The sequence below is a fragment of the Netta rufina genome (assembly GCF_964035555.1).
Source record: "Netta rufina genome assembly, chromosome: 1".
Classification (NCBI taxonomy): Eukaryota; Metazoa; Chordata; class Aves; order Anseriformes; family Anatidae; genus Netta; species Netta rufina.
Window position 1 is genome coordinate 180,455,440 of NC_140123.1, and position 72,089 is coordinate 180,527,528.

Sequence of the window (72,089 nt, forward strand, 5' to 3'; positions counted from 1 at the left end):
TTCCCAGGCTGTTTACATATTAATTCTAAATCAGAGATAAGATTCCGTACTCCTAGCAGAGTACAAGCCACATGGGAGTCCTCTTGTCTACCCCTTCTCTGTGTTCATGATTTCTTCACCTGTGCTATCAGTATTCTATCAGCAATAGGAAGGATGGAGTGTGACCCCATCCCAGCCCAGCGCAGAGGCTGGGAAATGGGAGGGGGCTGGGACTTCCTCAGGATGCAGAGGAAACTGAATCAGATCTCCCACTTCCCAGGCAAGTGCTTTGCCCCTAGGCCATCGGGACAACATGGCCACTGCCTCTTCCCTAGGCAGTTTATGGCTATCTCTTGATGTACTGGGAATGCTCAAGCCAATTCCAGCAAATCAAGGCACTGAACAGCTTCATTTAGCCAAAAAACAGTAGCCAAGTGCAAGATGCTGCACCTGGGTTGGGGCAATCACAGACAGGAGAACAGACTGAGAGAAAAACCCATTGAGAGCAGCCCTGCAGAGCAGGACTTGGGGGTTCTGGTGGATGAAAAGCTCAACATGACCCAGCAGTGCGTGCTTGCAGCCCAGAAGGCCAACTGCAGCCTGTGCTACATAACCGGTCCTTTCACTGGTGGCTGAGGACTTGCCTCAGTGGCTGCACCCAGAGTGGTGAACCACATCTGCATGTGTGGAACCTCATGTAGTTCACATGGGCCAACTTCTCCAGCCTGTCCAGGTCCCTTTGAATGGCATCCCTTCCTTCTTTGGTATCAACCACACCACTCAACTTGGTGTCATCTACAAACTCGCTGAAGGTGCACTCAGTCCCATCTTTTATGTCGTTGATGAAGATATTGGAAAGCACGGGTCTCAAGGCAGATCCCTGAGGGACACCACTTGTCACCGGCCTCTATCTGGACATAAAACCATTGATCACAACTCTCTGGGTGCAGCCATTGAGCCAATTCCTTATCCACCAGATGGTCCACCCTTCAAATCCATATCTTTCCAATTGACAGATTAGGATGTCATATGGGACCATGTCAAAGGCCTTTCAGAAGCCCAGGTAGATGACATCAGTTGGTCTTCCCTTGTTGACTGATGCAGACACTCCATTATAGAAGGCCACAAGATTGGTCAGGCATGATTTGCCCTTCATGAATCCATGCTGGCTGTCTCAGATCACCTCCTTGTCCTGTGTTGTCTTAACATTGCATCCAGGAGGATCCGTTCCACAATCTTGCCAGACACAGAGGTGAGACTCCCGGTGTGTAGTTCCCCAGATCTTACATGCCTTCCTAATTTCTAATTCACATTATGATAGTTTGTCTAACAACACAACATTACTATAAGAAAGTCACACAGTTACATCAGTTTCTAGATAGGATAACGTGACTAAACTGATATCAAACCTGAGAAAAAAAGAAGTCAAAAATGAGAGGTTTTATTTATTGACCCCAACTTTTCATTCTTATTTCCTTGCAGATTTCTATTTCAGATCAAATGCCGAGGTCAGGTGGAATTTCAGAATATCCTGACTCTTCTTAACATTCTGGATTTAGGGCTAGGGCCTTCACTTTCCTTTATGTAAAGTAATAAAAATAACAATTATACATGTATCATATGTAGATATCAAATACTTACATTTTCTCTTCTGAAATGGATGAACAATTAAAAATATCAAATTTTCCATGAAGGCAAAGGTGTTTTTTTCTAGCTCAAAAGAGTCACTAAAACGGTAGTGAAAAGGACAAAGTGAATGGGACAAGAGGCAGATGGAAATCTGTTAGCCAGTCTGGCTTTCATTAGCAGTTTTGACTGAATTTAAATTATTCAGATAAATTTCAGTATCATTAGATCAATATTGTATCACAGAAAACTGTTATTCCAGAAAATTTTGGTCCATTCCTAATCAGAACGCAATAGACCATGAATGAGTTTTCAATTGTTCTTTAAACAGGACCTGAAATTCTAATTGATTATAAATTTACAATTTCATTGGAAATTAAATAATACTTAAATGAAGTTTCTTCTTTGACTCTTTAGCAAAAAATCCTGCTGGGGATCCTTATTACTTTTTAATGATTCAGAGCTTGCAGAATGTCAATTTCATAACAAGAAGATGATTTAGTGCAGAATGTAATAAAATTTGTCTTACTGTGTTAGAAAAGTGTATATATATTGATATTTTTGATATTAAAAAAAAAAAAAGGCCTAAAAGCAAATAATTTTGCCTGCATACCACTGAAGTTATTAGTTTTGTCACTAATTTCACTAAGAGGACAGAAACTGGAATAAGAATGTATAAACAGTATTCTGTGAAGACTGTATAGTTAGAAGCCATTTAGTGCCCATCAAGACTTTCCTTCCTTACAACCTTGCTATGCACAATGCTCTTTAGGCCAACTACCATTAGAGATTTAGTAAATAGGTGTGAAGTATGTTCTGTTTGCTGAATTTTTAATATCTAAAACAGAATGCTCTGTTCCCACAAAGCGATAAAAATGTCTGCATCCTAAGGGCATTTTTATATTTGCGTTTGGAAAATATTTGTCTCTTCACAGCTGTTACCCAGCCAAAAAACAATGCGTGAGTGCAGCCAACAACTTGGAGTGGAAAGGAGCTATTTATTTCCTCACTACGGTCCAAGGTGTTTTCAGGATTGCTGAATATAGTTTCCTGTTTTTTAGACAGTTCTGAAAAGTGGACCTTTGGGGGAACAAATTATTCTGGAAGTTGCAGCAACTTGAGAGTAATGTCATTGATTTCCTTAGAATTACTGCAGGCTCAAGCCACAGTAACTTAGATCCTTTTGTATTTTATGAAACAACACAATGTAACTGGATACATGTTCAAGTATGGAATTACTTCTGCTGTCCAATGCTGGGAGCAGCTTTAGGTTTATGAAGTCTTTGAAGTGATCAGTGCAACTGCAGATGACATTTGAAATATAGCTGGGTATCCATGCCTATGTCTTTCTCTCGTATATTTCTGTCTTTCATGGCAAGAAAGCAGTAGTTTTTGCCAGGTGTATGTTACCCTCTTTCCTTCTCACAGCACAATTTTCAGTAGGCTACTGGCAAGCTCTGTGAAGCCAAGCAATTTATAATAGTCTCCTTATTGATATTTACTGAAAATTCAAGGAATTCTGGTGCATCGCTGACCACAAGTCCCTTTGCGCTGAATGAGTGACAAATTTGAATATATTGCTATATTGCAATTTTAGGTGGTGTTTTGTTTTGTTTTCTGGAGAGAAGTACATAATAAGAAATGATCTTTAATTATTAAGTAAATACCAAGTCTCAAAATAAATATTCTGTTCTCTCTAAATATAGCATAGAGTTATTACATCGCTTTCTACCTTTTTTTGTATGATCATTTTACTGCCCTTTAATGTACAAGTTCCCTGGTCTGTGGTTTCTGCTGACGGGAAAAATAAAACAAACAGACATTAGTGTTTTTTGTTGTTGTTGTTGTTTTTTGTTTTTCGTTTTTTCAAGATCTATGCAGTTCAGGGCTCAGTATAGCTCCAGCTAGACACTGGTAAGCCTCCTCTTAACATTTGTCCACATAGTTGCTTAATTTGTGGTATTGCATACATATTGTCAGTCTTGATTCGTTACAAAGGCATGACAGCATCTTTGCAGATTTGGCAAAATAACTGGACTATAACCCATCTTTCTATGTGCAACTTGTACCTGAATTACATTTTGAATTCTTGGCTGCCCAAAGTTAGCATAACTTTGGATGCAGCATGCTTAATCTTTAACTATGAGAGTTAAAGTAAACATAATCTAAGTATGGTTCAGTAGATTAAATTAAACGATTGCTGTTGAATAAAGATCGGGTTTAAATCTCACTAGACCCAGAGGAATTCCTGTCTTGTAAGTTTTGCTGGTATTTGATTCCTGTGCTGGGGACACCCACTCATGACTTAGCTAGAAAACCATTCACAGAAATTTATTTATTCAGTAGGTCAACATTTATCTTGGAATGTAAATATTTTAAGACCAAACAGGGGTGGCTAATAGAATGTAGTATTTTCAAGAAGACGATCCAATGAAAGATATCCTTGAAAGATGTTGGCTTGCCCCTTTTACTCTTCAGGATGTGTGATTTTATGCATAATTCAAGTTTTACTTTTCCTGGAGGACTTCCTAGCATTTGTGGAATTAGTAAAATTATCAGGTTGCAAAGATCTACAGAGCAAAAACTCATGAAATGGGACACTTTGTCAGGGAGTGTAGTGACCTGACAAGGAGTAGTGGCTTTAAACTAAGAGAAGGTAGATTTAGATTACGTACTAGGAAGAAATTCTTTACTGAGTGAGGTTGGTGAGGCACAGGAACAGGTTGCCCAGAGAAGTTGTGGATACTCCATCCCTGGAGGAATTCAAGGCCAGGCTTGATGGGGCTTTGGGAAACCTGGTTTGGTGGGAAGTGTCCCTGCAGGGCATTGGAACTGGGTGGTCTTTAAGGTTCCTCCCAACTCAAACTATCTGTGATTCTATGATTCTATGTTTTTAATCATTTTTAATATTGTTTTGTTTTCTTCTGCTCATACTCAAAATTCTGTTAACATCTGAGAACACTGTTGTCCTTTCTGCAGAATCTTTCTTTCTCAGCTAAATTGTGCAAGGCTACCATCCACAACCCTGAGGACCTGAGGCTGCACTTTTATTGACAAAAACAAAGTCAGAGTAGAGAATGGAGCTCTTAAAGGGATAACTAAAAGATGTTCAGCATTTCTTATGTTCTCTATTTTTCTTGAGAAAAATACATAAAATCTGCATGCATGAACATGGAAGTATGTACTGGTGGGTAGTTTAATGTAGTAATTTCTATATTTAAGAAAATAATTAATAATAATTAACCAAAATAATAATAAGAAAAAAGAAATAACTCAGATGAAAACCTAAGTGTATTGAACAATAAAAACTTGAAAAAATTAGCAGTAATATGAATCAATGAGGAGAAGAGATATTCTGCTTTAGTTGTTATCAGGCTGGAAACAATTTTACCATTATCTATGTATATTTTAATTATGTAGGCTTTTTTTTTAATTTCAAGGACAGACTTTCTAATCACACAAGCTGATGGAGAAATCTGCGTAATCAATGATGTCACATATTTTACAGTACCAGTGTGGGAAATATGTTTCCACAGACGTACTACTAATCATCATTAATACCCAACATTGATTCCATTGTTTTAATAATACTGTTTTATTATTAGTGCTTTATATTCTGTAATTACATTTTTAAAATAACTTCCTAATGATTTCTCAGCCCACTTCCAGTAAAAATGGGTGCCTATTGCTGGAATGACTCTTACAACATAGAAAACATTTACATGTCCAAGGAAAAATGAAAAATCAGAAAAAGTGGTGTCATGAATAATCTAATATCATAATATATTTAACAAGGGAATGATCGTCTTGTTTTTCTTCTTATTTTACCAATCCACGGTACAAATAATAGTATACACATCACATATTCTAAGGAAATGATAGAACTTCCTGTTCTCTCACATCTGGAACATTAGCAAGCTCAACCTCCAAAAAAATAGAGGCTAAATAATTTACCACGCTGTTTATTTCAAAGACCTCCTTCCAGAATTAAAGGAAATCTATTTGCATGTTTCTAAAGGCATTGTTTCTTCAGTCTGTGATGTTCATCAGTAAGGTTTGCTGCTTTTGTTTTTGTAATCTAAATAAATATAGTTCAGTGGTTTGGAACTCCGTAGTTATCCCAGTGGATTCCTCTATGTCTATTGTCTAAGGTAGAACTAGGGGAAGCAAAAGGATGACTAATTTTATGTACACGGAATGATGGAAGCAAGTGGAAATCTCTACAGTTTGTTACAATCTGCCACTCTTGTAAAGCCTAATGACCTGATAGCTTCTGAATCTCTCACAGTTAGGTTTGTATTTTCCATTTTTCACTCATTACATCTTAGTTACTACTTAACTAAAGTCATATGTAACAAATTCTGTGTAGCCATTACTCATCCATAGCTTTCACAATAAAGCAAACCTCTGAGGTTTCTGCAGCAAAGCATCTGCCTGCACCTTGGGTGGAACTTTGTGGGAATGAGATTTTCCATTTTGTGGAAAATTATACAAAATGTGTTTAAAATTGTAAATAAATATTTTTTGAATTCCTTGATATTTCCTGTGAATCAGGCTGTTCCGGTATTCCATACCAAAATATCACTGAAAATGACTTATATTTTCCAAGTTCATTTTAGCAAAATATGGCGGAAAAATAATTTAGAAGTGTTGGTTGATGCCACCCATAATTGTGATCCAAACTACCACCTGTTCTTCAATGGAAATAAAGGTGACTCTAGGCAGGATCACACAATGCAAGACTTAATCCAAGGCTATACAGACAAAAACCTGGAAGTCAATACATACCTGAAACAAGCTATATAGCAGATGGCTTTTATTCTAAGCCTGGCTGTAGGGTATTACACTGTCTGTAGTCAAGTGAGAGAAATTTCCTCCTGAGGGCATTTTATCCTAACCATAAAATGCATGTCTGAAATAATTAGGCAAATCACCTTCTGAAGAGCCTTCTCTTCTGCTAATTGTAGAAGGACTAGCTTAGGCTAAATATCTAAGTTATAGAGTTTCCACTTTTAAGACAGTTAAATTTGTAAGAGATAAATCTTTATATCTGTATTATTATTGACTTGAGACGGCCATGATTTCATCCAATCTTTTTGTATGAAATGGCTGATGATGTTTAAAAACATAACTGCTGCCACTGAGAGAAACTCAGGTCCATAAAACCTTTGAAGACCAAATTGTTCCAGGGAATCCCCTGAAGATATCTGGCATTCATTGTCATCTCCACACTCTCTAGAAAATGATGCCTAGAAGATAGAGTTCAGAGATATCCTGGGGAACTCCTCCTCATGGACAAGTGTTGCAGTAAGCATCATTTGCAGTTCATGAGAATTTTTATTCCTCACTCAAAACGTGAAATGTATCAGCCATTTGGACCCTTTGAATCACAGAATCACAGAATGACTTGGGTTGGAAGGAATCATAAAGATCTCCCAGTTCCAACCCCCCTGCCATAGACAGGGATGCCACCCACTAGATCAGGTTGCTCAGGGTCTCATCTAACCTGGCCTTGAACACCTTCAGGGATGGGGCATCCACAACCTCTCTGTGCAACCTGTTCCAGTACCTCACCACCCTCCGAATGAAGAGCATCATGAATAACTTCATTAAAATTTGGTCAAAATCCTGATCACAGATTGGACACTGTACTTCAGCTTATAGAGGAAAGGCTTGGAAGACAAAGGGCAAATTTTGAATTGTCCTTAAAGCTGTGTAGAAGGCCAGTGAAAGGTGACTGAGGAGAAGGGTGGGACATTTCCATTTCCTTGAGTAAGTCCATGATTTAGCCACTGAACTTTGGACACTGAGAAGCTATGAGAGTTAAGAGCACAAAAGTGGCAGCAGGATTATAGTTAGGATGGGAAGTGATTAAGGCATGAACAATGTGGGGATGGAAAGTACTGCAACAGGCCATTGGGAAATAATGATTACAGTATCAGTATTGAACTGCCAAATGTGTTTTCTACTGACTGAAGTGGACCCAGGATTTCTTTGTCTCAAAGCACAGCACTGATAAAAATGAAATATTTGTCTCAAGCAGTAAATAAAATCTAAATAAAGTGGTGCTGCTTCCCACTTTCTTGGAGGATACATTTGTGCTACAGGTGTTCAAGGACAGAAGCTCATTGGTGTGAGATTAGTCAGCAGCCCATGTTCCTCAAAGTGATTTTCCCAATGCATGGTAGAAGTGTTGCCTGTATGGTGAATAGGAAACAAGACAGTGTGCCTTAGCAACATATTTCAGGAAGAAGAAACACATTGAAAATTCACTGACAAAACAGCACTGTGTCTTTTATTAAAAAGGGAATCACTCAAGGGAACCTTTCTCAAGACTGAAGCTTGTGCAATATGAAACTTGGAAAGACGTTTTGACCAGACTGAGCAATCTCTTGACCTTTCAGAGACATGCTCTTGGTCAATTCATGTGTACCAAAGGTACTGGAGCTGATTTACTATGAAGTAAAGCAATGTCTGCTCAAGGAATGCCTCAGTTTCATGAAGAATGCAAATTTGATATTTAGACAGTGCCCCAAGAAAGTTACACAGCATCTCTTATTGTACAACCCTAAAGCTCTTTCCTATCAAACTATTCAAAGCATCTCCATAGATACAAACTAGCATCAGAGATGCTAAAATGCTGCCAGCATTCAGTGAAAATGTTCTAGCCAAAATGTTAAGTTAAACATCTGTTTATAGCGAATGCTGGGACTTGGGGGGTCTCCATGTCATAGCTCTCCAGCAGCTCCAAAGGTTATGTTTCCTGGAGACAGACACAAATTCTGTGATAAAAAGCTTTAGAGAAAGCTTTCTCTTTTGTTCTGTAAATGGAATTCCTCCTTTGTTTTATCACTAAAAGTTCATCTTCATGCCCCTCTTCACACTCTGGCATCTACCAGTTCAGGATTTCATTTGAGTGCTGTCATCTCAAGTAAAATATTCTTGAATGGGGCTACATGCATTCACAGGGAATGGGAATTTACCACCACTTTGTCAATAATCAATTGTCTAAAAATAAATAGCTTGTTTGGTAAAAGTGTGTTCTTCAGAACAGATAGCACCATTAAACATGGTTGTGTCTGTTATACTAAATCCATGAGGTTGCATCACAGAGTACTTCATGAAGCCGTGTACTTTTTCTTCCAACTTCTCACAACACCTCATTACATCAAAATAGCAGGCATGGAGCGGTCCCTGTGCTCACTTGAACACAGGGACTGTAATTCAAGTCAGCCCTGTTGCAGCCCATGAAGGAAGGAAGCGTTTTCACTTTCTGCACCAGCATTGCCTCCTACACAAGGTCCTGCAGCATCCAGCCCACGTGGGTTGTCTCACCCATGGGAGCTGGGAAGGCTCCCCAGTTGCGGGACCCACACATGGGACAGTGGCAAGGTGCTCTCCCTACCTTCCTCCCCATCACAAGCTGGCTCCCATGGGAGGGCAGCCCAGCCAAGTGGGCTGGCTGGGGGCTGCAGCATATTCTTGACAGATCCCTTGTGCAGCCAAGCCCAAAGGCACAATGTAAGGCACAAAACCAGGCAGGATCGACCTTATTCTGTTCCCAGCCACCCAGACATTAAACAATCCCTGCACCTCTATTGCGCAGGGATTGTATCCTGATGGGTAGAAGAACAAAGAACTGTGTTAAAACATACAGGAATATTTCTCCCCAGATGTTCATGTTTTTCTGAACGTTAATAAAAATAAGCTCAGGTGGCTTACCCTGGATGTTTACACTTGAACTTTTGATCAGCTTAATATTCCATAAACCTCACCACATATGCTATTCATTCATGGATTTTTAAAAATGGGTTCATTTTGTTTCAAAACACAAATGTTAATATAAAACCTCACTAACAGATCTCTGTATGAATAAACAGGAATCTGTGTTTATACATGATACAGGGAATTGTGTAGGGAGTTCTCCCCATTAAAATTGTAAACTAAATCTAACTTAATTATTGCTTGAATGCCAAAGGGAAGTATGTTACTATCTTATCCTGCAGGACACAAGGGAATTTAAAAGAACAGTAGCATGCTACTGATAATGTAAACAAAACTACAAAATCAAACTACGCAATAGTATTTGGTGTGCTTCATACCTACAGGGATCCATTTTCATTTCCAGTGATGATTTTCTTGGCTTAGGAAAAAAAAAAAAAAAAAAAAAAAAAAAAAAAAAAAAAAAGCCAATTTTTAAAAGCTGTCCTAAAGCCTGCTGGAAGAATCCTCAAAATAATACTGGAAACTGAAATTAAATGTGTGCAATATCATTTTTCACTCTTAGATAGTTTCTAGTTTACACAGGTTGTAGATTAATGCTCTGTAATGAAACAGAGATAAGGCACTCATAAGGACAAATACATATTCTTTTTTTTCTAACAAGGAATTAGAAGAAATAAGCTTTCTCTGTTTCCTTGTTTGTTGACAGAAGGCTGTAAACCTGCTATCCAGTGTACTAAAAACTTGGGCTAAAAAGAGATCCAGGCACTGGCATGTAAAAGTCACAGTACTGAAGACTTCAGTGATGCTGTGTAAGGCAGCATTTTGAGCATATATATTTTCTTTTTTTTTTTTTTTTTTTTTTTTTTTCTGTGAAGGTGGTTCCAAAAGAAACTGAGAACAGGTTTTCTCTCTTGATGCCATTTTAGCAGCAAGATAAATTTATAGCCTAAACAAATCCCCCACTAAACTATTTAGCTGGAAATAACAACAGCATATGATACAGAAAGTTGTCACTGCAAGTGGACGTAATGCATTATATTATCAGAGTGTTATCGGTATCTGGCTTCTCCTGCTCATTAATTCTCACCCAAAAGAAGAATTCTTTTCTAGCTGAGTTGAGATGATGTATCTCTAGCTAAAATACTTGCAATTTACACTGTAGACGTCCTTGCAGGCGGCATACATTAATAGTTTTAAGACCAAAATGATCTGTGGTGCTGTCTACCTTTGCACAGTATCTCTGTGGTTAGCAGAATCACTCTATAAATAAGCTTTGGGCTCCAAGTTCTTGGCTTTTTCAGCCTCAGGAGGCTGGAAATTAAAGCCTGCAAATCACAGGGAAGTGCCCTAACAACCCAGCATGGGAAAGCAGGAGGATATTGTGGTTTTGACTGGCACACAATACAAACGATCTAATTGTTTCCATCTCACTGAAAATGTAAAAAATATCTAGTTCTGTCAAAAGTATATAAGAAGCCAATTTTTCAGCAAAAATGGCTCAGCAAAAGTAAAAATAAAATAAAATAAAATAAAATAAAATAAAATAAAATAAAATAAAATAAAATAAAATAAAAATAATCCACATTTAACACTGAAACAACATGCAAGAAGCTTATGCAGCCAGTCTATCAAGCTTCACATAAAACAAACTTTAGATGTGGATAGTGCCACAGAACCACATGAAAAAAGATTACAAACACCCTAACACTCCACAAAATGAAACTGCAACCCCACTGGTAAAAAATAAGAGTAGTCTTTAAATGAGTGCAGAGGAACTGGGAACCACAGAAGCCACGTCTGAGGCTGCCATTCTTTGTTTCACTGGCGGTGGTTGGACCTTTACGTTAAGTCCCTGGAGTTAACTCAGATTAATAATAACTGTGCCACAGGTTGGCATTCGGCCAGCTCTGATCAAATAATATTTATGTATCTCTTATCTGGTCGTAAATTGTTAGACTTGATCCTTTGGTCTACCCAAAATAATTATCTGCCTGTCATAAGAAAAAAAAGGATACTGTGCATTGCTGGAGGCATAAAGGAGCTACTACTATGCTGGCCAGCGCATGCTGGTACATGATGGGCTGAGTCCCGTGTCTGTAATTCCAAGACAGTGAACAGAACAAAAAACTTAACCAGCCATCCGTTTACATGTTATACGGTGTTATCAAACCCAACCTGCTCCCAGGGCTCCTCCAAAATCCCCTGCATTCCTGTGCAGTAAGAGTGGTTGGAAACTAGGGAAATGGACTGCGATAGATCAATAATTACAAAGTTGATCTCGTGACACACTTGAGCACATTTTAATGCAGAAAACACTTGATGCTATTTCTCCTTTTACTGGCGAAAATCTGACTTTAGGTATTGGTTTCCCTTTTAACACTGGAGACATTGCTGCTGCCTCATGCCCAGAAAGCAATTCAACTCCAGTTTCTGCTCAAGCTGCAGTGTGTGTGTCCCCAGTTCTGGTGCAGATTGCAGGGAGGTGCTGCACAGGAGAGGTCTTCAGTGATGCTAACTGGTGTGCTGGCAGAGCTCAGCTTTGAAACTTTGTCTGAATAGAAGAGGCTTTAAACCATAATTTAACAGCCTATTTTCACTGTCAAGCTTTTTGACCATAGAGCAACAAACATTGTTTTGGTAGTTAACCTCAATTCCTGCACTATACAACTAATAAACCACAAATTTCTTATTCTACAGGGAGTTGTTACCATACATATTTCTACTTCAATATCTTTCATACTCTCCCCACACAGGAATCAGATGAGTAAATCCACCTCACATAGCGAGCAACAGGGGAAGGTGCTCTCAGCCTTTCAAATCCTCCATTCCCTGGGTGCCCAAAAGCTGGAGCCACCCTGCTGTACACCTGCAGAAGGGCAGCCCCAGCTCAAAAGCACTTTCTTTCTTCTCTTCGATTTCCCTCTGCTTGAGCTGACACGGAGCATTTGGTTGAGCTGTACAGGGTCTCCAAAGGTCAAGCCCCTTCTCTCCGCCAGGCATACTGAGATAAAAACACAGGTAAGGTCCTCCCGCTAGACAGCTTCTTAATGGAGATTTGTGTAATGTCCAAAGGGAAAAGACAGAGAGGCTTTGATACCACCCTTTCTGCCTGCCCTGCCTTTCATTTCATCCTGCTTTGAGTTGAGTTGCGCTGCTTACCCACATTCCCACAGCCGGAGCATTGTGCATGCAGGGCACACACACTGCCAGGGCAGATGAGAGCTGATGGGCAGGCAGGAGGGGGCAGCCAGCAGTTCTGATTCTTCAGGCCTTACTCATTGCTTGAGGATGTTATGGGAAAAATGACTTTGCAGCACCTTCAAACATTGCTCATGGAAGAGGCATGTGGCACTTCTCTGCAAACATGGGGCTGTTTGGCCAGCTTCACTCGCTGCCCAACTGGCTTTTAAGGAGTGCTCAGCAAGAAGCAGAAAACCTGGGCTGCTGAGACCACGCTAATTACAAAGATGTGCTTCTGTTAATCAAGGCAGGCTTCAGTGCTCTTCTCGAATTTCCTTTAGATTTTTGCTCTCCACCCACTCCTTTTTGGGCTCTGGGTAGATGTTCACATTGTCTGTTGTTAATCTCACTTGCCTACATGATGGTAGCTGTTTTGTGAGCAGTGCCTGAACAAAAACACCTCTGATGGATGGGTCATGAGATGGGGTGGAATTTATGAGGCATCTTGCTCCAGATCACATCGCCTTCAGCTATGTTCTGTCAGAGACACTCTGCTATACTCTGTAAATACATGCTCTTTCATGTCACAGTGGTCTGGAAACAATTTCTCTGAATGGAACAAAACAGAAAGAAAATCTGTTTGCGTACAGGCCTGTCTTAAAATGGCATCTCTAAAAATATCAGAATAATCTCTACCCTATCTATGACAGGCGATGCTGTGCCTTTTTAATTCCCTTTTTAATTCTGACACCTTTAGAGGGCAGGTTAGGCTGCGCTGCCCTTGTGCTGCAATTGCATTCTCATGTATTTTTAGAGATGCCTGCTAGCCAGCCTCTAGAATGCAGTGTTCCTAGGTAGACTGAACATTTTTAGTGAAATACATTCTGCTTTAATCTACAGAATGCCAGGCCCTAAATCATGTACTGCTGCTTCTGTGGGAAAGAAGTTCTGGGCAGGTTTGTGTATCTTCTGTGTCCCCTTGAACCTGAGCTTTCCTCCAATAAATTAACAAAGATCATCGCAGGCAACAACCCAATGGGGAAACCAGTCACCTGCTTCTTAGCAGTGTGATTATCTTCAAATACAGTGAAATCTAGAATGGTGAAGATGCATGTTGCATCCGTCTTATCACACACAATGGACAGAGTATATTTAAAACGTCTTTCACATTCCTCAGTTCTACCTACCAGCACACTGAACAGTACTTGGCCTTGTTACAGATCAGTTCAAGATTCAAAGGCTATGCCAACAGGGGCAAACAAAATGACTAAAAAGATTTAATATATTTTCTGAGAATTTGGGCACTCATACTATGCCACCAGGATGTGAATGTAAGATAAATTCAAGAGAGTTTGCCAAAAGGTTCTGAATTTTCATGATATATCTGTAAGTCATGTATATTGTTTTGTGCAGGATACACTGACAGGTTTTTAAATGGCACACTGGGCACATAAAGAGGCAAAGGGGTTCCCTGATATGCTTCCCAGAATTAATAAACATGAGCCTGACAAAACTGCACCATTTCATTCCCACATAATGAAACAGTAACGAGTCACATGGATAGAGACAATATAGCACGAATGCTCAGATGTGTTGACAGGCATTATATACAGAGAAAAACAAAATCCAAGTCTATCGGCTTTCAGCATCCAGATGACCACACTGGGGCTCTCCCACTTACGTTGAATCCTCAAAGGCTGTGTTCTTCCAGTCTTTTGCTTCTGTTTTTCTAACAAATATGAACTGAACTAGAAAACCTACAATGAGAAGGGTTAAACAAATCTAAAATGCTCGGTTAACGCACCAAAATAAACCTGGAGCTGCAGAAATGGAAAACAGAATGAGTCATAATCCAAGAAATGCCTCGGGCTTGCCATGCTCTCAGTATAATATGTCAATATTGTCTAACAAAGTTGATATTAAAGAAGTTTCAGAGTGCCCAGCACATGTTCTAGTTAGCCATCAACATGCAAACAATGTGTAGATGCACATGCCCCCTCATTGCCCCTGTGTTTTGGGGATGAGGCAGAGCAGATGCTTCCCAGCTGCTTCCTTGGAAGGGCCCCGGGAACCTTCCCCGAGCACCGCCTCACCCAGCCTGAGTTGGATTTTTAAGGAACCAGAGCTCAGGTCGAGGGAAAAGTGCCTCAGAGGGCGAGATGGGGGTAGGTCTCTGGAGTGGCCTAGAATTCAGAGCGTTGCCGGGGCTGTTTGACCATATATAGCCTGGATCCAGCCGCCCAGCACTCCGACATCCACGTCTCATTCTGCCCTTATTCCCAGAGGTTCAGCTGGAAACGCTGCAGCTCTGACTTATTTCAGCTCCAGGGCCAACAGGTTTCTCACTGGAGGATGGGGATCCTTACAGAGAATTCTTTGCCAAAGAGAAAAAGAAAGGCACAGAAAAGTGATAAATGGCATCAGTGAAGGAACATGAACACACGAGAAAAGAAAATGTTCAGCTATAAACTGGAGCAGCCTACAGAAAATAAAATGGGCAGAGCTTCAGCTGGCATAAACAGGAGCATCTGAGGCCAAGCATTTATTCTGATTAATTTTAAAGCTATAATGCATGAGAGAGCCCATAGTAATAGCACACAGAACAGCGAAATGCATTGTTTGCAATGTAGTATGGCTACAAAACCAAACAGTTTTGAGCTGTTTTCACAAATACATCATGTCAAAGAGAAAGGAGGTGACAAACTATCTCTATATGACCTTACTCTCTGTGTGCCTGCCAGGAATTTTACATGCAATTATAGCTGTCTGACTATCAGAAAGACCGAGGGAGAAAATGGAAAGGGTCCAGAAAACAGAAAAAAATGACCAGAGAGCTGGAGAGGCAGATACATAGTGAGCGATAAAAATAGAACTGGATGCTCAAGACTTTGGCACTGTGACAAGTGATAGAGTGATGTACACTTCGAAAGGCATAAATACAAAAAGCAAGGGACTTTTATGGAAAAAGAGGAAGGGCAAAGAGCAATAGTAACTAAATAAGAAAATATAAAAAAGTATTGTGGATATCCAAAATAGACTGAGAAGTCTCACAAGCGTGGAACACGATTTATAAAGATTAATGGAGGACTAACAATGATTTCTTCCTCCAAACCAGTTGGCAGCTGGTCTCCTGAAGTGTTCTTATTCTTGTTCTTACTTGCTCTTCTCCACAGTGCTATTAGGACTACATAGCTGGCATTCTGTTCAAGGACCATCCAGCTCTGGTCAAAAGAGTTTTGGAGAAGAAGCTGAACAGACTGATCTAGTCACTGTTCTCTGCTATGACTCCTGCCACTGCTGCCACAAGCACGAACACCAAAGGAAATTTTAAGATGCAAGCATCACATACATACAATTTTTTCCAGGATTTGTTGAATCCACTGGGTACTGCTGACTCATTTAGGCAAGAGTTTCCTTATTCCATCTGGATTTAATAGAGAGCTATTTGAAAGACAGAAAAAGCACGTAGAATTGGAAGGAAGCAGCCTGGAGGGGAAAAAGAAGCATCCAACTGAAGAGGAATCAAAGTTTGCTAGACTTTGACTGTTTATCATGTGCATCCTGTCTGGGAAGTAACTTTGCATTCTATCTGCTCCTATCTCCTTCCTCTGGATAAGCTGGACAAAGCAGAACACTATAATAGGCATATATTCATCCATATAATGTATATACATTGGCATATATATCAAATTTACAAGTGTGGTGGTTGCACACATGTATGAATTCAATAGGGGCAATCCAAATGATAGCAGAGAATTCTTACAAGAGAAGACACATAACCCAAGTGCACCTTCAAGAATGGGAACACCTACTCTTATTTAACTCAAAGTAAATAGCAGAAATACTAATTGCTCACATGGTTAACAACTGTTATCCAAATGGATAATAAATGGATTGCCTTTCGTTTTCTCCCAGTCTTTCATTTCAGTGCAGTTTTCAAAGCACAAATTTCCAAATTGCATGACCTTTAAAAAAAAAGAGCTCTGCAAATTCTCCTTTCCACAAAGCAGCATCCATTTTGACAAAGGAATTTTTTAACCTTGAAAATTACTTGATGACTAATTTACCTAAAGAAGTCAAGATTCAAAAAGCCACACACAACAGGTTGTTTGTGAAACACTCTTTGTATAAATAAAAGTCAGTCCCTTAGGAACTCCAAGTGTAAGAGTGGCTAATGTCTTGGTAAGGAAAAACTCACCACTGTACATAGCTAACCTATATTTATTTCTAAATTAAAATTTATTGAGAATTAGCCATTCAAAAGCTATATAATACATAGGAATGGAAGATATTTTTTAATATATTTTAGAAAAAAAATAGTTTTGTTGTTTCTCCAGGGCTGGATTAATTTATTGCTGAGAATGTCCTAAATTCCTTGGAGACTTTCTGGCTCATCAACATATTGCAAACAGACCAAAAATGCGTTCTTAGGATAAGTAGTTTATCAGATCGTAAGTATTTTTGTAAAGGCACAAGAACTGCAGAAGAGAATGACCTAATTCAAGCATACCATGCTCAGTATTTCCCTTCCATATCCAAAGTATGAAAAGAGCAGAAACCTGTGAAAAGATCAAAGAGCTTTCATCATGGGGAGTTGTGAAATAGTAAGTTGCAGGAATCATCTGGAAAACTTAGTGGCAGTAAAAGGCTGAAGTGTGGTTTAGAAATGCAAATCAAACCATGCTAGTCTAAATCAAGTGATTGTCACATTTAAAGTCAGATTCCAGCTGGACAGCTTTCATAAACTGCTCTGAGATGTATTTGATCCAGCTGCTGAACGGATAAGAATCTGCATCTTCACAAAAATTATCACACTTTTATTTTTTTTTTTATAATTCCAAAGCACCTACACTTGCGGCAGCTAAAGAGAAGCTGAAGAGTTTGATTTTCATTTTTTAAAAGTTCTCCACCCAGTCCTGCCTGCCACTTGGCAACTCCAGTAATCATCTGGACATTAGTGCCCTGTGAAGCAACACTCCACTGACAAAAGTATAAAACAACTATTAAGAGAGCCCTACTAAACCAGAGCATTTAGCAATCTCCAGCAGACGAGGTGCAGCACAAGCTAAAAATCAGGGCTCCCCATCACAGAGAGCTAAGCCATGAATACTTGCAACGGATGGCGGCCAAGCACAGCTACTGCCCTTATAATGATTTTCCGACAGAACCTGCGGTTTGACTGTTGGGTGCTCACACAGACCTCCTTGTCTGGTCCTTCCTGCAGATCACACCACCAGCAGGGCTGTTTGCATATTTCCTCCACCATAACCCTTTCCCTTTTTTCCCTTAGCGGGCCCACAGTGCCAGCTCTGAAGGTTTGATCAGCGTTCAGGTTCTGGTTTCACGCTACATGAAACGTTAATGCCTTTCTTTGCTCTGCTTATATGAATAAACAGCCATAAACACTTGGGTTTCCACATTTTAACAAGCCACCACAGGTCAGCTGAACAGCAGAAGCTGTTTGAAGACCGTGCTGTAAGGCTGAACGAGATGTTTTTCTTCCCCAGCTGGGGCAGGTTTGGAGCACCAACAGGCACCAGGAGCTGCCAGCCAGAGCTGAGCAGCTTTCCATACCCTACATTCCTGCCCCAACCTTTTACAACATGCAGCTGGCCCACTTAGCAGGAACCTGTCTTAAATACTTTCTTAGCAGCCAACACAGTTCCTTATAATCTTCAACATACTCAAGCACACATTAAAAAAATAAATGCATTATAACAGTCCCTGTACTGCTATAAACCTTAAAGTACATATCACGCATGTAGTCAGCCCCCAAAGCCCAACTTGGGACTTCTCTCATTAGATCACCATTTCTTTCACTGTTCAAACCTGGGTCCCACTGAGGCGTAATGAGTTTTACCCTGTAGCATATGCTAACATGTTAATTAGAGCTCTGCTGAGACCTATAAAGTACAGTGACAAGCAAATACTAGAAAGAAGGGGAAGGAAGGAAGGAAGGAAGGAAGGAAGGAAGGAAGGAAGGAAGGAAGGAAGGAAGGAAGGAAGGAAGGAAGGAAGGAAGGAAGGAAGGAAGGAAGGAAGGAAGGAAGGAAGGAAGGAAGGAAGGAAGGAAGGAAGGAAGGAAGGAAGGAAGGAAGGAAAAGGAAACAGATCAGTACAAATTATGGAAACACAATGAAAGCATTTCCAGAGTTCTACTGATTGGAGAACAGGAACAAGAAACAAGCAAAAATTGCTTCATCCCAGCCCCTCTGCTATTCCCCATGCTCTCCATCTGCTCACAAGGAACTGATTTCCCACTGCTGGATTTAAGTAGCAAACTCTCTCAGCCCCACACTAGAGATGATTTGAGCACTTACTGGTAAATCATCAAAGCAGTAACTCGGGAGACCTCATGGGAGTACTTTCTTTCTTTCTTTCTTATATTAGAAATCAGAGGCTATGCTGAAAGCTATTATAAACATCTCTATTACCCCTAGCCTAGCTTGGCTGAAAGAGATCCAGAAAATCCTAAAACCATTTTTGCAGCCAGTTTTTGACCTGAATACATTTATCACATCCTGACTACTCTGTAAGCAGCTTTCACCCTGACAGACTTCACAGAAGCTTTTGGCTTAAATTCAGCAGAGTTGGATATAATTTGGCAAAATAAATGTAAATATTTAGCTGTGGCTTCCATTTATTTACATTGATTGATCACTGAAAACAGTGAAATTTACACTCCACAGGACAGAAAGCTACAAGAAAAGCAACTGAGAGTAAGAGATTATCTATACAGAGACAGGACCTACTTATGCTTTTCCATGCAACTAGTCAAGAGTCAGTGGGTCAGTGGTGACAAATTGCCATATGTATGCTGGTAAAAGACTTCTGGCAAAAGTTTCCCATCAGCTTTTCCTATTACCTTCAAACAAGTAATTTTTTTATATACAGATAGGGCTAAATCAAGACAAGGTGATGGAGTTTTCAGCTTAAAGCTCTCCATATATATCAAGTCTGAATATTGAATCTACCCACTCTGAAATAAACAAACCAAAAATATAGATTGTAGTCCATATCTTTGATCTCCGAGATCCTTTTTGTTTTGCTCCATTTTTACTCATCTTGCATATCCCTGAATGCCACACGAGTCCCTCAGCTCAACACACCTGCTTCCTTCATATGGGTTTATGCATACGTTTATCAAAAAGAAAATTGGGGAAAAGGGTTGTAACCTCCCTATTCATACTGCCTGGATCACTTCTTGAAATGTCATCTTTGCAGCTCCCTCTCTCTTCTGCCCTCCCTGTGTGGTCAGGGGAGGGCTGCAGCCACTCTTTCACGCCTCACCTGTACTTCTCCCAAATTCTCAGAGCCCATATGACATTTTGTGTCCCACCAGTCCATCTGTGAATCAGCAGTGACTAAAATTCCCCAGACATGTCATAAAGATGTGAAGATAAAATAAAAGTCTCTTCTCATGGCTACTCTGAAATCCTTCAGATTTTCACTACAGAACTGGGAAAGAAAATAATTTACTTGAGAAACACATCTGTTAGAAGTCCAATGAGATTACAAGAGAAATTAATACAATTCCTTGCCCTTTATCTCTGAAAATGCAACGTGCTATTAATATGACAAACATGATATGATCATTTTAGATCAGGTTAGAAATATTTTTAAAAGGGAAAACAAAGGGGGAAAAGGCAAAAAATAGCCTGAGAACTGAACTCAGACAAGCCAAACAGAATAGATGAGACCCAACTGGACATGATTCAGGGTCTCGTTGCAAAGACTGGAGAGCTTTCTCAAATGCAAAGTATAATTGTTCAAGCTTTTGCCAAAAGCCATATAAATGACATCCTTGCCATGTTCAGGAAAGATAGTCTCTATTTGTATATAAAACACTACAATAATCAAAGTAATGCTCGAAGTTTAAACAGGAACATCCTTATAAAACAAAGGTTGAACTGACTTGACATTTTGCAATAAAATTACACATTGGTTAGAGGCTAAATGTAACCAACTTAACCCATTCATTACGACTGATAAATATAATTATTATTTTTCTGAGAACTTTATCTTCCAAAAATGTGCATGTGAGCTGTGATGTTTCCCCTTACACTGCATTTCATGCCTTACAGGAATGAAACATGAACGCTCATGATTCTTCTTCTCAACCCTTCTACAAATCAGTTTTTAAAACTCCCTTTTAAAGGATGTGTATAAGAACACAGTAACAAAAGTACACATCCTAAAAAATCCTTGATTGTTTCCCAGAATGCATCTTTATACCTGCACCTGTTTTTGATTACAAGCTCCTTGAGAGAATAATTGTTATCCAGAAGTTATGCAGTCTATACTGCAATAAATGACCATTCATAGAAGAATGCAAAGCAGTTGTAGCAAAGAATAATTTCTCTTTCTTGTTAAAAAGCAGAGCAACAAAATGTGCAATGTTTAGAGAATGCAGGTACATTTTATCTCCTTAATATCTGATGGTATCTTCAAGTACCTTGTAGAACTACACCTGGTACATGTGTGCTTTCCAAAGTATGGAAAGCACACACACGCACATTTTATATCACATAATTATCTGGTTGTTATCTACACAGAGATTGGGGAATACATATAAACATCTGTCCAAATGATGCTGCAGAGCATTAAGACTGGAGAAGACAGCCAGGGACCGATTTCCACCCTGTTTGCAGACATTGCCCTGTACCCCTATTTTCATCCTTCAAACTGTACTGTCCAGCCATGCTGGCCGAGAGCTGAGCCGGGCAGCCCTGGGGAGAGCAAGCAGACTAGGGGGGAGACTTGGAAAAACCACCCTTACTGAACATTGCCTATGCCTATCTGTTTTCTGTGCATTTGCCAGAGAAGCCAGGGATCAGAACTTGACACTGCTTGGGCTTTGCAGTCAACCTCATTTGATAATTCATATACAAATCATTTCCAAAATAACTGCCAGTTATTGAAAACAGCATATTGTAAAGGGTTCTCAATAAACAACATCCCAAGTCGTCTACAGTCTTGAACTTTTTATTGCTTTTAAACAGGCTTTTCATGAAAAATATTATTCTTTCAGGATCAATTGCATCACTTTGTTTCAAATCCTCCAGTCCTCGGAGATTATAAAGGAAAATTATTCATTTTCCATAGAGCTGTCTTGACAGACATGGTTTATCAGCTATTAAAATAACAGCTTTCAAAAACAGATGGACATTAACAAAAAAGTACTTGTCTTATTTTTATAACGGGGCTGATACGCCAAGACCACTCTCCAGTGAGGGGCTGTGACTTGGGCGATCTTGCAAGGAGAGCCACCCCCTTGCTTTTAGCAAACTTGGCTCTCAGCACAGGGAGCTACAGGCTCGACGTTCCAGCTGGCTGGTGGAGTGAGATGCAGGAGGAGTGGCTGGGAAGTGGGTAGGTCTGTTCAGGAGCAGCACTGCACCCCAATCCATGTCCAGTCCAGTGAGAGGGAAGGTAAAAAGTAGTTGACATAAACCTGAACGGTCTGACTTCAGTAGCTACAGGGCTAGTTTGGCATCCTCCGATGGTAGCCCCTACCTTGGTACCAGCACCAAACCCAAATTTGTGTGTCTGACCCAAGCAGCCACCAGAAGCCCACTGAATGCCTTCAAGCTGCCCTCACTGCTGGAACAGCAGCTCCACATACCTAGAGGTTAAAAAAAAAATTGCTGGACAGAAGCATCCTAAGGAGTGGGATTGAACCTCGACCTGGACAATTGGCCTTTTTGTTCCACCCACTCAAAAAAAATATATAAATAAATAAATACAAATAAAAAAGATGAATTGGGTGTGAGGGTAGAAATGTAGCTCAGAAGTATGTCCCAAGTCATCACACTGTTTCTTTGCTTGCATTTGAACCTATTGTAAACTGTTATTTGCGAGCCTTTACGGTTAGTGAGCCACAGCTACACTGCTGGATCTAAATCATTTACGTGACACCAGTAGCACTAAACTCATTAGGGGGGAAGAAAAAAGCATCAACACGAGCTACGCAGAGATGCAAAGCTTTTCTGCAGAAGTTATCCGGTCAAGAACAATGCAGTATGGCGCAGAGCATTGTATTAGGTGATTTCCTACCCAAAACTTGGACAGTTATTTTTATATCACTTTCCTGTGAGCTTCACTAAGCTTAAGGTTGTTCTTAATTTAACACGTTGGTGAAAAGCAAAGAAAATTACTAGTGATTAGTAGTGCCAGCTTCTTTCCGATTTAACGAGCCTGGATCATTGATTAGCAATGTCACTTTTCTTTCTGTGAGAGATCATGGAAATTAGGAGATATTTCTTCACAGAAAGAGCAGTCAGGAATTGGAGCGGGTTGCCCAGGGAGGTGGTGGTGTCACCATCCCTGGGGGTGTTCAAGGAAAGGTTGGACGTGGTGCATACGGACGTGGTTTGTTGGGTGACATTAGTGGTAGGGGGATGGTTGGACCAGACAATCTTGGAGGTCTTTTACCACTTTAATGATTATTCTATGATTCTATGGCTGTTGGATGCAGCAGAAATGTACAATTGACGGTGCATCAGGTCTCAACGTAGATGAACGCTATCAGACGCTGCTAGCTGTCATTAGAGCCACTTACTTTTATATCGAGCGCTCTCAGGCTTAAACCACGTTCTCGAATAAAATAGAGGAAATAAATTGCACGGGCTGCAGCCAAAACCCAGGGAGGACACGGTAACAGCCTGTACTGATGGGTGGACAATTTTATTGCGGCAACCGCCCGGCGGTTTGGGCAGGACCGGCTGGGCAGGGGAGCCGCGGAGGGCAGCGGCCCCACACCTCCCCTCCTCCTGCCTTCCCCCGGGGGCTGGCAGGAGGGCGGCAGGTCCCCAAACCCGGCCGGGGCCGGCCGAGACCCCCGTGAGGGCAGCGCGGGGCCTGCGCCCGACGCGAAGCCCCGGCCCCCAGCAGCCGCCCGGTGCCGCCCGCCCCGCGGCAGGGGCGGCCGCAGCCCGGGGCCTCCTCCCCGGCCCGGGGCCCCGGAGCGGGGCTCGGCAGGGCGGAGCCCGGCGCTCCCGCTCCGCCCCAGCCCGCCGGAGCCGCGGCGGCCGGGGCCGGACAGGGCAGGGCCGGGCCGGGCCGGGCAGCAGCGCCATGGGGCTGGAGACGGAGAAGGCGGACACCCGCATCTTCATGGACGACGACAACTTCCCGCCGGGCGGCCCCGCGCTGTCCGAGGCGGAGAAGTACGCGGAGGACGAGCAGGACCGGGACCCCCACGGGCTCAACGCCCACCTGCAGGTGGGTCGGGGCGGGCTGGGGCTGGGGCTGGGGCGGGGGCAGGGAGCGGAGCGGAGCGGAGCGGGGGCAGCGGCTGACGGCGCCGCTTCTTCTTCCAGCTGGGCTTCGAGGACGTGATCGCCGAGCCCGAGCTGACCCACTCCTTCGACAAGGTCTGGATCTGCAGCCACGCGCTTTTCGAGCTCAGCAAGTACGTGCTCTACAAGCTCCTCAGCCTGCTGCTCGCCGTGCCGCTGGCCCTGGTGGCCGGGATCGTGTTCGCGGCGCTCAGCTGCCTGCACGTCTGGTGAGTGCGCCCCGCGCCGCCCCGGCGAACGGCGGACAGGTCAACCCGCGCCGCCCGCTGCGTGTTACAGGGGAGGGAGGTGAAGACGCTGCTTTTGCGGTGATTCCGCCCCACGCCTTGCTGTGTAAGCTCCTTGGGGCTGAGAGCCTGTCCCAGTGTTTCTATAGCGCCTCGGCTGGTTCTAGTAATAGTAATGGCCGCTTGTTTCTGTAAACTGCAGTACAGAAGTTGTTAAAACGTGTTGAGGATGAGGCAACAGGCACAAACTGAAGCACGGGAAGTTCTGGCTCAATATGAGGGGCACTTCTTTACTGTGAGGGTGACAGAGCACTGGGACAGGTTGCCCAGAGAGTTTATGGGGTCTCCTTCTGTGGAGATACTCAGAACCCACCTGGATGCCATCCTGTGCAACGTGCTCTGGGTGATCCTGCTCGGCAGAGGGGTTGGACTACGTGATCTCCACAGGTCCCTTCCAACCATTCTATGATTCTGTGTTTTAAGTGAAAGACCTGGGCAGAAGTATTACCTGCACCTGACACCTTCTCAGTAAGGTTACCTCTTCCGTTTTTTTTCCTCACAGCTTGAAGGAAGCTTTTGAGGGCCCAGCTTGTGCTTTCTTTACTACTGTCACAAAGTCTGCTGTCACTGCCTTATATCTGGTACATGGCCAGCTCTAGATGCAGTGCCCCAAATCACTTCCACCTAAGCAAAGAACCCTTTCAGAGCTCAGGCAAGCTGCTTCTGACTATGGCCCAGGTTCACAGGCGAATACAGTTGCTCTCCAAGCCAGTAAAGCTGGTGTACCTGAAACAGAAAATACTGGCAAAATACCAGGGAAGAGTATCTTGAACCCAGAAAGGCAGTTGATTGTGGAGAAGGAAGAAAGACAGGAGAAAGAATAATATTGAGAAGAGAACTGAAAATCCATCAGGCTGCAGAGGAAGGGATAAATGTGGATTATCAATGTCACTCCTAGACTAGGATTTTCCATATACATAGGTTTTGGCCAAAGTCTCATTTGACTTGGGTAGTACTGGAATCATGTTTTCCTTTGGTAAGGAAAACAAAATACAATCCAGAAACTGGAAAACAGACTCAAAATGCTAGAAATACATTGGATGTAAGAACCTCTGATTGGAGTCCTTTGGTTGCAGATTTCAGTTTTCCAAAGTGGAATGGACATTTGGGTTGATGATGTCGTTATAAGCCACTTCAAAAGCTGATTAACTCAAATTTTGGAGCATGGAGAGTTTGTATAATATCCAAAGGAGTTGTGATCTAATTTAAAGCCACCCACCCGCTACTTCTCTGGCCCTCAGATCATCATATAGTGTGCCCAGACTTCTAGATCTGCCTTTGGTCACTGTGCTGTACTGTACCATAACTGCAAAAGGGTACGGTAGGCAAACAGATTTAAATAGTGGAGTATCGATGGAATAATTCACAGATACACAATTTATTAAGACTAATAAGTTTTTGTGCTTCCAAATGATCTTGTATCTGTATTTCACAGCCTGGATACATAGACGTGAGTTTCACTGAACCAGGACTCAGAGGTCTATTTCTGTTTATGCAAGTAGTCCCTAGTGACTCTCAGGAGCTATGGATTCCCAGAGCATCTGAAATAGAACTGACTGAATGTGGCACTCAATTTTGAAAAGTTTCCCTTGACTTCCTGTGAACACAAGTGTTTCCCGACTAAATAATTTTATGTCCCCAGATTCATTGTCAATATGGAGGTGATCTTTTATTTTGATCTTCCTTGCAACTGAATGAGTATGAAAAAAATTGCATAGCTCAGAAAAGCTATCTGCACCCCTTTGGATCCCACCCAATGCTACAATCCAAAGCCAACACAGTCTAGTCTTCCCACAGACACAACCTGGGTTTGTTCCAACACAAAGGTTGAACACACTGAGCCTATGTTAACTTTTTCTGCAGCTCCCAGCATTCCAGCTATCTTGGGATTAAGGATTTCAAAGTTTCTACATTTGGGAGGGTAGTTCAAGAGCAACAGATATCAGAGGTAATAAAGGGTCAGGCCGTAGGGACCCTAAATACATGGTATTGGCTTCTATGTAATCCCAATGGGTCTGGAAAAATAGTAGCTCCTTGTTTTATGGGTGAGGGGAAGGGCATTTTATTGTAACTCTGTCTTCAGCTGTTGAAACGTCATGGGAAAGCTCTGAGCACACCCTCCCACATGGCTGCCTGCAGGAGGGCTTATTGGAGTCTCTGTGCCTCCCTCAGTGCATCCAAACCGTTGAGATGATGACGTTGATCAGTTGCAGGGAAACCTTTCCCCAAGGATAAATGTGAAACTGCTTCAACAACAAAAGTCCACAAAAGTCTGACAGTGCTCCTCATGCATCAAGGACGCTTCATGAGTTGCACCCCTCATATCTGAGAGTAAATCAGCAAAAAGAGCTCTAAAAAAGAAAGCAAGCACATGAGACATCACAGAAAGCAAAAAGAAAACTGAGTAAGAAATACATAATAATACACCATAATTTTCATTGTGACCTATAAAAAATGAGCACACTATGGTTCTGTTCTCAAACTGGCTTCTTGAGCTGGGTTACATATATACATTGCCTGGTAAAAGATAGCAATGAGTCAAAACTGCAATAGCTAGCAGGTTGGTAACCTACACAGAAGCTAGTTCAAGGAAGGCTACTTCTCTCTATTGCTTCTCTTTTACTCTTGGCTGTCATTCTTGGCACAGACTACACATTCAGGAGTCATCAGACCAACTTTTAACATCTTTCTGTGAATATCTGAGCAAACTTTTAAACATGGCCTTGGACAGAAGCTGTTAAGGTTACTGATTTTTGAATATAAGCAGGATACTGCTGGTTCTCCAGGCAGCCCATGCAAAATCATGACCTTTACAATAGATCAGGTACTAATTCTCGTTCCAAGCCACACATTTGCAACCTCTTGAAAATTAGTGCTTGAACCTCACATACACTTTTTTGTAGTCTAATCTGAAAAGTGTTCTCATATGTTATTGTTCTTATATTGTTTATACTGAGAATCAGTGCATCATTTGAGAATCCATAATGTGAGTCTTGGGTCTGAGATGAACTCTTAAACATAAGGACTCAGCCAGCTTTGTACTCTTGTCATCTGCTAGAGTCACAGTTAGTCTGAGATCCTCTTAGCTTGAGCTTCTATGCACAGTGCTAAGATGTAGCCAAAGGCATACACACAGAAAAGTAGATACGGGCATGCATTATCTCTTACCTCGTTCTCCACAGCTTCTATTTGTATCACTTTTACTATCATAGTCAACCCTGAAATCCCTACATGCCTGTCTGAAATCGAAAGAAGTTACAGTTCAGCTGTGCCATGAAGGTGGCCTTATGGTCTGGTGTTGTCCTGCTGTATACGCATGTCTTCTGAACAGGAAGTAGGCAGATGTTGTTTTGCTTCCTTTTTAGTTTTATCTTTTCCAGTCTACCTAGGTCCTGGGATGTACAATGCAGTCATAAGTAGCCCAAGGGTTACTAGGACTCTACAAGAAGCTCTGAAACTGCTAGTCAATATTTAGGAGTCTATTCACAATACTTGCTTATATTGTAGTGTCATACAAGGCTTTTAATTCAAAATCATGATATAGTGCACACACAAACCCAGAGCTGGGTAATTTAACCACTGGATGATACAGTATTTGAAAAATAGCATTAAGACGTGTCTGGGATTCCATTTTGAAAGACATTGCAGGAGAAGATGTGATTCTTCACTTTAAAGCAAGAATTTGAATTAATAGGGAATTACTACTCCAAACACATTGCTCAGCTCTATAAAAAGTTGAACTGCCTCCTGAGAAACCAAAAATATCTTTATAAATGAGAATTAAGTTGATCTTTGCCGTTTTGAAGAGGTGCTTGGTTCTTGACAATGTTTCATTAGGAAGTAGCAGGAAAAAAAAAGTAAAATGAGCAAAAGTGAGAAAGGATGATGGGTATAATATCATAGATTTCATTCCTTGAACAGAAAGAAAAGAAAAAAAAGAATAGGGTGGAACAAGGAGGATAATCTGCTCATTTCAGGTCAACAGCTCCCAAAAGAGGTGACTCCTACTTAGTGAGAGGATGGTTATTTTATAATATATATACATAGAACAATTTAATGATAGGTCATGCAGGTAGCTGAAATACCTATATCAAAAAATCCTTCAGCTTAGATATCAAATTCAGCAGAAGTTTATTTTTCTTTCCAGTGCTTTACCATGTGTTTATACTGGTAGTACCAAAATTGTAGTAACTGTCAATATCCTTAGGGAATACCAACTTTACTTCCACTGGTAGACATTACTCGAGCAAGTAGTTACTGTCTCTGAGTAGAAGTGCACACAGGAGTAAATCTACAACATTGTGAGTAAAGGCCATATATGTTCATGTTTATATGATAGGTGACAACAAAGAAAAAACCTCAAATGGCACTTAATTATTTGTTTTTAATTTGTGCTTGGTCACTCCATGGAACAACATATATACTTACATGTATATACATAGATACATATATAGACATGTATGCATATTATTAACGTTAGAAAATACTAAGCAGACTGACTTTTATTTAAAAATTGAAAGCTATTTACATCAATTAGTTTTGTTTGCTAGCATGTTTCACATATCCTCCTATGGAGATAGCCTGTGCTGTTTTCAGCATGCATTTACCATAAAATTGGATAATAAATATAAAAAGATTACAGAACATTATCAAAACGTTGCTATTTATTGTGTTTAACATTATTAAAAGATGTTGATTTCTGGTGCTATGTAGATGATCTCTGTAGTAGTTGCAGGTAGCATGATCACTGCTTTTCCAGCCTTTCCTAATGAACTCCTTGTGCATCACTGCATCCTTCTGTGAAACTTGCATAATGTGGTATTTGGTTAGTTTGTGTGATCCAGTTTATGGAGGATCCAATAGAAATATAAACTTTTCTGCTTCCCTGCAAATCAGTTAGATTTAAAAAAAAAAAAAGATGCAGGTCAAATTGAATTTAGAGGGTAGCTGAGAAGCAGCAGCCTTTACAAACTAAACTGAAATGGGGAAGGGGTGAAGTCAACAAAAGCTGAGTAGTCATTTCTGGTGTTTTCCCCATGTTGCTTGGAGAAATACCCTTTGCATTACTGATGTTTATCAACTGTGTGCTAACAAGTGAAGCCCTGATTTTAAATTCTATAAATTATCTATCCTATATACACTGATACTATATGTGATTATAAAGCAGATAGTTTACAGGGTTCAGTATAAAACTATAGGTACAGTATTCCTGTAACTCTCACAGTTCTATATAATGTGTATACTACTAGCTGTTTCAGCAGAGACAAAGAAAGAGATGGTTTTAGAAAAACTATTCTTGTTATAATCCATCTGGGTTAGTTTAGAGCGCAGCACAGACATACTAGTATATGGCTTGCACTGTATGTTAGAAGCTGAGAATCCAGTTAGATAAACATTAAAAATATATTTTTTAATTCTGACACTTTAGGTAAAAACTTTAACTTTCTTAAAATGTACCCCCTTTTTGTTTTGTTTTGTTTTGTTTTGTTTTTCCTACACTGTTATTCTGAGCAGCACTCACTGGAAATACACAATACATATTTTTCAGACCTGTGATAAAATTAACTACTTTGTCTAATACTTCCTTCATCCCATCCAAAGTCAATGACAGTTCTGCACCAGAATTATGTGGAAGCAAGACAGGCCTCTTAAATTTTGAATGCAACAGTGAACTAGAAGAGTTTGTTGTCTTTATCAAAGAAATCTGTATCTTTTACCTAACACAGGAAATACATGTTAGCTATAGCACACAGATTTTTGAAAACCTTGTTCTAGTACCACTTCAGTATTACATAAATTATTTATACTTTGGATTTGTCTGTACCCATTGGGCTTAGTGAAATGACTAAGGGTTTTGGCCAGAAAGTGATTAGAAAAGGAGAATAACTTACACTAGTGTGATTACATACCTTGCATCTGCTGGCCCTGGTGAACCAGCCGTATGTGCTCTGGTGTTAGTCTGCTTAGCCCGAGGCACTGCTCATGGCATTGCCTTGGAGTTGGGGCATATGGAGAGCATACAAGCTCAGCAGACTGGAAGCACACAATGTTCAAGTATGCACCCTGAGTGGAAAAAAAGGAAAGAAAAAAAAAAAAAGAAAGAGAGAGAGATCTTTTCCCTGGTCAAGAGTTTTGACCTCTTTCTACCGTAGTTTTTCACCCATAAGTGAAAAGCTTCAAGATGTCTACAAGATTCCTTGTATAGGAAGTTTGGCACGTCTCCTACAATGGCAATTAAATGTAGCTGAATGTCACTTTACTGATTCTGTTTATTGGAGCAGCTTGCAACAGTGATGGTGGAGTGATGGTAGAATGAATGGCGAGGTGTGTGTGTGTGAGAGAGAGAGAAAAGAGATGCCAGAAGAAATATCAGACAAAGGACAAAAGAATGTCCCAAACAGATCATAAAGAACACTGTTTCCAGTCAGTCAAACTGGGGAGTGTGTGGTTTCTGTCAAGCCCCCAGGACCCACACTCTGGTTCCTTAAAGGACAGCTCTGTCCTTCAACCACAGCGGGATGGCTGCGAGGTTGCAGCCCGTCACATACACCATCCCCTCCAGCAGCAGGAAGAGACTGCAAAAATTCACCCCTATGAAAGGTATGTCCAAAAATTAGCTCAGTGTTGGCATTTAAGAAGCAGAGGCATGATGAGGACTAGCAAGCTATTGCACACAAGTGAGCATATATGTCGTGGTGCTTATGCATGGGTAGATGTGAGGCTGTGAGAGAGCGAAATCTACGTAAGAGTACAAGTGTCTAAGATAACATTGCTTAGAGATTTAGAGTCATAAAATCACCTTTCTTTTGCATAAGATCTCACACTTGGGTTTTGTTATCTCGATTTCCAAATGCTGTATTGGCAATAATCTTACAAATCTTCCATGTGCTCTTTTACAGGGTTGTGGTGCCATTTGTGAGAACCTGTCTCATGGTCTTGCCTTCCGTGCAAACCATATGGAAGAGCCTGACGGATGTTTTCATTGAACCTTTCTTTCATAGCGTGGGCCGATGCTTTGCCATGGTTAATATACGCCTGGATCAAGAGTAAACGTCGGGGATGCAACAGTGCTGTAATTGTAGATGGTGTTATACCTCTTCGCTAATGTAACATGCAAGCACTTACCATTCATTCCAAACTGTTAAGATGACAATGGCTGGTTTAAGTGGGAACATGCTATTATTCTAAAACTCATTTATTTTCAGGGAATTGATTTAAGACTAAGTAGGCAGTTTTCATATCGTGCTATTTTAACAACAGAATAAATGTGGAATAAGTTGGCAACACTTTATTTTAATGGTACGTTGATTGCTAGATTACAGGAGAATTCTCTTGGAGGTTTAATTGCCATCACAGTGATAATGATTGGCGCTATTACTATAAATTTTTAAATTGGTAGGCTGGGATACTTCAGGTGAAAATGGTCCCAAGGGTTTCATGCTGACTTTACTACGATTCCAACAGGGATAACTTTCGGCCCTCACTACGTAGAATGATATACTCAGTCCTTTATTATCCACAGCTAAAATGAATGTGACTAATTGCATAAGTATTCAGAGAAATTAACTGTTGTGTAATTATCCTATATCGGGGAAAAAGATCCCTGTAAGTTTATCCCTTAAAATAAGGTGTTACCTAATGATTTGGAACATCAACTAATATGTATATTTTATTTAATGAGAAGTTAACTTTGCTGTATATTTTGTACCTTTGTAAATGGCACTTGATCAGCTTTCTTTTAACTATTATTTTTATGGTATTTGAATTCTAACAAACTTACTTGGCAGCCAGAGTAAGACACTGCAAAAATGACTTTAGATAACTAAAATTTCGATTTATAAATTATGCAGATTTTTAAGTGTTGCTGTGCAATTCTAGTATATCCATTATATATAGTTGTGTGTAAAAGAAAAGATTACAAGTTTTTTCATACAAAACTATGGAAAGGAGTTGGAAATATCTGTTTATGAGAAATGTTTTTTATTAAAAATGGGCTGTAGTAAACACAACCCTGCCTATTTCTGTGTATTATCTGTATGAACATTGTGATATTTTAAATTATAGACACTATGCTGGCACTTTAACTAGGTGGCAAGCTGTTAAATATGTCAAGTAAGTGTAATAGGTATCCTTATCTAATTCTCCTTATCTATTGACATGACTACTTCCCATGTTGCTTATTTACTAATTAAAGCCTAACCCATAAAAAAAGCCTTTCTTCGGTCTGCACCTAATAGGGCTTGTAAACAAGAGTAATAGAACAGATGTGGAGATACATTAAAATTAAATTAGCCTGGGATTTATGCTGCTGTTTTCCATCAATTGCAAAATGTTTTTATGATTTAAAATTTTATTTTCTAAAATAGCATCAGTGATTTCTTGTCAAAAAAGACAAATAATAAAATAATAAAATGTCACCTTCTTCCAATTTTCAGCTTCATTTTTTTTTCAGGTTTTTCAACTTTTTAAAAAGCTCTTAGAATGCTGCACAGCTTAGAATACTATACAGTTATTCCAAAATGTGACATAGGGAAAAGAAGTGGATGAGCATCGACACAGTGCCACTGCTGTCAACTGTATTTAACTTATTTGTAGCAGAAAAGGATGTATCTCTTTGTGTCAAATCAAGTCCAGACAGAATGTTTCTCTGATGCAGGTCTCTTGATGCAGAATTTTGGCTATATTCAAAAAAAGCTTAATTCTTTTTAAGGGCACATGCTTTATTTACAAGTGAACTGCAGAATTGTCCTTTTCTTGCTCATTGGCCTACAGAAGCTAACTAATGATGCATATTCTTTGTACATTAAGAACATCTTTGTACATTAAAAACACCGTTTCCATGTGTCACAAAGAGGGATGCATATGGCTTTCAAAAACTGGATCTTAATGACTGGTGCCCACTAAAACTTCTCGGGAGTTCCATCTTCTGCAAGAAGTTAGCTTTCTTTTCAGATGTGCTCTTCAAAAGACCTTTCTTTTGTTAAAAACAGAAATACATCTTTTGAAAATAAAAATTAATCAGGCCAGGCTTGAATTCTTTTGATTTTTTTTTTCTTCTACAAAGTCCAAAGACGTTTACAAATACATTTTTCACAAAAATATCCCCATGATGAATTCATTTAAAAATAAAAATAAAAACCAGTCAGTGCTGGTTCCTGTATCTGAAAGTAGTCCTTTAAAAGCTTGAGATCTGAGAGAACTCAGGTGTGCATCCAACCCTGAGACTAGGGCCATTCCCTAGAGAAAAATGTAGTAATTTAGGTCATGTACTACTGGGTATATGCATTTTTCAATAGCTTACTGAAGTCAGCTACCTCTAGCTACCACAGAGAATAAAGTAGAATGATTTCTTGGTCCTTGTGTTTTGGGCCTTTCTGTGTGTCATTAATTGGTTCTTTCCACCATTTCTCTAGCTGTTACTGCTAGGTGTTAATCTGCCCCAGGCAGCTCTGGATTCCAGCATAGCCTGCATTCCATGGATTTGTCACTTCTGACACTTCACACAGCTCTTCCACAGCTGATACTGCCCATGGCTTACAGCACTGGTGGACAGCAGGGAGGGAATGGGCGCTGGCTCTCAGTTATGTTCTCAAGTGCAGGGATCAGTTTCTTAAGTTCTTTTCTAACTCTTTTGAAATCTGAACGAATGATACCAACTGATATCTTAACAGCAATGTACAAATAAGAATTTAGACAAAAAGAAGAATCCAGAAACTTCATCTCATTCTCTATTACAAGTTTAGGAAAATTTGCACCTGATTCAGACCATCTACTTTGGACTTTGTGTCCTCTTCCTCTCTATGAAATGGGGAAAATGTTGCTCTTAGCAAAAGTAAACTTTCCATCATTATGCTAGAGTTACCAGGGTAAGTAAATAAGAAAGTATGGGATGTTCCAATTCCAACCTGCCTTTTGTTACTGCAGACCTTAGATTCACAATCATGAACTGGAGATTCAGTTCTGTCATGCAAAATGTTTCGGTATTGTGTTTTTCATGGAAGTCACATCTAACATACAGACATAACCGCAAATTTGGGCCTTTTTCCTTTTAATTGACAACAAAATTTACCCCACATTCTCATGACAACTATAAAATCCTTCTAATCTGACTGTAAGACTTCTATATTTATGTCCTGTATTTCTCCACCCTATTTGTTCACCACATAAATTGGCACAAATTCTTAATAGGAACTTTGACATGTTAGTAAACAAGGAGCCCTTTCCCACCTACCCAGTACAGTCACTCAGGCACAGACTGAAATATTCAGAGCATCCCTGCAGCTCTGGGACCTCAGACCACACACTCACATTTACTGGAAGCCAAAGAATGGCAAGCCCATTATTTTTACAGGGTGTGATCTTTTCCCCCACCTGCAGAGATAAAACTACTGCTGTTAGGCTGTACTAACTCTCTTTTAAAAATACATGGAAAAAACATGTGTGTTATTATTTTTTTAAGAAAAAGAAAATGCAAACGGAACACGATCAAACACATTAGTACACTGTGTTCGTGGAGCTCAAGACCTCCAGTGAGCACATTGAACCAGCAGTTCCACATTAAAAACTGAGGTGCTTTCTTCGTGCAAGGATTTACAAGTGAGGGGTGAATTAATAAGGTTAATTTTAGCCTGGTGACACCAATCTTCCACAGCTTATTTCAACAAAATAGAAATGTCTTCTGTAGAGGCAATTCAGAGGAGCTAAGAAAGGTTCGTGCTCAGAACCATCCTCCAGAGAAGACTTTCTACTGATTAATGCGAAATGTTTGGCTTGGCTTGGGTCCTTTCCTCTGCTACAAAATAAATAAATAAACAAATAAATAAATAATAATAATTATAATAAAAATTATTTCCTCCAGAAAGTTTGCAGGCCCATGGAAGCAACTAAAGCTTCATCTAAGTAGTAGGGCAGGCTCTTCTCTGTACATCTGTCTCCTGACTTGAGGCTGAGGTGTTTCACCTGCTGTAAGCATTCAGTTTTTCAGGTTCCCCCTCCCACTATAAGTAGGGATAGAAGGACTCCTTCAGAAGGCATTTTAACAGATCCTACTTTAGACACTTAGATGGAATAAAATGTAGAGATTCATGTTTCTGTTCCAAGCTTTTGAGGAAAAATTGTCTATTTTTCCGTCTGCCTCAGTTCAATTTCAGCTCCTTTATCTCCTTATGTACCTGCCTCACCTTTATTTTTATGTTACACTGTCACAGCTCACACCGCTACAACTAGAGGCTGGCATTGCCCATGAAACTTTTACATGGCTAAACTCAGTGACAAAAAATCACGTAAGCCAAGGGAGTGAGTGTTTGAGTGCCAAGAGTGAGGTGCTAGAACAGTCAACAATATGCTAGGACTGGCAGAATGGCACAGAGTGGTGTTGACCGTAACCAGTATTCATGGTCCAGCTTGGTATTTGTCAAGGAATTTGATACTGAAAAGGGTTGAGAAAAGAGCGTCTCCAATTGCTCAAGGTCTGGAAAACTTACATTCAGCTGACGGAATTAAAGCTTTCAATCCATGTGCCTCACCAGCCGAGACAGTTACAAGCTGTCTCAGTCGAGACCTACAGGGACTAGCTCCAATAAAGAATGTACACACCTACAGCAGGATTGAGATGCGAGTCAGGCATTTAAATCCAAAACTGTAATCCCTGCCCAGATGCCACCCAGCCAGGAACATGTCTAAACCCAGAAGGCACCTCCCTTTCGTGTAACCTTCCCTCAGTACCTAGAGTTTTATTTTGGTCATGCCTAGAACTGCCCTTGTTTGAGCAACTTGGTAGCTCACTCTCATCTAAGAGAAGAACCCCAAAACAAGGGAAGAGAATGGCTTGGTACCCTGAAAATACACTGATGGCACACCAGCAGAAGGGGACACTTCCCAAAAAATATTTTCCCAAGAGTCCAAATGCATTAGCACACCTCAGATAGGCAAACATTGATCTCAGGTCTCTCACATGTTGGATCACACTTCTAGCCCTCAGGCTGCTGTGCAACATGCTGTGGCAGCAGTGCCTCGGTGTAAAAGGAAATCACTCACAGCTGGAGGCTACGAGAAGAAAGGAACGGGAAGGCAGGCAGCTCACAGTCTCTCCTGGGGAAACTACTCCTTTGACACAAGGAATAAACGGGCCAAATAACAAGAAAGTGTGGTCCTGTATACTGGACCTATATACCGGTGACAAGGGCATCCACCTCAGTGGGAGTATTCCAATTCAGTGAGTTCTGATTTGAAGGACAAAAAGCCTCCAGAGAGCAGGAACAGAAGGGCCACCTTGGATCCTGTAGGACTACAGGTCTGTAAATCAGGGAAACAGCAAAACACCAGGCTGCGCATTAAACCCATCCCAATGCTTATCATCGCGCAGCAGGGTAAGCAGAGCATTCGCAGCTGATAAAAGCTCACTACCAACACTCCTGGCAGCTCAGGCTTTCATCCAGCAAAACGTCCAAAAATGCACGTAAAAGGATGCACTGAAGCAGCTCAACAGAAGACACTAAAACACAGAGATCTTCCTCTCCCAAGCCTCAGGTCTTTATGCACTCTGTGTGAGGAAGGCTGCTTGTTGGCAGCCTGTTATCTGACAGCCTAGCTGCTGCTGAAGCTGTACATAAAGAATAGGGCTGATTCTGATCTTGCTGACATTGCAATATATCAGGAGTATTGCTAATACCATAACTGGAATAATTACACAACTTTAAAAAGCAGGGAGGGGGAGGGAGCGGAGTGAGAGGCAGCGTTTGATACCAGACAAAGACATTCAGTGAGCAGTCATGCACATTCAGTTCAGCTTTGTGACTCATTTTCTGACACTATTTTTTAGAGGAATTTTCTCCAATCTATTTTTTGCACTGTATTTATTTTTATTTTTTTTCCACTGGTTTCCTACCAGTACCAAGGCTTTTCTTCTCTCAGTGCTCACACCTTGCACGCTCTCTGTTCCATGTTTACAGTCAGTTCTTGGGGTGATCCTGAGGTCTAAAAGTTCAATTAAAGCAAAACTTCTGAGCATTTTTTTTTATTTAGGTATGAAATGCCTAGGCTTGATGTGATGGAAAAAGAAGAAAGGCAGTGAGGTGGCCACCTGAACAGCATACAGTCCTGGTCAATAGTTGACCGGGGTTGCTGAAGTGCAGCAAAGCTCAATGAGAAGGCAAGTTGTGTGGCATCTGCAAGGCCAGCTTGGGTGCCCACAATCACTGGCAATTTTAGGCCACCCCTGGATGATCCACTCACAGTAACTAAGAGGGGATATCTTCTGCTCTTTCAGAAACCCCCTGCAAGCCTTTTACGTGCCCTTTCCAGATGAGCTGTACTGTTCCTCCGTGTGTAAGCACAGCTCCTCGCAGAGCTCCAGCACTCACTGCTGCCAAGTCACTGGGCGTGAAGTTTATGTGCATTTCTCATGCCCCAGTGATAGAGGAAATGGGCCAGGGCTTTACCCTGACCCATCTCCACAGATGTCACTTCCTCACTCTTACAGCTTGTTCGTACCCATGCAGTTTTCTCTGCAGGATGTCTTCCTGGTGGTCAAGCTCAAGCGAGCACTTCCTGGGTTCATCAGCTGTGATAGCCCATTTCAGCTTGTAAGCAGCCTCTCTGGGATTCATCCCATGAGGTCTGTATGTTCCACCAGCTTCCCATATTCTTCCAGCTCTGGTGGTGTTGCATGATTCAGAAATTTCTTTTAAAGGGCATTGAAGTTCTGCAGAAACCATTCCAGGAGCAATTCAGTGCTTCAAGTTAACAAACATATCTCCTATTCTTAGTCATCCCTGAAATATGCAATCATAATAAACAATGGGTCAAAATCTTCCGATGTATGTGCAGGACACTGACTGGGCATGAAGCTTTCCTAGAAATGAAAATCAGAACAGTTTTTTGTTTGTTTGTTTTTGAAAAAGTCTAGAGACTACGTCTTTCAATCCGTACATTTGATTTTATGCACACATTGAAATGTTTGGACAGCGACGGGTATTTTAATGATGGCCTAAGTAAATTATTGCATCGATTAAAAAAAAAAAAATTACTTTTAAAAATGTGAACTAACTTGGAAAGCTGGAAAACATCCATCTGAAGTTCTAAAGTTTGTGAACAACAGGAACTCTCAAAGCTCACAATTTACTGATGCCCATACCTGTAACACACAGCCCAGTGGACTGCATTTTCAGCAGGTGCATTTATTTGCGTTTAAGACGCCTACATCCATCTCAGCCACTGGTCCTTTTGATTCGTTTCTCGACCTGCCACAGCTAAGTACGCAGCTGTCAAGATCGTTCTACTTCTGTTGCTGCAATTCCGTGCTAAATGGCACAAGGTCGCCACTTTGCTGTTAGCGTTATAAAGTTTACAACAACAAGGTCTGATTTCCTAATGGAAAGCTGATGGTTGCAAACATCAAAAAAAAAAAAAAAAAAAAAAAAAAAAGGCTAAATATAACTCGGAGTTTACAGCTGCACAGTGCCATTGCATCTGTAACCTGGGCTGTCTGGCACTCGGTGATGAATCCTCGCAGCGTTTATGCCTACACATGCCCCTGGGTTTATAAAGGGCCTGGGGAACACAGCGTGGCCACCGTGGGTGTCCCACGGAGCCTCTTCAGAAGCGAAGTGCCGGTGGCTAACGGGCAGGGCAGACACGCTGGGGTCAGCCTCCTCCCAGGAAAACACCGTGCCGTTCAAGCGCAGGACTGCTAAATACTTGCATAGCTCCGAAACGAACCGGTTGAGGAGACAGATCACTTTTTCTTCAGCCCGAGGATGTCCCAAGTTCCCACAATTGTTCCTAGGGCGATCGGGAGCGTGTGTAAACTGTGTGTAAACGGTGTGTAAGCGACTGTCAGAGGCGGAGGGGCTTTCCCATCTCCTCACCTCTTCCTCGCCTCCACCCCCCCAATGCCGTAGGGGTCCCGGGGCAGCGTCCCCGTCCCCGTGTCGCTGTCCCCGTCCCCTCGGGGGGCCGAGGCGGGCAGGTTGCCGGCTCGGGGCCGCTTTCCCCTCCCACCCCGGGCCGGTGCCGGGCGGGTCGCGACGCCCCTGCAGGCTCCGGTCCCCCCGCCCCGAGCGGAGGCCGGGAGCGGGCCCTGGCCGGCCGCCAGCCGCCTCCCTCCCTCCCTCCCTCCCGCTCGGGATCCTCCTGCCTCCGTTATAGCGCCCGGCCGGCCGCCACCCACCCGCAGCGGGGCAGCATGTCCGGCACCAAGTACGTGGACTCGGAGGTACGGACTGGGGGACGGCTGGGATGGGATGGGGTGGGGTGGGGGTCCCGGGCACCCCCCGGAGGGGCTGCGGGGCCGCCTGGCGGTGCGAGACGAGCGGCGGCGAGCGGCGGAGCCGCGCCTGGCACGGCGGGGGGCGCGCCCCCGGGGCTGCGGTTTTATAGCCGGGGCAGAGCCGCCCGCAGCCCGGCTCCCCCGGGAGCGGGGCCGCCCCCCCGCTGCCCGCCCCTCTCGGCCCTGCCCGGCCTCTCTCTGCCCCCCCCCCCCCTCCCCGCTCCCCGGCTGGGTTCTGCCTTCCTCCCGTCCCTCCTCTCCCTCGCGGCCGCTCTCCCCTCTCTCCCTCCGCAGGGCTTTCTGTACGCGGCGCCCGTCCGGGAGCAGGGCAACATCTACAAGCCCAACAACAAGATGATGGCAGACGAGCTGAGCGAGAAGGCGGTGCACGACGTGCACACCAAGGAGATCGACCTGGTCAACCGGGACCCCAAGCACCTCAACGACGACGTGGTCAAGGTGAGCGGGGGGTAGGGGTAGGCGAGGGGGACGCGCCAGCCCGGGCCGCTCCCCTCCACCTGCTGCGCGAAGGGAGGGGGGTCGGGTCCTAATTCCTTTATTTTTTGGGAAAAAAAAGGGAGAGGGGATTTGGGCAGCGGCTGGCACAGCCCCGCAGGGACGGGGAAGGAGCTGAGCCCCCTCGGGTCCCGGTCGCCCAGCCTCAGCCAAGAGGGAGCAGAGCAGAGGTCCCGGAGGGGGCTGCATTCGTTTCCTCCTTGCGTTTGCTTTTCCTTGGTGGTTTTCCCTCAAGAAGCGAGGGAAGAGGCTAAGCAAAAGCTGGCTGCGCCCCGGTTTAGGCTCTGGCTTACAATTCGGTTTGACAGTTTTGGCAAATGTGGACCGACGGGGATTTCTCCTCGAAGTCCCTTCAGTCAGAAAAGTCCTGGGGCTGATTTTCCTCTTCGCAGACAGGTTTTGTGCTATACGTGCGGGAACTGAGGATGCTGTCGTCTGGGCTTGTCAGGACCCAGGACCAACGGGAGCCTGCCAGGTGCAGCGGGTGACTAACCACCAGCTGGCTTGCTTAGGGTCCAGCACCATCACCATGACCACCCCATCCGTTGGTCACGATGACCCATTACTAAAAAAGAGAAATGTCCTATTGTCTCCGAGGACAGAAAGGCTGGAATCTAGTTTCAGGATGTTTGTCAGAAAGATGATTTGTGCTGTACGTGCAGACAGCGCAGTAAGGTTGTGAGTAACCTCAAATCCCTCTGCCTTCAGCAAAGTTTGAAGGTGCTGAATAGGACTGCCCGTGTTGCAGATCGAGAGTAGGAATTATCCCCTAGGGCGGGCTATATCTTTAATTAAGGAGCCGTTGTCAGCTCCAGGACCTAGAAAGAAAAGGAATACATTTTTAATTAGTTTAGAAAAAAATCATCTGTGTACGCAGCAGTACAAAACGTCCTTTAAGATGCCTGGTGTTGAGGGAGCGATTCCTTTTTCTGCCACCCGTGGGGGAGCAGCTGAGTAGGCAGGGAATGCAAGGCTGGAGAATGAGGCTGCATCACAGCTCATTGCGTACATCAACAGAAGAAGTCCCCAAAGCAACCAGACCTTCCGAGGATGAGTCACAGCCCCCAAACAAGTCGGAATCGAGTGTCCACAAACTTAACTAGGGAAAGAAAGCTCCTGCTGGGACGAGAGGCAGACCACTCATGGAAAAAACTCCTAACGGACAGAGAGGAAAATGAAGCCTACAAAGCCCGTCCTGCCCTCCCTGCCTCCCACTGGGGCAATGATTAGGAAAGTTAGCTTGATTGCATCCAATCGTCCAAAGTGAAGTTGAAAAGTTAGAATTGTAGGAATGGAAAAAGTGAGATTTTTTTTTCAGTTTGTCCTTCCAAAATGGTTGTGGACCAACAGATAAATTAATTGAAAACCAGCAGGCACCCAGAATACTGGTACTGCCTCCGTATCAGTGAGTTTCTGGTGGTGCACGTAGCCACATCGAGACGCAGGAATGTATCAAAGTGAACTTGATGTTAACCAGACGGGATCCATTTTGCATTATAAAAGCAGCAGCATTTGTAAAAAGTGTGGGCATCACAAAGTGACACTTTTCTACCTCGTCACAAGGATAAATAAGGATTTATTTGATTTTATAGATATTTCAGAAATAGGTTCAACGTGAAAAGTATGGAGAGGAATTTTGCTACAGTTTAAGTTTGTTCGGATACTACTAATTTAAGTTTATTTGGATACTACTTTCAGGTTCAGCTTGCTAGAAGTAGCCGTAAAGCTCAGATCCAGTTCCTAGCTGACAGACGCTGGGCTGAAGATGCACAGATTCAGTTCCTGCCTTAGCCATCAGTCTGTGGCTCCTTCTGTCACCTATCTGCCTCTCTTCCTTCCATTGTAAATCATCCAGGTAGAGAGTAAAAAATGTACTTGGGTAACAGAAGGAGCCCCTAGTTTGGGTGCTGAAAGACAGAAAAATGTTGTTCAGGGCTGTTCTGAGGCCAGAAGCGTGGCTTAGACTTAGCTGAGTGTTGTTTAGAGCCATTACATTTTTCTAGATTTGGAACCTCATCATTTCAGGCATTTCTTGCCACTTGACTAGGAGCCACAATAGCATGGAAACTGGGGACAAGTCAGTCAACCATGAAATAGAAATGATTAGACAGAGAATGAGGAATCTGCCCTGTAAGCAGCTCTCTAAAAGGCCTCAGTGTTGTCTGCGTTCAAATACTTGCCATAGCACATTTTAAAAATAACCCTTGCTTGTGAGAAGCAGGAGGCATTCCCTTGATGTGCAGCAAACAGCATCTGCAGAGCTTCCTCTGCAGCAGATAAATGGGGCAGGCAGCAACAGGGGAGGGATCCAGCCAAGGGGGCGAGGCGTGATCCAGATGCTTTACACCAAACATATTGGTGACAGTGACTTTGCTTACTTTTTATCTTCAAATTAGAGGCCAAGTGGAAGCCAAGTGCTGTGTGATGCTTCCAGAAAAGTGGGGCAAACAACTGGATTTCTGCTCAGGGAGGGGTGGAACTGGGGCCTTACTGACCTTGCAGTGTGAGAGCTGAGTTACGCAGCCAGCAGAGCTGGCAGCTCCGTGCAGGAGGAAGCACAATCTAGTAAAATCACCAGAATTTCCTTCCTGTTCTAATTCCTTCAGCAGGGAGCGGAAAGGAAGGAGTTTTTTCCTCATATGACTGCCCTCATGTGTCACTTCGGGATGCTCAGAACACGCAGCAGTTGTTGAGGTACCAGCTTGTGGGGTTGTCTGGTCAAACAGAAAGCAGAATAAGAATCTAGTAAGGGAGAAACAACCTCTGAGCACCTGGGAACTCTGTGGGAGTCACTTTGTTGATTAAAGAGCTATTTTCCTCAGAACTGTATCTGTTTATGTCAGATTCTACTCTGACTTATATCCCACAGTTTTTGTTTGTGTGCGATGAAATGCAAGCACCGGGAGAGAAAGCTGATAGTGGGCTTTTTTTTTTTTCTGTCATTTATCGTTCCCTCCCCGCTGACCCAAGGTTTGCAAGCAGGTGCCTGAAGTTCTCTTTCAGGACTTGTTCAGTCTTTGCTCTTCCTGTTTCCCAATACACTATTTGTGTTCTCCAGATTGTGGCAAAATTACAGCCTTCCAACTCTTTGGAGTTGAAAGTATCTTTGGTCAAGTATTCAGAGTTTACTGAATTTGGAAAAAGCAGAGGAGGGAGCTAGCTTTTCTGCATCTCTCTGAGGCTGGCTTGTGCTTCTCATTACTCCTTTGCTCACCATGGGGACAGGCCAGGTAGCCAGCCCTACAAAATCTGCGCCTTCTGGACTAGTGAGGACCAAACGTGCAGTTACATCTGCAGCTAGATCACAATTCTTTTGTGCTCTGCTAGGGAGAAAGGCCTGTGCCTGGTGCACCACCCAGGACATAATTATTAGTTTGTTTTAAACAAGTGGTGTCTATCTGCTGTTCGTTGTGTAAGCGTCCTTTTCTCTCTGGAAAAAAAAAAAAAAATCAGTACTTGGCTGCAGATGTAACAATGCAGAGCTTTTGTACCAAGTTTTAAACAGCTGTGTATTCGTGCCTTCCTCTTAAAGCTGATGCTGGTGAGGAAAATTCATGTCACTGCAAGGAAGGACCTTGTGCACGGAGGAGAGGTGCCTAGGCAGAGCACCTTCCTTCACCGCTGGGACCTCCTGGAAGGAAGGCAGAGACTGTCCCCTGCTGTGCTCAGCTGGGAAGGTTAAGGCACTGAGGTCTGCCACGCTGATGTAACAACAGCTGTCAGCTCCTCCTCTTCGAGTGGTTACACATCTGTGGAGGCAGATTCGTGTCACAGAGTTTAGGCCTAACCACAGGATGAGGTGGGTTTTTCTCCCAGAGTGTGTTTCTCTCCACATAGCTCAGACACGACACCTTACTGTTGCGCAGGTGCATTTAAATGAGATGATTCTTACACTGGGTGCCATATCAATGTCCAGCAGTGGGGTTTAGATTTTAAAATGCAGCACTATTCCGGTGTTGGACTTTGCCTGTCCATCCGATCCAATTCTGTTCCAAGTGTTTCTTTCAAGGCCAGTCTACAATTCAGAGACTAAAGCTCAAGTTGTTGCAGAGGCTGGTTTGTAGGAGGACTGAGCGTGGCCTGAGAACTCTGAAAAACAGTTTTCTTGCACAGGAATTAGGAGTTTTCAGATTGCTAGGCACGGAATTTTTGAATGCCCATAAGGTTACAGATAATAATTGAATGTGTTCTAATCAAGTCTCAGATCTCAAAAGCGTTTGTATTTAAGATTGTGGTATTATTAAAGCCTTATGCGCTGCCTTCTTGTTTAGCGTGATGAACATGACTCATAACTCCATAGGAAAATGTTCGTTTGATGACAATGGGGACAGAGCCAACTATTCAACATGGATGTTCCTTTTGTTAGAGTTTGTTGGACACTACCTCATAGTCAGAGAAGGCAAATATTTTTCCCTTCTGTTAAATTCAACTTTATTTAGAGTATATGTTAGAAAATTTTAAGAACTATTTGAATTCATTTTAGATTTTTTTACCCAATATATGGAAAAAAATACCACCATCTGTTGCAGAAAGTATGGCTGTCTAATACCGAAACAAATCATTGAAATCTAAAAGTCTTCTGTGGGAACAGGAAAATGTGTATAATAGAGCCCAATGAGAACTGGATCTTTGGTGTATTTTAAGCAACAGAGAGAAGAAAATACTAATGAACATGGATGAGCCATAAAACTTGTGATATCTGGAAAGCTGAAGAGAAATACAGCTCTAAAAATAGTTTCTATTCCCCACTGTTCTCAAATACCCTTATAGTAAATTGACAGTACATCAGCAGCTAATTTTCTGAGCTGCTTGATCCAAAACTACCACCTTTCTTTTCTTTTCTAGACAAATTACAACAATAAAAGCATCCGAGACTGAAGAGGATTTGTTGTTGTTATTATTATTATTATTATATTATTATTATTGTGTTGAAGACAAAATAAAAGTTATGGCTCTTAAGTTTGTTTGATTTTTTGATGGGGACAGGTTTGACTCTGTTAGTCCCTTTAAATTTTTTTTCTAGGAGATTTCTTATGAAAATGTCTTTGCATAGTTTCAAAACTAACTTCTAATTTTATGCAGTATTATTCTTGTTAGAAGTTATGTCATTGGGTTAGTATTCAAAAGGACAAACAGTCTCAGTATCGCTGTGCCCACTCGAAAGAGTGCATTAGCTGGAGAAGCTCGCACCCTGTTTTATTCACGATAGCCAAGGAGTTATGCTATAGCTGTCAGTGGAGCTGTACAAGAATAAGGCTTGTCTGGCCCACGTACTTCATTTTCAAATAAAAAGGAACTGATAAAGTCAGCTTCTCAGATAAGAAGTGCGAAGATACTATCGCAGTTAAAGGTGAAAGCATCACATTCCCTGCCCAAACTCCCGCTGTGCCAAAGTACACTCGGAGTTTCAAAGAAGCCTAAGGGAATCTCGTAGAAGGATTGCAATGCTTCCTCTGTAAGCTGTCAAATGCCTTCCAACAACCTCAAACAAATACAAAACACACTTAGTTCTCCCTCAAGATTATCTTAGTATCTCCTGTAGACCTCAGTCTCCTGTTGTTTTATCAAGTCCATGTTCATGTAACTCCTTTTCAGTGCAATTTATAATAAGGCTGCAACTGTAGACCAGCAACATCTTGATCTTTGTGAAATATTAAAGAAAGAGTTGCCTCATATTTAAGGGTCAGTAACTTAAGATCTTCCAGTAGAAGGACAGCCTTCTAACAGAAGAAATGCAGAGGCAGATCTTTTTTAAAGGAACAGAGCAGTAACTAGGCACTCACAGCAGTAAGCACACTCAGTTAGAAAAGAGGGAAATAGTGAGAACAAGTTACACAGATTTGCTAAAAAATAATTGCAGCAACTAACAGGAATATGTTTATGGTTAGTATACCTAGTTAAGAGTCTCCTCTCATTAGACTCCCTTACAAATGATACAAATGATAGAGATTTCATGTATAAAGCCCCATGTGAAGTTGCCTTTCTCTCTCCATGTGATACTACAGAGTCCAACATTGCTATATTTCCATTCGCCATTAGTGCCCAAATTTAGGAGGAATGAAGCTAGAGCAAGTTCTCAAAAAGTTATATTAAAGGCTAGCAATTGTGATATTAATGTTATTATATTAATAATATAAATAGTATATAAATAGATACTAATAACAATATTAGCTTAATATCAGATCTGTAAAACTTCCAAATGGTATTATATCAGAGGGCAATATAACCATCTAAAAAACTCATTAGAGGATACCTTTGGTTTTATTAACATTCCTGAACTCTGGTTAATTCCAGACTCTAGTGGAATTAATTTAAAAAAAACTCCCTTTAGTTTTAATATATTCCAAATTTCACCCCACTGTTCATGCTGAGGAATATGCAACTTTAAGCATACAGACACAAATATGTATGCATGCACGTACACAAAGATATCTCAGAGGTTTTAGCTAACATAGCTGCATCAAATGAGGAGGAACTATTCAACATGAAACAAATAATAAACGAAGAAAGCTTCGTAACAGTTTTTCCCTTTGAGAAAATTGTGATAACCTCCCAGCAGCCCAGTTTCCAGAGAGGAAAGCAGCCACTTCATTTTCTGACCACTCGCTCTGACAGCATTGACCCGTCTGCCAAGTAACTGGTTGATGCGATCTCCCCACCTGCGCAGGAAGTTTAGCTGTGTTTCAGAGGCGTGCAGATGTCTCCTTGAGTTGCTATTCTTTCCTTCTGCTGGGCTATACTGAGAAGCACAGACAAGTGCTTCAGGAAGAAATCTCTGGAGAATGCCTGGTTGCTGCAGGGCTGACCCATTGCCACCAGTAGCATATTTCATGTGAATACTTCCGCAGCTTTAGATGAGCCTGCCCATCTGATAAAAACAAAGCCCATCACCAGGGCTTTTCTGGTATGTAATGAGTAATTCAGCATTGTCAGACGTTCTCCTCTTGGTAATTAGTAGCAAAGTTTGGCAATTTTCATTGATCTTTCTGTTTGTAAAGTGCTGATCTTGCAATCATAACCCTTTCCTAAGTCATGACATAATTTTAAATTGCTCATAATCTGTCTGAATATTTGTTATTGGTGCAGCAGTGGTCACTCCTGGCAGGACAAGGTTTTCTGCTCTAGCTAGAACAGTATAGTCCTTTAACTCTTTTCCAGCATTAATATCCTTGTTTGTTGAAGCATTGTTTGCTTTTTTGGCTGTACTCTATAGTATTTGAGAAAGATTTCGTATCTCCAAAGAAGAGATCTGCCAGCAGAACACTGTTCCTGCAATATGATGGAAAGTAGGCACAGGGAGAAAGAATGTAATGCAAATTCCTCGGTCAGTTTGAACAAATAACAGGGCTTGAACTCTCCCATGAGGGAACCTTGTCCTTCTCTGGGCACAGCTGATGCTCGTGCTTTGCATTCACCCATGCCATAGCCTAAGGCTTATACAGATGCTCTGGTATAGAAGTCGTGCCTTTATAACACACCTGACAGCCATAAAATATCTAGGTGTTGTTAAGCTGTATGTTTTTGGGCACAAAGTTATCAGCTTCTTTATGTAGTGCTGATAAATGTTTGCTTGATGGAGACTGCACAGTGTTCTTAAAAAAAAGGGGTGGGTTCTTTATTAGGGTCAAAACAAGTGAAGCCATTGTTAAAGTTCCTGTAATCCCATGCAACCTAGGTCCAGACAGACCTACTCAGAGCAAGAGTAGGCCTCCTCCTGTTCCTCTTAATGTAGGCCTTGCAGCCATGAGGCACTGCCATGTCCCACACCCTACACCTCCAAAATTTTGAAGTCTCCTGGGTGGTGAGGGAAAGGAGAAAAGCAGCTCTACCCCTCTGAGTTCTGACACCTCCCGTTCTCTTTCCCTCGGGCTCAGTAGAAAAAACCTTATACGTTTTTTTGTCATTTTCTGAAAAAAATGTGGCAGTGGTCAGGAAGACAAGCACCAGCAGATGTGGAAACATGCTATTTCAAAGAGACAAGGAAACATTTAAATGTTATTTTCTTCAGCTGAATGTTTTCTTTAAGGGACATTGAGTGCTTTGGGAAATTTTGTAAGTTGCATTTGTCACAACAGAAAAAAAATGATGGTATCTGCCTTTTGTTACAAGACTCATTTTTCTGAGTCTTAAAGAGACAGTATAATCTGAGGAAACATTAGTATAGGAAACATAGGCTTAGTATCAGGGAAAATACTGTTTTAAAATAGCACGGGGTAAGTTGTAAAGCCAGTGCCTATGCTCTGTGCTAAAAATGTAAGGAAAACTCGCTTGTGACTCCATCTTCCATAAATACATATTTGTACATGTTAATTATTCATCACAGACCCAACTTTCAGTCTGGCTTGACTACAGCCCTTGTCTGGCAGAACACTTAAGCATATTGACATCAGTGAGGCCGTTCCCATTGTTCAGGCTGTGTGCGTATTTAAGCGGTTTGCCTGATTGAAGATATGAGTGATCAGTCAGAAGACAGCCAGTAAGGACCTGAGCCTCTTTTCACTGACTCCAAAAAATATTGAAGGCACTCAGAAATGTAGGCACGCTGAGTGAGCTCTTGGCTGGGTTCCCCCTCACTGGAGCAGTGGTGATATCTCTGCTCTCCTTATGTTGTGAGCACAGCAGCAGCACACATACTGCACATGAAGACCTGAGTAATTACAGTTGCAGAAATGTGGATTAGGCCAAAGTCTTTGTAAAATGGCAGTGGTCTTAATATTTTTTTCTGATAAACCCAGCACAGTAAATTTTCTATGGAATGGATATCTCAAAGGACAAAATTTGAGGAAAAGCGTAACTGTTAGGTAGGCAGTTTGAAGACTAAAGGACATAAGGACTGAAGTGGCAAGGTCAACTATATTCATACATAAGGCACATATACTTGAGTCAGCTGTTTTATCTGTTTCATGTTTTGGGGATATTTTTTGTTTCTTTCTTTGTTTTTGTATTTTTTTTTGTTTGTTTGTTTAAAGCAATAACTTCACACTGTTAAGCTTTTTAATTAATAGGGTTTTTCTTTAAACAACCTTTGAGAAAGAAGGCAAATCCTCCATACCATTTCCCTTTGTTGTAAGTAAATCTCTTTTAGAATCAAAGCAGGTCCCTTAATTTCCTGATAAAAGTTTAATAAACACATGCAGGGCAAAAGAAGCTGCAATAATTCTCATAGCAGAATCAGACAAAAGCTTCAAGCAATGTAAAAACTGGCTTCACCAAGCTGAATAGTAGGAAACAAAGAATAGCTGAAGTCAGGAAGTGCATTGTAGGCATGGAACAGAAGTTGATAGTGTTTAATAGCTTTGGCTGAAACAGAAGGCTGCAGTGAGTTATTAGCATCCTTTAGAGGGTCAAAACAAATTTCCTTTACTTCTCTCCTTGTCACAAGTGAACGTGCCTGCATTTTCATTAGCTTGGCAAATAATTCCCAGTTGTTTCACAGCACACCCTGATAGCTCTAGAGGAACAAGCTACATGCTGTAATCTTCACAACAGGACCTGTGCCTAACCTAAGCATGTCTTTACATGAATAAAGCAGAGTCTTCCATAAATTTACATATATTTGATGCTTTGGCAAAAGCGGAGTTGAGAAAGGTATCAGTAATAGAGGTATCTTCGCCTTGTGAGCCAGTTACGTCCGTTTCCAGAAATTAGTGAAGAGCTGCAGAGTGTCTTTCTTCCCTAGGATTGTATTTCTGGCCACTTCTGTTTCTTCTGTCACTCCTATTTTTAATTTACTTAGTTCATTTGGACTCCCGTTATCAGGCTGATGACACTCACCATTACTGAGTGCTGTTGAACTAAAAACCAGAGGGGAATGTTAGAAGAGACTGAGGGGTGAGTAACTGAAAGAAATATATCCCATAGCAAGGCAAAGTGCATCCAGTCACCTATTCTCTGTGCTGTTTGCTGAGGACAGATCCCTGGGAGTTAAAAACAGGATCTTTCATGGGAGTGGTTCAGCGCAGGAAGAATCTGGGTGATATCTCAGTTCCTGCAGTGTGAGGACTTATCTGCACTGCCTGAACGATGAAATAAATAGCACATTTCCCAGCCAGTGGGATTCGTACGTGATCTGGTTGCAGCTGAGACGTGGAAGAGCCCAGCTTACCTCGGTTCGTTGGATAGCTTGATTTAGACTTTATACTGCTTCGGGTAAGCCTGTTTTTGGACAGCAACACAGATGTTACCATTGCACTCTCTCAACACATATGTTACTTCATAACATTATTGTGGCTTTTAGACAGACAACAGGTTCGTTTTAACCCATTCATCTGAGAGATTTTACAGCTGCCAGGCCATTTTTCTGTCTTTTCACTCTCAAATTCAGTTTGGTGTCTTCCGTATGCAATGTGGAGCAATGGAGAACATGGTACTTGAGAAATAATGAAATGGGAAAGATGTGGTAGGGAGACGTCAGTTATTGTTCCCATAGCACCATCTATTTGGGCTCTGTGCATTGGTAGAAACGTTCATAGTGCTGTTAAAATTGCTCCAAGGAAGGACTCCACCAACTCCTGGTGATTTCTGGTGGCAGAAATACACTGCCATTACAATCTCAGGCAGACTGATGCCTGAGCACTTTTAGGACAACTGTGCATGACTTGAGCGGAGAAACCCCGGCCAAGGATATATCGTGAATGTTCTGACATTAGCATCATCTCCTGGAATGAGGACAATGCTGCCCATCTGGAAATGTTATATGGTCTGATTCTTCTGTCAGCTCCCCAGGATTAACTCTGAGGACATCTTGGGTCACACAACAGGCTAAAACCATCAGTTTCTGAGAATTGGGATTACAGAAAATTTACTATTTGATTTGAAAATCGATGAGTTTACCAGCTTCCATTTTTCAGTAAAGCATTCATTGTAAGTAATTATTTCTAAAGGAACCAAATTACAAGCCAGTCTTAATATTTATTTGCAAAATTCTAGGTGCTTCACATTAACTGCTTGCATGCCAAAAACATGTTCTGCAGATAAAAATAGGTCCCACTTAGCTAAAGTTATAACCATGAAAATGATCTCAATGCAAAGTTGCTTTCCTCGTGAGATTTAATATTTCCCTTATCAGCTTGTTGAAAACATAAAAGATAGACTCTGCTATAACTGAGTGGAATATAAAGACTTTGGGCATGACCCCTGATGCACTGACATGCTGTATGATAGCTACGTGCACAAACTCTCTGCCAATGATCACAGCATCAACTGATGGGAAGAACACAATAAATTGCCACAAGTTTTAGAATAAGAAGGCTATGTACAACCTATGAGGAAAAAAAATATATATATAGTCTTCTTGTAATACCATTTTCTGAGAAGCTACTTTCTCTTGCTAAAATCATCTGCATATCTTTATTATCTGATTTCAAGGCTAATGTTGATAATAAGCCAAGAGCACCCATTTGCTTTGAAAATGAACTACCATGCAATACAGGTTACAATGAAAAGCTTGCTTTTGAATTGCTGCAAAAATATATAATGTAAGCATGCTTCCCAGTGTATTTCTAAAAGAAAATAAAATCGGGCATACATTTTTCCAACAAGTGCACTCAGTTGAATTAGATTGATTTGGTAAATAATACGCAGCTCTTGAAAACATCTTAGTTTTTTTTTGTTTTATTTTTGAGGTTAGATAGAAGACAATTAGACACTATCATCAGGAGATATTATTGACTTCTTCATGTACATCTACAACTTTTTCTTCTTTCTCTTGTGATCCAGTCCTAAAAATGCAGTGATTGATACCAGGGCATCTGATTGTTTCGTTTGGAACATAAAATCGTAATACATCCTTGCTCTGTCTTTCTAGACAGCAGATAACTTCTAATGACCAATTCATGTAATTATTTTATGGCCAATGTACTTTATAAAGCTAATTTTGTGTCACTTATTTAGTGACTTTTATATCTACAGTGAACTTTTATATCTAATAAGGCCACAGTGAAAATATAGAACATTCTATTGCCTGTGATGCCCTTACCAGAACTGGAGTTATTTCTACTAGAGCTTCAGTATTGGTCCCACTGACATTACAGAACCCAAATAAGCTCCAATGTCCTGTCTAAACTCAGCAACAAATATAGTGTCCTGTATATGCTGTTTTTATACACTATTTTCCGGGAAATTGTTTTCCAAGATTAGTACTAAAAAATCACATGACCTACAGAAGTGTAGGCTATTTAATACGGACAGAAATACTGCAGGAGAGAACTGTGCCTAAGACTCTCTTTTCATTTTCTCTTTCTGTGGTTATTGTTTAAAATTATGCTCTTCAGTTTCAGAAATTCCAGATAGACTGTTGGCTCTGCATGCCTTCACAAGAAGTGCGTGGAGCTGTGTCGTGTTCGTTAGGTATCAGCTGATGCAGATCCTGCCACTGGTTTCTGTGGAGACAGAATTTCAACCCAAATGCTAGCTTAAGGTATGATGGCCATGATTAGGGTGATAATGAAATCTCATCCAGAAGAGTCACAAAGCACTTTCAAATCACTAAAGCCTCATTCAGAGCAGCAGGTAAAGAACAGAGGGTTCGTAGTTTGTTTATCCAATATCTGGAGAGATGCACTGACCTGAGCAGGAAAAGTGATGGTTAGGCCCAGTAACACATTAAATTTAGCCAGCTTGATGTTAGGCATTTGGGATGTCTGATATTACATCTGATTCAGAAATTTCCTCACGAGGACTTTAAAACCCTTCAAGCAAATTACCCCTAGACTGTATACTTTTGCTTGGGAATTATCTTTTCTTGATAAAACTGGAAAGCCCAGTGATTTTATAGTATTTTTTCCTTTGTAGTCAGTTGGTAACTTTTGTATGGGCTGACTGAAGGTTCAGTGGGAGAGAGGGAGAAGTTTTTTCCATTTTTAAATGAAAAGAAGTGATTTTGAGCCTTTTCCTACAGTATAAGCAATATTTACACAGTATATTTATATTCACCTCCTTCCAGCCTCCTAAGGTATGCCTGAGTTTCTGAGTCCTCTGGCCCATATCATACTCAGCCTGCTCCTGTAAATCATCACTTATGGCAGCAGCATCACTGGACTTTGGGATCCAGTCCTAGGAACGTATTTTTTTTTCACCTAATTTAAACAATCATTTAGTTTCTTGCAGAGGCGTACTGTTGTGATGTTCTTCTTCCTTTTGAATACAGTACCTATACAATTTGTTGTGCTGACTAAATTAAATATCCTGTATTGTGGGTTATATCAAACAAGTGTTTGTGTGACATGAAGCTGAACTATCATCCCCAATTCTGTTAATTTTCTAATAGAAATGTTATGACAATTAAGCTTCCTGAAAAAGCTCAGTATTTCAACATAGAACTGTAAAATATGCATGCTGGAATGTACTGCTTCCTTAGGTGACTTTTTGAATGATTTATGAATAGTCAAAACCATGAAATATGTGGAAGAGTGTGTTCCTTCTAAACATTAATATGTTCGCCTATGTCTTTCACGAACAGGGGGTTATCACATAAACAGGATAAGTTAGAACAAAATGGCTCTAATGCGAAGAGCCTCTCTATGTTTAACAAGATTGAAGAGCTCCCTTACCCTTTCAGAATATAAAGGATCTCCATCTGATACCAATCTAAATCCAGCATTTTATTTTTCAGGCTATTAAGAACTATTCACAACTGTTTCAAAAATATATATTTAAATAGCTGTCCTTAACATTTATTAACTGTCAAAATTTAGCAATGCTTTACAGGGTAAGATGGAAAAATCAGACAAATAAAACGTATTTTATTGATGCATGCTTAAGGTGCATAAAATGCCAAAGTACTGAGCACATTTGTTCCATTTGTAAAAATGTGAAATGGTTAAGATAGGCAATGACAGCATGATGATTCTTTTCAACTGGTTCATCTCTTACATAGATTTTAAGGGCACTCTATACCTTGAAGACAAAATATTCAAGCTATATCTTGAAGAAAAGTTATTCAGTTTTGTGGGCAGTGCAGTTTTGTGGACAGTATCTAAAAGTTAGGTGTCTGGTTTTGAGCTAGTCATTGAGGCTTCCTGACAATCACTAGGGAAAAAAAAAAAAGCAAGCCTTATTCATATCATTATCATAGATGATATGTTAAGATGGGTTGAATCATGTTGGGATGTAGGGATTACATGTTTCAGAGTTTTGTGCAGGGGACCATTGCTTTCCAGGTGAGGGGTTTCTAGAATCCACACTTAATGGGGACACCTGACTGACCTGCTTTTGTGTTCTTTGATGCAGATTGATTTTGAAGATGTGATTGCTGAGCCAGAGGGAACACACAGCTTTGATGGGATTTGGAAGGCCAGTTTTACCACCTTCACTGTAACGAAATACTGGTTTTATCGTTTACTGTCAGCAATCTTTGGCATTCCTATGGCTCTCATCTGGGGCATCTACTTTGCCATCTTGTCATTCCTGCACATCTGGGCGGTGGTGCCATGCATAAGGAGCTACCTGATTGAGATCCAGTGCATTAGCCGTGTCTATTCCATCTGTATCCACACGTTCTGCGACCCACTCTTTGAGGCTATAGGCAAAGTGTTCAGCAGCATCCGAGCCACAGTACGGAAAGAGATTTGAGGGACATTTGAAGAAAAGCCATCAGCCTAGAGAGTGGGTGGGGGTTTTGTGTTGGTTGGGGTGTTTTGGTGCCAGTTTCGTTTTCCAAAGCAACATAACAGCAACTGGTGGATTTACTGGCCCAAAACAAAGAATCACTTGCTCAGTTTCTTTTTCTACTGTGTATTCCTACTGGACTACTTGCTTTTTTATTATTATTATTATTTTTCCCTCTCTTTTCAGCCTGTATTTCAAACTAACCATCAATGGCTATTTTTCCATGCCAGTTGCATATCATTTTGCTGGCTGTTCAATTCAGAGACAGAAGTGTTACGTTGGGTGCCTTTTTATCTCGCTGTTCATTCCTTGTAAGATAAATCCGTAGAGATACCAAAGAATGACAAAAATGTTTTCCAACACTGTAATGCCATTCATGTTATTGTGGCCAAAGAGTGTAGAGCTACTGCAGCAGAATGAACGTGACAAGCTGGCAGGTTTTAGCAGAATGTTCTTTTTCAATTGTATCGTCAGTTGACTACAGCTATTTGCAGTCGTGGTCAGGTATGGTGTACTATGAATACATTGGTTAAGTAAACAAATTACTTAATTAATACATGACCTGAAAAGCTAACACTTCATCAGGCTGGAAACATAGACACGTGAAAGCTTTTCACGTCCATAAAAAAAGCTTCTGTCTGTGCCTTTTGCTCTCTCTCTTGGAAGTTTGCAGCCAGTTGTTTCTCAGCCTTCTGTGGAATTGTAGAAGCAAACTGCAGTTGAAAACTAAAACTGGTCATTATAGAAATGTTTTCCTAACTGTGACTTATGACACATCTCTTAGCTAGCATTTAGGTGCTTATCTCATAGGCTTCATTTTTTTTCCAGAGTATTCATATAACTACATATTTTAAGTATGCCAGAGATAACCCCGAGTTACGAGAAAAATGAAGGTGTGCCAAACACAAGCCACAAAATGCCAAGGAGGAGCTGCCTCTGAGAGAAACTTTCCTATCAGCTTTAAAAACTTTCCTATCAGCAGAAGTCAGCATGCCACTAGCACACAGAATATTTTCAGGAGAATTGATGCTTTGCTGAGTCTAAACTAATCCATCATGAGAGATGGGTTAGAGCTTCAAATCATGGATTTGTTCGTTTGTTTTTAGACAGGCTGCAACATCAGGAAGTCTGAAATGGAGGGTGTTGTGTGAAGCTAGCCTATGTTGCAAGGTGCAAGGCCTACAAAATAGAGCCCTTGCAACATACTCTGATGCTGTGACCTACAGGATCCTACAGGAACTCCTGCAGGAGCTCCTGCAGGAGCTTTTTGCCCTCATGATAGTACTGTGTTGAGAGATACTGCCTGTATCCTCATGTGGTTTGTGTGAAGCTTTTGTAAAAATAGTTGTGAGGCTGATCAGCTTTATTGTAGCCCGACCTGGGGCCTGAGCCTGCTCCAGTTGGCACCTACAGCAAATCAGTTCTTGACCTCCAAGAGTGCAGGACTTGGCCCATGGGACTGAGCACGGAGCTGTCTGGTACACCTGCAGCTTTTTTATTTAGCGCTGATATTTCACTTACTGCTTTACCTAACATGGGAGTGCCTTCGGTTCTTTTTCTACCAAAGCATTGAAAACGTTAGGAGATGCTGCATTTTTTAAATGGGGTGGGAGGGAGAGAAGAGGGGAGAGGGTGCACAAAAAGTTACAAAGCTATTAACTACTATTGTTTGCATTTAAAACAGACACTGGTATGGATATAGTTTTATGTTTTTCTATGTACATAGTGGAGAGTGTACTATTATAGATTTTTTCAGAATTAAAAGCAAGCAAGATTATAAACAAGAAATATTTTATCTTTTTATGAGGAAAATCACTCTGAAGAAAACCTTGATTTATCATATAAACTGTATATCCTGAAAGATGTCTGTTCACTTAGATTTATTAGTCCCTAATCCAAATACATTGCTGATCTGATACATTTACATTGTTGTTATGTGCTTACAGATATAACTGACACTTTTTTAATTCTGCATGTACATTAAAGACTACAATAAAACAATGTTTAATGGTAGCTACTGTCTGACTTCTTTTTCCTTAAAAGTCATGTGAATGAATCTCATGTTTTGAGGAAGAAAAAGAACAATATTGATAAAGAAACAGTAAGCAGTGCCATTTGTTTCTCAAGAAAGAACATGCAAAACATTTGTTATTTGTGTTCCAGGATCTAAATCAGGAAGGTTCTTCCCAACAGAAAATTCCATTTTTCTCCCAAATAAATATTTTCTGCTGCTAAGTAGGCAGTGCATTCAGCATTGAATAGGGACCCCAAGCTTGCTTAAATGCTTAAAGATGACAAGTTCCTTTGCTTGTTGTTCCTCAATTTCCTCACATTTCAAATTAGGATAATGAAATTTACCTGCAGAGAATTTTAAGATCCAATAAACAAAACAGTATCATCATACAAGTTACTTATCCTTAATTTTACTTTGGCCATCCAAAATTCAGTCCTAGATTATCCCAATAGCTTTTCAGAATTGCTTAAAGCCTTCTTTTTGGGTCCAGTGGAAATGGGATAGTTCCTAATAAAAGCTCATTAGCCTAAGCATTTAGCATATGAAAACAGGGGAATGACAGCTTATGTTGAGCTGTGTATAGACCTAGCTTGTGACAGGCAGTTCCTTTTTAAGTGGTTATTGCACAATATCTGCCTGTCACACCATTACCTAGTACACAGAAGTCCAACAAAACAGGCTATTACATTTTGGCCTGCAAATCTAGTAACCAGCTTTTAACAGTCCAATGGAAAATAACAGCCTAAAGTACTCTGTTATGTGTTTTCCAGTAGCAGGATGGTGTATTTAATGGTACTGATTAGTCCAACAGTAGCGAACAGTACATTAAAGTGGACTACAAATTGTGAAAAAATGTAAAAGGTATTAAATTTTTAAATGGGAAGTTGTAAGGTGAAAGTAAAGCATGCAAACATTCCAGTATTCAAAAACACTCTGAAAAGAGCCCAGTAGATTCAGCACAGACACATTCACTCACCATAACCCTTTGCAATGTCATCTCTCCAGGACTGTTTGTCAGAGAGATGTGCAGGCTCACCTTGTGACCATGCTGTCCATGCGCTCTGCTAGGCAGCAGTCACAGGGGCGTGCTGGGGGGGAATCTCCTACCCGTGGTCCTGCCAGGCTCTCAGTGCAGTAATAACCATGATCTGTCATGATACAGCCCCTGGAAAGGTCCAGGTTTGTCTTTTACAGGATTAGGTATCTGCTGTTAGGCAATGTCGTTGGACAATCACATATCATGTCTATAAATGTCATGGAGACAGACTTACACTGCTAGATATGAAAGTCAGTGTCATAATATTGGGTGTTCAGGTGGGCTCAGCAGCACTTTTACCTCATAGCAGAAAACCTTCTTGGCTGTCTCTGGTCACTTTTCTCAACCTCCATGACATCAACTCTTAAATTGTGCCAGTTAGCTTGAATTGCTTCCTTTTGAATTACCTGAGATGATGTTTGGAGAAGCAGGGCAGTCTAGCTGAAGCCAGATGGAGCACCCTAGTTTTGAGAAATGAGGGAGCATGAACTGTTTGGTTGTGTGATAGATCCTTCCGAATTTTCTTGTTTAAGAACAACAGATTAAATGTAGAATATTTTTTGAAATGCATTTATTGAAATAATTTTGCAAGATGATAGAATGACAAACCAGAGTCTTTTATTAGCAGTGGAGAATTTCCAAAGCTGCACCCAAGGTGTCTTTTGACCATCTCTTACGTTAAACACAAACTGTTCTCAGTTCAGTCCTTTGATTTTATTGCCTCGTGTGTTTGCTGCATCCTCCTCATTTTTTTTTTCTTTTTTTTTTTTCCCCTCACCACCTAAGGAAGAGGAAAAAGGTATAGAATGAATCACTACTAACTTATAATACCTTTGCTGTCTTCATTGGTGTCTTAGAAGCCTTAAAGTTTCCACTCATGCTGTCTGAAACTGGAGCACTGTGTGATACAGGATATGTTATTTTTATTTGGCATTCTTCTGTAGTATTTTAAATTAAAACTTCAGTTCTATAGTGCAGTTAGTGCACACTGTCTTCGATGGTAAAATGTTGTGTGTTGATATCTATGACAATACCTAGATGAACAGTATTCTCACTTGATTTGTAATTGTTTTTACTAAAGATAGTGGAAGTGGGAAGAGAACGATCAGACTCAGTGCCATATGGTCAAGGCACATTTTAGTGTTCAGTCAAGACACAATCCACAAAGGGCCCTAGGCTCAATACCAGTAAGTAATTTGCTTTTGGTTTAAGAACCTGAATCAACATAACTCTACAGACTCCTGAGTCTCCTTGGACATAAATGTCAGTAGAACTCAGTCTACAGGCATCCAGGTCACATCCACTCACTGCTGAGACCTATGAATGTGAAGTTCCCCTGGCTGCCACCTTCCCCTGCAGGAACTGGAGGTGATAGGTATTCTCAGGGGGTGCCAAAAAAAGCTGGGAAATGAGCTACAAAATGCTTTAAACCAGAGGATCAGCTCAGAGAAACCTTAAGGGACCACAGAACCTGTCGTTGTATAACTTTTTGGCAATTACCAGAATACAGGCATTCATCTATGACTATTACTCATCAAAACATGCAGCCTGCCCATCTCCAGCAAACAGAGCTCTAGATGTAGCTTGCCAGGAGTACATGATGCCAGAAATCCTACTGGCAGAAAAAAAAAAAAAAAAAAAAAAAAAAAAAAAAAAAAAAAGTGGTGCAGAAATAGCTGGTGTTAAGCAAATGAAAAAGTACATCAAAAGGAACAGGCATAGTCTACAGAGAGAATGACGGGATGAAGGAATCTCAGGGGGTTTGTCTTTTATACTCAGGGAATAAGGTGAAACTGTATGGCAGACATACTTCCATCTGGTAGTGATGGATGGAGACTCAGGAGGAAAAAAAAAGGGGGGGGAATGGGGGGGCATGACAATAAGTAATAGAGACAACAGTAGCCAAGGCACTAAAGTATCATCGGGATGTGCAAGTTTCTACCTAACCATGATTCACCTTGAAGGGAAATGACCCTAGGTATGGTCACATAGAGCTAGGTTTAAATGTACTGACATGTCAGCTCAGAACTTACCTTGGATATGGTATGTATGACCAGACTCACATGTGAGCCAGGCTGGGTGAACATCTGAGCCTGAAAACTGCCTCCCATTTTTGAGGAGCACACTGGGGAGCTGGCTGGGGAACCTCCTAGTCCTGCCAGCAGCCAGCAGGCTCAGAAGATGCTAGAAAAACTATGTTTGCAGTCCCAACACCCAACTCCAATGTGCTGGTGGGCAACAGTTAGACTGTGCTCCCCGCAATCAGCAGCATATGTCATCTTCCCAAATCACTTACTTTATATATATGATCTGTCTCATTAACAGAAATCCTCCAGTGTAGTCTACGTTTGTTGTAGGACTATAAATATCCCAGTAATTGGAACTGACAACTGAACAGAGCACAAGAGTCCCTTTAGGTTTAGACAAGCACCCTCAAGGTTTGTTCATGCTTTGTCATCTCATGATGCTTCATCTTCTGGCTTGTGCAGTGTTTTATCTCTTTATTTCATTATGTGTAGGCTCCAATTCAGCTGTTATGGGCTTCTGTCAATTCAGCTGTCTTCTTTCAACAGGAGTAGATGTTGTTACTCCCCTGCTAGACAATGATCCAACTACATTTGGAAACAAATAAAATTCTGCCTGTTTCATCTGTGCTGAGTTTCTGAAACAGTCCAAGGAATCCCGTGAAACAAAGATGTCTGGAGACAAAAAGCTGAAGCTGCTTTTGTCAGATTTTAGCAATACCGGGTCTTCTGGTCTGAATTTGAGTGTCTTTGGAGCATCATTCCTGTTGTTAAAACAAAATTCTTTTGTGTATTTCTAACTAGCATTCTTTGAGGAAAGCCATTTAAAATACAGATTTGTTCCTCTGGGTTGCAGAACTGCCTGACCAAATGCCAGTATTCAGCACAGAGAGGTTACAGCCAGCACTGCCCAGCTCCTCAGCAAAGACTTTCTGTGGTAGGCGTCTTCAAAAAACTTGGACTTCACCATTCATCAGTTTACTTCTTGGCTGAGGCACTAAAACTTTTATCGTTGAAACCACACTGTGACTACTGTTGGTGGATAGCTATCCAAAATAAGGAAAAAAATAATCTTAATTTTCTGTGACCCGTTGCTTCATGGATTACTGAGGACTGAAACCCAAAACAAACCTGTTGCTAATGGCAACAAGAACAGGGCTCAAGCACAGAGGTATTCCTCTTAATATTACCACGCCTCCAGTTTGAACTCCCGCCCTGAGTCATGGGGAAGTTGAATGTCGACTCTCTTGATAAGCAATATTTCTGATTTTCAAGATTCACCCTACAAAAATACAATAGTAAATTAAACAACACTGAGTTAATCATATATATGCACTAGCAATGGTTAAAGGCACATGCTGTATGTCTTTGCACTAAACCTTTTACTCAGCTTCACAGCTACAACCACACTTGTCTCAGCTATTGCCCTGTTGAGGTCATTACTGTCATTCCAGCTGTTCAAGCCATTTCACCACCAGCAGTTACTTTGCCTTAATGTCCAGAAATTCCTTCATTTGTGCAGACGTCACTAGCTCATGAGGATGTTCATCTGTACCACACTTCTTTCAGTAGACTTGACAGGAGGTCACACAGAGCCCTGCTTCTCTGTTCAGCAGCTTCAACTTGAGGTATTTCTCTCCCTCTGAAGCCCCTTCCATGCTATCTCATCACCATGGCTGCAGAAGAAGGTCTACAATTTGCAGAAACCTTAAAGAAATCTTGCTTTGTTTCCATTCTGATCTCTTACTCAGAGTAAGTTCCCAACAAGTCATGTAGATGATTCTGGAAACAAATCTTACCCAGAAAAATCACTCTATAGCTGCCCTGATCAACCGTATTTAATAAACTTCTAGCTGGAGCCTACACTCATTTTTGCATTTATTTACAAAAACCACCTAGAAGCAAAAAGCCTTAATTCCACTGACAGAAAACCACATCAGAATTAATAGATAGCCATATCATTGCTTTCTGCTGAGTCCTCGTACTATGTTTCTGAATGCCCGTCAATAATGCCAGTTACTGGATCTGTTTTTTTCTGTGTGCGATGTTACTTGTGGTGGCCCTACAAAAACAAAGTGTGTCAAATGCAGATTTTGAGTTGCTCCCAACAGCTCAGCTGTCCTGCTGGGTTACCAAACACAACTATTGATGGAAGCGTGTCAAGAAATACCACTTTTATCTTAAGAAATAATAGTTTATCTGACAAACAATTACATGAGGATAGTTGCAGTCCAGATCAGCAGCCATGTTGATCCCTTTTTATGGTACACGTGATCACATTTCACTACATATAAACACCAAATGATATTCTGAGGTGGAACATAACAACCTTAGGAGCTTTGCAAAAGAATCAGTGACTTAATTCTGCATAAGGAATGCAACAGGTGCAAATAATTGGCATAAGGCGTGTCTGAATATTTCTGAAGACAGTTCAATAGTTTCGAAAAGTGGCATGAAATGGAATAGTTCTCAGAAAACAAGTTCTCTGTTTCCAGAATAAATATTGGTACACGCAACACAAGTAAAAACACTTACATAATGCCCTGCAGAAATGTCTATTCTATGTCTCTTTAATGGACTGATTCTCAAACTAAAGAGATAAGCTAAAAGATTTTTAGTTTACACCTCTCCCAATATTGACACTATTTTTCTGGTAATTTCTGTGCTACACAGACCTAGGGCTGAAACTGGAACCACTTCTGCCTTAAAAACCCTTCTGTAGCCAGGGGGTAGTGAAGAGATCATAGGGAATCTGATGTGAATCTAATCTCTAAACACTGTTGCTCTCCAGTGTGTGGCATTCGTCAAGAAAGTAAGCCCTATTTATCCAATTAAAGTGATTTTTGTATGTTTCTTTTACTAGAAACTTATTTACAATTGAACACAAAAACTGCACACACACACACAAAAAAAGTAATCAATCTAAAAAGAAAAGTTTGAAAAACTTGTGTCAATACTTCTAGTTCATGCTCACTAATCCATGTAGTTGCCAGAGCTATTGTTTAAAAATTGTGGTTTTGGTTCCTAACAAAAAATATTGTAGCAAGCCACAAAGTCACATAGAGGTTATACAATGCAAGAATAAATCATCAGCTAACAAAATATCTCCCAAGCAAAATTGTAATCCAGCCTGAGCATAAGTCTGTCTTAATCAGGCATGTGCACAGTCTCATCTAATTTGCAGGGAAAATTTATGCATTTGACACTATGTAAATGTCTTGCTGCAAATGGGCCTTATTCGTAGATACCTTTGGTCACAGAGCTGTACTGTAATGAACTCTCGGTGGAGGCTGAAGGTGGAAACTGGGAACAAAGCTAATGTTTCCTCTTCACTGACGAATGCTAAAAGTTTTTACACAGCTCAGAAGAGCACTGAGGCAAATGGAGAAGGCAAAGCTGCTAAGGAAGTTGAAGCCCAGCCCTAAGTATGAGATCAGGCCCCATGCAACTCCCACCAGGTCCATAAAGCCCATGAGGAGGGGACGGGCTCCCTGGGACAGATGTGGGAAGGGAGTCAGCGCCTCGCCAACAGTTGTGTAGCTGAGAGACCTCAGTAATTTGTGTTTGCCACTGCTCTTCCATGGCCACATGTGCTGACCAATCCTAAGCAGGGGTCAGACACCCTTACAACAACCTAAATATGCCTTGGCTCACTGATTAACCTCCATGGTGAAACATAGTATAATTTCAGACATATTTTTTCTGGCTCCCATGACATCAGAACTCTTCTGGCTGTTGTATATAATTATAAAAATGTCCCTCTGACTTCTTGTTGCTGAAAATATACAGGCTGTTCTGTTTGTTGTTTTGTTTTGTTAAAAAAAAAAAAAAATGTTCTCTCCGTCTTGTTTTTCTATTTCTGGCAGGTTCTGCCATGGAAGCTGTGGCAATTACTACAGCTGAAGTTGGACTAAGACTTAAGGTGACACCCTCTAGAATGAAGCTCTATAAAGGTACCTGGGCTTTAGCTTCCCTCCAGGGTTTAATACTAGCTCCTTCTTTTATATAGTACTCTTCATCAGAACAAGAAACACTGCTTGTTTGTAACTGATGCTGTCTAAGATCTTACTAGCTTTAACCACAGAGTAAACTAACACTGCAGAAGGAGATGCAGAGTGGCAGAAAGGGAGTAGGCATCGAAGTACACCATGCAAGAGCCTGAGTAATGGGCAAAAAATGGGAGTATAACCCTATGACCATATTTAGTTTCCACATGTGAATCTTGGCTGGCTGAAAGCTGCCCCGAATGCCAGCAAAGCCTGAGAAGCTGGAAATCTTTCACTGTGCATACAAGCAGAGTCATGACTCACGCAGAAGAGAAATAGTTTTCTTTTGCAAGAGGAACATTTTTCGTTATTGACCAGGGAGACACCCAAAAATAGCTTTGCTTTCTGAGTGAGTCTGTCAATTCACAGCAACACTGTGGAGGTACAAAAACTGAAGAAACTCCAGGAATTTGCTAATAAGTAGAAATCTGTGTTTAAAGAGAGTTAGCCAAATTCACTGAATATATCAAATCCTTAAAGATGATGAATTAAAATTAAGGTAGCTTGGACTGTTCAATAAATTCCAAATGTCAGACAAAGAAATGAAATGAAATGAAATGACGGCCCAAAGAATATTAATGCAAGATATTTAAAATGCTGTGCAATTTAATCGCTTTGAGTAGGGAGCTCATTGTATAATCTCATTTACATTGTGTTTTATTTCTGATGTAATGCATTTTCAGCATCAAAAGTGAAGCAGCATTAAACTCCTGTGAAAGATAAAGCACTCTTGATGTTTCTTGGAAAGGAAGAGCACTTCCGAGAATCACAGATTTTTTGAGCCTGTTTCCACCAAAACCATTGGAATTTTCCAAATTATTTCAATGGAAACTGAAACAAGCCAAGGGAAATCCCACCCCACGGTGAGGGAGAACATCATTAAAAGGTATGAGTAATCAGAGAGAAAGGCAAACAGGACTTATTTCAATGCTTTTTAATTTTTTTTTTCCTTCATGGTTTGCTCCAGTGACCCTCATCTTCTGATCTTAGAGTCCTTTTCCAACCTACATGATTCTGTGATTCTAACGTTTATGAATGATACTGATCTAAACCAGCTGAAAATTAGGCTCTCGTCAACCAAAATGAGGTCACTAAGCTTAACACATCTTCCATCATGTTTACCCTGCTGTGATCTGGCTTTGTCCAAAGCACCAAATTTCACCCACAACAGCAAGAGAGCACAACCAGCCCTGGGCAGAGGGCCCCGTTTGGTGAGGCACAGCACAGGGTGCTACGGGGGCAAACGTCTCAGCTAAAAGGAGCACTTTGGCTGTATTTATCTTTGCTTAATCCACGAGGACACGCGTTGTGCGGTCAGAAAGCGCCGCTCTTGGGTTTTAGTCTAAATTAGGGAGAAAATCCACGGCCAAGCAGGCAGCCAGCAGCAGGCCGCACCCCCGGGGCACGGAGCCTGGTGTAACCGCGGGCAGCTCCGCAAGGCGAGGCTGCCCTCTCCTGGCTAACCGCGGCGGCCTGCTCGGGAGAAAACACTCTGGAGCTCAGGAGGGAATGAGTTGGATCCAGCTTAATCCCATTTCTTTCTTTTTTCTATTTTTTTAAATCGGAACACCTCAATATAAACCTAGCAACGGGGCTCGCTCTGGCTTACGGGGGGGGGGGGGGGGTTCTTAACCCCGCTCTCGCAATGATGCATCTGCCTACGTGGTGTCTGGAATAAAAAGTACTGCCATGAATATGCTAAATCGAGAAATCAAAATAAACAGACTGTAACTCACTGGCTCCAGGAGAACAACCAACTTTGTAAAAGTGTATTAATGAAGTTGCTTGCACTTACATTTCATCTGCTAAAACAAATGTTTGTTGAGCACTCTGCTGGTGGAAATACACCCTCCGCTTTCATACTAATAGAAGTGTTTCTAAAAGTCATCTATTACTGTAAACATGGAGGAAGAAGTAATCTAATAAAGCACTCCCCCGAGGACAGCAAATATGGATCCAGCAAATTTCTGCTTTGACTTAAATCAGCACAAGGCTTCGTGCACAGTCAAAAACAAAAGGCAGCAAGCACAATGTTAGACAAGCCGATCTCCCACCTGCTAATAGCAGAGGAAACAAGCCAGAGCAAGACTGTCTGTTTGAAATTAGGTGTTTTGTTTTGTTTTGTTTTTCTTTTTTCCTGCCTATCTCCCCTAGAAATTTTGGCTGAGAATGAGCTGAGCCAGAGTCTCCAGAAACACCAGGTAGTGCTGGAGTAATGCTCATGTACTAGGCAAACACAGTTTAGTCCTGTGTTGTGCTTGCCAGCCCAGCACAAAGGAGACTCCCCTGTGGGTCTTATGGCACAGATAAAAATAAATCCCCTGGGGAGATGATAGTTTGACCTGTAATCACTATTTATTTTTGCAAGAATAACTGATCCTCTGAGGGTGCCAGAGTGTTTTGAGAAGCCCAGTGCTCAGCATCAGGAGGTGCAGGAGTGATGCTGCTGGCGGGCAAGCTTTAGGCAGTTGTACGTTTGCTCAAGTTTTAGAGGATAACAGGCAGGATAACACCAGGCTTGAATGGTTGCTGGTTAACATCTGGCTGTTTCGTGCTGTTCCTAATATCACAAAGCAGCCCTAGGCCTCAGCTCGCCGGCTGGGTTAAATCAGGCAGGCAGATTCTGTTTTCAGAGCAGCACTTAGGCATCAAGAGCAGATTGGTGACTCTGGCACAACATCTATTAATAAATAAAAGCATCAGGCTTTGCATTTGAATAGGCCCTTTTCTTTGGCAGATCTCAAAGTAATTTCTAAAGAAGGGCAAATGTTATTATCTCCATTATGGTGGTAGGTTATATGACAAGCTCACAGTCGGAGACTGGGCAACACTTGGCTCAACAACAAGCAGCAGCTGCTCTCCTTGGTTAAATGCCACACACCAACAGTCCCCAAAGTTGTGAGGTCCTGGCCAAGTGCACAAAACCCCTTAGCCAGATGGGCAAGAGCAAGTGCTGGAAAGCAGTTCCCATTACCCAGTCAGTTCTTGAGGTAACTAAAGCTTCATGGAGGACTTGTCCTGAATCACAAACAGGCAGTGGTATTTTTAACATGCCCTGCCTTTTATATAGTTTCTGTTGCTTACCCATGCTCAGCTTCAAAATAGTCCTCACTTTTCCTGAGGCAGGCATCCAAACTGACCTGTTCCTAGGATGAAATATTCTTTCATTTGAAAATATGCTGTCAGGGAAAGTTTTGAACATGTTTCCATTTTGTGGGTTTGCTGCAGGCTTCCAGATATTTTTGCAGCTCTTGTAAACATGGCAACCTTGCAGAAAGACTACCCTGCAGGTAGTCTGCTTCATATGCAGGTAGTCATGCTTCATATGTAAACACTATATATAAACATCACGGCTGATGTTTTAGGTACTAGGTGATGTTATATCTTGAAGAAGAGACTTGTCACGGTCATTTCTGATTCTTAATCAAGATATCCAGCTGGCATCTCTCCCACATCCCTCTGCAAAATATAGATAAAATGTATTTCTAGCTATGTTGCTTAGTTCATTAAAATGCTTTGACACATACACATTAGCATGTAAGCCACAGCAATGAAAACTATGATTTGCAAGCTGCAGTACCCAGTAATATGCACTTTTATGGGAGCCGTTCAGGGCATTTGTTAGCAGAGAGAAGAAAGCTGCTGCCCAACACAGTGGCAATTCAGGAGGTGCACACGCATGACACAAACACGTACACACAACAGGCTCCTGCTGTTGGACACTGGCATTCATTACCATCCGCCAGCTGCTCTGAACCATATGGGAAGCAGGCATTCCAGTTCTGCTCTAAGCCACACCAGCATCGCCACTGACTCCCAGGCTGGCAGTCTCAACCAAAAAGGAAAGGGGCAAGGGGGCAAAGGAGCCAAATCCCACCCTGCTGCTGATGTGATCCCTCCAGAAAAGGGCTGAGGCATGTGTGATGCAGAAGAGAGGAAAGTAGGGAGCTGCGAGCTGTCAGATGCTGCATTTTGAAAGCTGTTACTACATCAGTCTGTACTCTGGGAACATCTGGATCCAGTGTTGACAACCTGGCAGCAGCTGAAAGCTGTCGAGTTAACTCAGACGTGATAAATGGAAGGAAGAAAAAGTAACAAGTCATCACCAAAAGCAGTAGTTCCCAGCCTATGAGGCAAGCCTTCTGAGTGAGGCACGACAACGTTAAAGATAAGATATAGAAGCAAAAGCAGAAGTATTGCTGAGACTGAAGAACAGAAGAGAGACAGCTGCTAAGTTTATTATGCTTCTTCATTCTCTTTTTTACTCCCAGGTTCAAACCTCAGAGAAAAAGAAGTTTGCTGCTTGGTGGTAAGGAAATATAGCACTATAGATCTCAGAAGGCAGGGGCACTGAGAAGTCATAGGTCATGGGATGATGGAAGAGAGGAGGAAAAGAAAGGATAACAAAAAGCTGCAGCTATGAAGCATGCCTAAAGCAGATTGGGTATTACTGCCCTAAAAATAAATGTTTTAATCTGAAACATTTCCATATTTAGAATAGAAAAATCAGCCAAATCCAAAACATTCCTATTAAAACATGGATTCAGCTCCACCCAAAGTCCAGTGCAATTCTCATAAAAATAAATAAATAAATAAATAAATAAATAAATAAATATTCTCATCCCTTTAAAATAATTATTGGCAGGTATTTCACCCAGTTGTATAATTCTGGGAGAAAATGATCTTCTGCACAAAGATAAATTGTAAGTTTATCACTTAGAAGAAGCTTAGAAGATAGTAACAGCCAACTTCTATAATTTTTGTGTATATCAGCAACTCATAAAAAACTTCCTGTCCTATAAATAAATGTGCTTCCCCAGATCCATAAAGTTACTGATTGTCTCAAGTGTATCAAGGACAAAAAAGGGAAAGCTCCTATCGCTTCTCTTCAGATTCCCTTCTTGTCAAGTTTGAGCATCCTGCTAGACTTTCTAAACCCTTTTGCTGAGGATGAAACACTATTGAGATTCAGTTCCACTGGATATCATTTGGCTGTTTTATTTAGTCCAAATCTGTGTCTGTTTTATGTCTTAATAGTTACAAAATTAGCAAAATACACCAGGTTTTGTCTTGGACTGCTGCCTTTCCTTTCACAAATACTGCAGGGAATCAGAAGGCAAATGGGAGAAATCATCACAAATTGAACATTAATTCTTTATTTCCTGGGCCCTGTTGTTTTCACTCACCATCTTCTTACTCCCTAGGGAACAGTTGCTTTAAATTCCACATCAGGCTTATCAGTGCTGCAGCACTGTCGTCCTGTTTGCCTACACAGCAGTTCCAGCACAATGCAAACACAAGCCACTGGCCTTGCCCCTGTACTAAAGATCAGACGATGTCATCATTTGCAAGATAATCATCATTCACCTGCAGGATCAGATGCAAGCCCATGAATTCAAGGGGATTGGATTTTATTGGTCTTGTGTCCACAGTTGGTCTGCTGAAGCTTCCCTCCAGGATCTATGCCATTAAATGCCTGTGCCATTTATAGTTCATATATCCTAGTCCACTCCCTTGAATGCCTTTCATCCAGTCTGGGCCATGTCTAGGCTTGAAAAACCTGCTTGCAAGGCAAACTGTGGTCATGAAACAGACAGTTCATCTCCTTTTGCCTTGCTTGAGTCCCAGGACTCACTTCATCAGATAAAAAGGTGAGTAAAGCTCTCCTCCTACAATAGCAAAGCAAAGCAAAAGCCAGCAAGCTTCAGGACCTACTACAAATACCTGTCACTGGGCAGCAGTCCTCCCACGTGCTTTAGGCATCTACAGTAGGATGTCTACCATAGGGAGGGAGCCTCTGTATTATTTTCCACTGACTACAGCAAGATCCAGGATGACCAGCTTGGACTAACATGACATTAAGACAGCCAAAACCAGGTGAGATGGATCCCACGCACCAGATCCAGAAATGTTCTTAAGTGCTACGCATGACATTGCTCCCAATCTGAATAAATAGTTGAGTCAGGCAAAACATTTTTCTTTTCTTTCATAATAGCAGAGCATCATCTTGAATTCATTTCAGAAAATAAAACAAACAAAAAAAAATGTTCTCCACTGGGAAACAGTGCTGCCTTCCTTACATAATGTATGATTCAAATGACAGGCTGCTGGGAAATACTGACATATGAATAGAGTCATGCTGCATGCAGAAGAGGAAAACACATCAGCTTATCTTCATGTAACCTGGACAGGAACATATGGCTCATATATGAAGACATTAATATATTAATCCGTTTGCATGCATGCAGATGCACACCCTGTGCAAGAGCAAGTTATGTTACCCTCAATGTGAAAACACATACGCACAAACAAACTGACATGGAGCCCAGAGAGGAATGAACAATTAATAGAAATGAATGCATACTCATACACACAGGTTGCAAATTGAAAAAGAATAATCTATAAAGTCTAAGAACTCTAAAAAACTGTGTTCAGACTCAGAAAACAGCCAGTGAAATAGCCTGGTGACCAACGTAGCGACAGTTTGGTTCCCAGCAGGTGGAATTAGAAGGCAGAAATCAACAAATGGCATAGCAAAACGCACTTGCTGAAGGTATCACCTTGATATGTATTAGGCAAAATGAAACATGACAGCCATGCACTGACCGCAAACCTTGGGAAGCTTGTTCTGCCTCAGAAGCTGTAAGAGCAAAAAGGGCGCTGGAATCATGGCTTTCGCAGGGCAGAGGCACTGAGCAAACTTCATTGGGCCACGGCCAGGTCATGGCGCTGATGACAAGTATGAAAATTATTTATTTACTCTGCTGGAACTGTCAGATACAGAGACTAGAGATGTCAAGTAGCAGGCAGAAGGATGAAACTGAAAGGTTGTTAGCCATGATGTTGGCCCCACAATTTCTGGGGCAGGTCTCAGCTCCTCGGCACTGCAGAAGGATGCTCATCCCAGGGGCTGCCATGGGGTCCCCAAGAGGGGTCAGGAACCTGCAGCCACCAAAGTCGCAGGAAGATACCACCCCATTCTGAGATGAATGGCCACTGCAAGCCATATTAGTGCAAAATGAGGTTATTCAGAAATTAGACATGGAGAAAGTGCTGTAGTTAATTTCACTGTATGGAAACCCACCTGGATCCCACCAAGTAAACATGGATGGGATTTCTAGGCCCAGAACAAGGAATACTTAAGGGGATTTATCAAGGAGAATGTGACAAATGATTGTGGACTGAAAAACAATGGAGAAGTAATATTTTCTACATCAATAATAAAGACTTTTTTCTCTGCTTTTACCTGAGCAGATCAATGGAGGTTACAAATGTTCAGAATAAAGCAATACATCCTAACCTAAGTTCACTGTTCAAAATGGCAAGAGTTTAGGCAGAGAGCCAGGTTTAATAAAAATGAAATAGAAGCCATAGTTTGACTAAATCATTCTTCTGGATTTCTAGACATTATAAAGTGTTAGCAGCTACAATACAAAGCACACAGAGTGCATGATTCATGTCTGTTTTACTCCAGTTGTACACTGGCTGAACATCCCCAAACTCAATAAATACTCCAGTGAATCAGACACAAAACCTGTCAAGAAAAAAAAGGAAATACAAAACACAACAATCTCTGTTAAAAATTTGATTATTATTGTAGTACGTGGATCCTGAGAGTGCAATGACGGATCTTTGTGTCAGGCAAATTGCTACCAACCTTGAGGCTTGATTGTGATTTTGTTTTTCCTTGCTGCTCTTCCTAAAGCTCCCTGGTCCTTGAGTCATGTGAAGGTGGGGTTTTTAAAAGGGACTCTCTGCCCTTCATTGGGCTGCTGATTAAATCTGAATAGTAAAGTTTTGAACTGCGAGAAACAAATAAAATGAAACCATGTTTTTGTCATCATTGCTTTCAAACTCTTCTGATTTTAAGCCAATGTGAGCCTGGAAAGCCTTGATTCATCATTTTGTAGAGCCTAGAGCACACACTGACCTGGCGTGTCTGTGGTCAAGATTTAATATTTCAGAGTTAGATATTGCCTGTTAGACTCTGAAACGGTTAAAATTAAAGGAGCATGACCTAAATAAAGGCAGTAGAGGCCAACATGGAAAATAACAAGACAAACCAGTAGCACAGATCTACCTTGATGATTTAAAACCTCACTTTGCCGGATTTATTGCAGAGGCCATTAACTGCTATGCCCAACTACAAAAACTAATGAGACCATTAAGGGGAAAACTAAGGAAAGACAGAGACAACTTGACTTCTTTTGTAACTTGCTGCTTGTAACTTGATTGTTAAACTGTTAGCATTGCCATTTGTGGTGGTTTCCCACTGATGGGCAGCTGAACTCCACATTTGCTTTCTCATTTTCCCTCCTCAAAGCAAGAGGGGGAGAAAATATGGTGGAAAATTGTTGAGATAAGAACAAGGAGATCGCTCATCAGTTACCATCATGGGCAAAACACACTCAGCATAGGGAGATTAATATAAGTTATTACCTACTAACAGAGTAGAACAGTGAAAAACTAAATGCAAACTAA

At 41.4% G+C, this 72,089-nt stretch overlaps 2 protein-coding genes across 2 annotated transcripts; both read left to right on the forward strand.

Moving 5' to 3' along the window:
* Positions 1-23,420: 23,420 nt before the first annotated feature.
* On the forward strand, positions 23,421-32,525 carry CAV2 (caveolin 2). The gene is made up of 3 exons (XM_084302220.1): positions 23,421-23,733; positions 23,832-24,019; positions 30,997-32,525. The coding sequence occupies exons 1-3, from the start codon at positions 23,587-23,589 to the stop codon at positions 31,145-31,147; spliced, it is 486 nt and encodes a 161-aa protein (XP_084158346.1). The 5' UTR covers positions 23,421-23,586; the 3' UTR covers positions 31,148-32,525.
* A 6,632-nt stretch (positions 32,526-39,157) lies between these two features.
* Positions 39,158-54,572, forward strand: CAV1 (caveolin 1). The gene is made up of 3 exons (XM_084306118.1): positions 39,158-39,311; positions 39,660-39,824; positions 54,111-54,572. Exons 1-3 carry the CDS (start codon positions 39,282-39,284, stop codon positions 54,450-54,452), a joined length of 537 nt encoding a protein of 178 aa, XP_084162244.1. The 5' UTR covers positions 39,158-39,281; the 3' UTR covers positions 54,453-54,572.
* The last annotated feature ends 17,517 nt before the right edge of the window (positions 54,573-72,089 follow it).

Bases quoted from the DNA above. Each gene is read 5' to 3' on its own strand.
- CAV2 (XM_084302220.1), top strand. From the start codon at position 23,587: ATGGGGCTGGAGACGGAGAAGGCGGACACCCGCATCTTCATGGACGAC. The intron at 23,734-23,831 runs GTGGGTCGGGGC...TTCTTCTTCCAG, and splicing joins GGCTCAACGCCCACCTGCAG to CTGGGCTTCGAGGACGTGAT. The intron at 24,020-30,996 runs GTGAGTGCGCCC...GCTCTTTTACAG, and splicing joins CTCAGCTGCCTGCACGTCTG to GGTTGTGGTGCCATTTGTGA.
- CAV1 (XM_084306118.1), top strand. From the start codon at position 39,282: ATGTCCGGCACCAAGTACGTGGACTCGGAG. The intron at 39,312-39,659 runs GTACGGACTGGG...CTCCCTCCGCAG, and splicing joins CCAAGTACGTGGACTCGGAG to GGCTTTCTGTACGCGGCGCC. The intron at 39,825-54,110 runs GTGAGCGGGGGG...TCTTTGATGCAG, and splicing joins TCAACGACGACGTGGTCAAG to ATTGATTTTGAAGATGTGAT.